This window comes from Gouania willdenowi, chromosome 24, assembly GCF_900634775.1.
Source record: "Gouania willdenowi chromosome 24, fGouWil2.1, whole genome shotgun sequence".
In the NCBI taxonomy this organism is placed as follows: domain Eukaryota; kingdom Metazoa; phylum Chordata; class Actinopteri; order Blenniiformes; family Gobiesocidae; genus Gouania; species Gouania willdenowi.
This window is the reverse complement of record NC_041066.1, coordinates 15,639,528-15,700,475: the sequence shown is the minus strand read 5'-3', so window position 1 is coordinate 15,700,475 and position 60,948 is coordinate 15,639,528. Positions and strand designations below refer to the sequence as shown.

The 60,948-nt window shown below is 36.5% G+C and overlaps 3 protein-coding genes across 4 annotated transcripts; 2 read left to right on the top strand and 1 right to left on the bottom strand.

Moving 5' to 3' along the window:
• Nucleotides 1–311: 311 nt before the first annotated feature.
• On the top strand, nt 312–11,488 carry wdr20b (WD repeat domain 20b). Its single transcript, XM_028439812.1, has 4 exons — nt 312–608; nt 5,497–5,679; nt 6,874–8,355; nt 9,335–11,488. Exons 1-4 carry the CDS (start codon nt 360–362, stop codon nt 9,389–9,391), a joined length of 1,971 nt encoding a protein of 656 aa, XP_028295613.1. The 5' UTR covers nt 312–359; the 3' UTR covers nt 9,392–11,488.
• A 7,334-nt stretch (nt 11,489–18,822) lies between these two features.
• mgat2 (alpha-1,6-mannosyl-glycoprotein 2-beta-N-acetylglucosaminyltransferase) lies at nt 18,823–24,361 on the bottom strand. Of its 2 annotated transcripts, none has more exons than XM_028440387.1 (2): nt 24,192–24,361; nt 18,823–20,626 (listed from the first exon to the last, which is right to left on the bottom strand). In XM_028440387.1, exon 2 carries the CDS (start codon nt 20,369–20,371, stop codon nt 18,959–18,961), a length of 1,413 nt encoding a protein of 470 aa, XP_028296188.1. In that variant the 5' UTR covers nt 20,372–20,626; nt 24,192–24,361; the 3' UTR covers nt 18,823–18,958. The 2 variants fall into 2 exon arrangements, with proteins under 2 accessions (XP_028296188.1, XP_028296189.1); XM_028440388.1 differs by having other exon boundaries at nt 24,197–24,361.
• Nucleotides 24,362–27,395: 3,034 nt separating this feature from the next.
• rps29 (ribosomal protein S29) lies at nt 27,396–28,692 on the top strand. Its single transcript, XM_028439925.1, has 3 exons — nt 27,396–27,513; nt 27,928–28,027; nt 28,594–28,692. The coding sequence occupies exons 1-3, from the start codon at nt 27,452–27,454 to the stop codon at nt 28,600–28,602; spliced, it is 171 nt and encodes a 56-aa protein (XP_028295726.1). The 5' UTR covers nt 27,396–27,451; the 3' UTR covers nt 28,603–28,692.
• The last annotated feature ends 32,256 nt before the right edge of the window (nt 28,693–60,948 follow it).

Genomic DNA, 60,948 nt, shown 5'->3' with positions numbered 1-60,948 from the left:
AAAAAATAAAAAATAAAGTCATTATTATGAGATACTAAGTCATAAATATGATATTGTTTCTCAAAATTATGACTAAGTATCTCATAATTATGAGAGAGAAAATCTAGGATACTATCTCACAATTATGACTTTTATTTATTTATTTATGTTTACTAGCAGGAATGGGCTTCCATATTCTCCTTATCCTGTCCATTGTCATATGAAACTTGTGAAAGTTGTATTTTTCCTGTGTTGTGGGTTTCTGTGCTCGTTGCGGCTTTTTAAAGGTACGCCTGGTTGGTTTCTGAAAGCGGACCGTAGTGCGACTGCGCGTTGGGAAACATCCGGGGCTGGGACAAGGATGAACGCCAATTTCCAAGATGGCGGCGGAGGGAGGAGGGAAGGAGATGAACGAAATTAAAACTCAGTTCACCACACGAGAAGGCGTCTACAAACTCCTCACCCACTCCGAATACAGCCGTCCGAACAGGGTGCCTTTCAACTCGCAGGGCTCCAATCCCGTCAAGGTCTCCTTCGTCAACGTAAACGACCAATCCGGCAACGGCGAGCGGATCTGTTTCAATGTGGGTCGGGAGCTCTACTTTTATATCTACAAAGGCGTCAGGAAGGTAAACAACACTGACCGTGGAGGACAAAGTTCTCCGTGAGCAGACCTGTTAATTTGCCGTGGTGGAGCGCGTTGCGTTGTGGTTGTCAACACTCGCAGCTTCTGTCATTGAAGTGCGCAGGTTATCAAGACAAGGCCATGATGTAGCAAACCTTAGCCAAGTTAAGAGACTTGTTAGCATTCTCTGCTAACATCGCCACACTTGTTTTCGCCTCGTAAAGTCGCACACGCTCTTCTTATTTCGGTGCCATGCAGTGACTTAGTATCTCCGGATGAGGCGAGGCTTGTCATGTCCTATTGTGTTTGTTTACCCTTTGGCTTTACTCTCACATCCTGACTGAGTGACAGGTTGTTACTGCACCTTGTCAGCAGAAGCTACTTTTCTGTCCTATTCCCACTTTGCGTCCCCACACTGAGCTCATTCTCTAGAATGGAGTTTTGTTGTCTTCTTCTGCTTGTGATGTAATGATGTGCAGTCACTGTCACGGCAGGGATCCATTGTGTGATTACATACTGTCTCTACTGATGCATTCACAGCATCACATCAAGGAAGTCAAACCCAGGTCTCTGGGTTTAAGCTAAAAAGTTAGCTTAAAAATGTATTATTATTTAATTTTCCTATTTTACAAGATATTTATTTTATTTTGGACTTCTCTTTTATCAAACTTTACTCTGCGTATCATTAAAAGTAGGGATGGCCCTTTTTCATTTCCGATGGCAACTTTTTCATTTCCGATATGATACCGATATTGCAAGCTTGCGTATCGGCCGATACCGATATTGATCCGATACAATATCAGCATGAATCATACATACTTTTATTACTTATTTTGTAGTGTGAAATGTTAGAAAAGTCTTGATCAAGTGATGTTACTCAAACAGAGAACAATAATCAGCAACAGTAGGTATGAGAAAAACTGACCCATTTATTATTAACCAATTGGTTACATACATTTTAACCTTCAACATGTGTGTGTATATATATATATATATCAGAAATTTGAATCCTATATTCATTTTCAGGCTATTATCGGACCGACATCGATATCGGATCAGTACACCCCTAATTAAAAGCCTCATGTTGAATTCCTATAGATTAGCTCTCTTTGACCTTTGACTTTTTGACAACATTTCAAGTTAAAGTTTTGATTTGAATGTTGGCCTGTCTTCGATGTGCTTTTATATCTGCTTTGAGTAAAATGAGATGGTGACAAGCTCCACACAGTAACTTGAAATAGAAAAAAACTGGGTGGAGAAACAAACATAAGCTGAAAACATTTGAATCAATCAACAACAACAAAAAAAAATCACAACATTTTAAATTCTAAGACAGTTCTTCAGTTAGATTTTTTGTTGTTGTGGTGATCATAGCTCAGTGGATTATTTAAACATAACACGGCCATGGTTCTCAACCTATTTTGAGTTGTAGCCACAGTAATATGCTAACAGGAGCACATTCTATGCTCATTAATGTCTGTGTTACAGGATTTCTTTTACCAAAAATTGGTCACTATGATATAAGCTACAAGTTTGAGTTTTTTGGTCTTTTGCAGTGCTGTAGAATAATTAATTACAATCCATAAAATTGAATTTTTTTTGTGTAGTGAAGATGGGGAAACTTTTATCACAGTGGGTCCTCAGATCAGACATTGAATATTGTGTGTTTTTGTTGTCCTGTATTTTGTTGTTTGGTTTGTTTTGTCATTTTCAGTATTTAACTGTGTTTTTGTTGTCTTTTTGTGTAATTTTGGAGTCAGTTTGTTTGTTTTTGGAGTACTTTTTATCTATTTTGATGTAGTTTTTGTATGTTGGAGTCTTTTTTTTGTATTTTAGTCATTTTGTGTATTTTGGTGTCAGTTTGTGTGTTTATTTTGTGGACAAATTGAGGCCAGTTGCCCATGTTTGGTGGTTTAGTGTCTACTACTTGTCTCTTTATAACAGGGCACCACAAATCCTGACCTAACAATTGCATTTGCTCTACTTTTTTGAACATACATCCTTTGTGTGTGTGTTTATATTTTTTCCTAATCAGTCTAGCTTGTTTGAGATTCTGTGCCTTTGTTTCCATGTTCTTGTCTGGCTTTTTGGCTGCAACATCTAAGTGCTATTTCAGGTAGATTAATTTATCTGGGTTATGAACTAATGGTAGGAAAGTTTTCTAATTTATGTGAGAAAGAAGCTTTAATTTTTAAAATTATATTTTTTACATCCAATCATGTTTGATGTTCAAGGCTGTAGTTCTTTTTGTAATTATTTCACAGAAGTTTGAACATCACATCTTGTGACCATGCCCCCGAGTCTGCTAATACTTTCTTTCTGGCCGCCTTCTACTCTTAAATATGTTAATAAATGATTCATTACCCCTTTAGCACCGAAAGAATATCTGTAATATTACTTGAATATCTGTAAAAGTCACGCTTTTCTATTAGCTCTGTCTGCTAGCATAGCTTCTCTTCTTCACTGCAAGAACCGACCACTGTGTTACCAGCGCCCTCTGCTGGTCCAAACAAATATGACGTAAATCAGTGCAATCGGTTTTTTTTTTTTAAAGTCGAATTGTTAAGGCACACAATACATTTTCAGTTGCACTTTTAAAAGAAAAAGAACTATTATACAGTTTTGCATTGTTTATTATAGAACCAGAATTTAAATTAATAGGCTTCATTTTCATTTGTATTATTCCTTTATTTATTTCATTCAAGATTTATTTTTAGTTAAATTGCATTGTTTTGAATAGTTTATCAAGGAATTCTTTTGACAATGAAAAATAAAAGGAAAATAGTACAGCATTTTCTAGTTTTTTTCCCAAAAAAAAAAAATTTGTCTACAGTCCCATTTTGTAAAATAAATCGTGAGAGAATCGTATCGTGAACCCAGTATCGTGAATCGAATCGTATCGGGAGTTGAGTGAATCGTTACATCCCTACTTGCCAGTATTTTAGGGGGGAAAAATCTTTGTTGCTTTCCGAAATCAGTTTGACTATCAGAATTTTATGGCTGATCCTAATTCAAAAGTTTTTTCTAGCATGACTTCCTCATAGTTCTGTATTATATTCAGTCAGCACAATCTTATCTAAACAGTAATTACCTGAATATATAAAAATAGACTGTTTAATGTAATACACAGTGGTGTGAAAAAGTTTGCCCCCTTCCTGATTTCTTGATTTTTTGCATATTTTCCACACTTCAATGTTTCAGATCAAGAAACAAATGTAAACATTAGTCAAAGACATCACAAGTAAACACAAAATGCAGTTCTTAAATGAAGGGTTTTATTAATGAAGAAGAAAAAAATCCACAGCTACATGGTGTGTGAAAAAGTGTTTGCCCCCTAAATCTAATAACTGGTTGGGCTACCCTTAGCAGCAACTATTGCAGTCAAGCGTTTGAGATAACTTGCAATAAGTCTTTTACAGCGCTGTGGAGGAATTTTGGCCCACTCATCTTTGTAGAATTGTTGTGATTCAGCCACAATGGAGGGTTTTTGAGCATGAACCCCCTTTTTTAATATCAATAGGATTGAGGTCAGGACTTTGACGAAACCACTCCAAAATCTTCATTTTGTTTTTCTTCAGCCATTCAGAGATGGACTTGCTGGTGTGTTTTGGATCACTGTCCTGCTGTAGAACTCAAGTTCACTTCAGCTTGAGGTCACGAACAGTTGACCGGACATTCTCCTTCAGGATTTTTTTGGTAGACAGCAGAATTCATGCTTCCATTTATCACAGCAAGTCTCCCAGGACCTGAAGCAGCAAAACAGCCCCAGACCATCACACTGCCACCACCATATTTTACTGTTGGTAATATTCTTTTTATGCGGCGTTTTGTAATGGGGCACAGACCTTCCCAAAAGTTCATCTTTTGTCTCGTCAGTCCACAGAATATTTTCTCAGAAAGTCTTGGGGATCATCAAGATGTTTTCTGGCAAAAATGAGACGAGCCTTAATGTTCTTTTTGCTTTGCAGTGGTTTTGGTCTTGGAACTCTGCCATGGAGGCCATTTTTGCCTAGTCTCTTTCTTATGGTGGAGTCATGAACACTGACCTTAACTGACGCAAGTGATGCCTGCCGTTCTTCAGATGTTGTTGTGGGATCTTTTGCGCCTCTTGGATGAGTTGTCGCTGCACTCTTGGGGTAATTTTGGTCGGCCAGCCACTCCTGGGAAAGTTCACCACTGTTCCGTGTTTTTGCCATTAGTGGATAATGGCTCTCACTGTGGTTTGCTGGAGTCCCAAAGCTTTAGAAATGGCTTTACATCCTTTTCCAGACTGATAGAGTTCAATTACTTTTTTTACTTGTTTGTCCTTGAATGTCTTTGGATCTCGGCACGATGTCTATAGCTTTTGAGGGTCTTTTGGTTAACTTCACTTTGTCGGGAAGGTCCCATTTAAGTGATTTCTAGATTGAGAACAGGTGTGCAGTCATCAGGCCTGGGTGTCATCAACCGCAGTTATGTTTTAACAGGAGCTGCGGGGCAAACACTTTCTCACACAGGGCCATGTAGCTTTGGATTTTTTTTCTACATTATCTTTGACTAATGTTTACATTTGTTTGATGATCTGAAACATTTAAGTGTGGAAAACAGGAAGGGGGCAAACACTTTTTAACACCAGTGTAAGTTGCTGAGCAGGAAATAACAATTTTATCCTGCAAAGAAAGACTTGCGCTAATGTTTCAACAGTATTTTCTTACTCTTTCAGTTACATATGTTCCATGGTGAGATATTTCATACCACACATACTGTTTTGCTTGCATACCATAATTTGCAGAACAAGATGACACTTTTCCCAACAGTCAGATTTCTACTGATGTGGCTTTGTTTTCCTCTGAATGTTTACACCAGTATTTTCTGGCTATTTAAACAGTAATCACTCTTTGTTTTCTCTCTAGGCTGCTGATCTTAGTAAGCCCATCGACAAGCGGATATACAAAGGAACGCAGCCAACATGTCACGACTTCAACCCCCTCACGGCTACAGCAGAGAGCGTCTCCCTTCTCGTGGGCTTCTCGGCAGGTCAGGTGCAGCTCATCGATCCGATAAAGAAGGAAACCAGCAAACTCTTCAATGAGGAGGTGAGTTTCCATCAGCCTTGAATCAGACACATTCAATTCAAAAAGTCCATTGTTGAGTTCACTGCTCATTAGAGCTGCTTAAATCCTGTCATTGTTGTACTGTGACAGCATGTTATACACAGAGTAATTAAAACAATGACATAAAACATGTAACTACTCTTATATTTATGTTTATACTTCTTTTTTTATTTGTTTTTCTTTATTCTAGTTGATTGTTGTTATTTAATGTTACACTATCTGAGAGAGCACAGGTCACCAAGACAAAGTCCTCGTGTGTATGCATACACTCTTGGTCAATAAAGTTGATTCTGATATATAACACATAAAATTTGATTGAAATCCTAATATAATCATGAATAAATCAAGTACAACAAACCTTAAGTGTATGTTATCTTGAACAAAGTAGTAGTAGTAAACAAAGAGTGTAAATAAGTAACTTTTAAAAGTTTGAGCTAACCAGCCTGTAGGTTGTGGAGGTAATGGGGTTTAAACCAATCACAGATTTCCTTTTAATTAAATCAAGTCCATACAAGAATATATAACATTTTGTTTGAAATAATCCATATAAGTTAAGAAATGTTTAATTAATGTTATCTAAAGCAATGTTTCTGAAATTGGGGTATGTGTAGCTTTAGAAGTACGCAATGGCACTATAGGGGTACTTGAGAGAGACAGACAGGCGTGATATAACCCGAAATTATAAAAACTATAGAAATAAAACAAGGGGCGGTGTGTAGCTCAGTGGGTTGAGCGCCCGCCCCATGTACGGAGGCTGTAGTTCCTCACCTGCAGCGGGTCCAGGTTCGATTCCCGGCCTGGGACCCTTTCCTGCGTGTCATTCCCTGCTCTCTCTCACCCCCTTCCTGTCTAGCAACTGTCATATAAAGGCCACTAGAGCCAAAAAAATCCTTTAATAAAAAAAAAAAAAAAAAAAAAAAGAAATAAAACAAAATCAGTGCTATTCAACCTTGGGGTCAGGAGGGTAAAGCGGGTACATCACTAACTCACTCACGGGCTGGATTTTATTATGAATTTACAAGATTAAACAACGCATCAATGATACCAAATCCGCATCGACAAACTTTTGTAATCGACATTAACGATTATGTTGACTAATCATTGTATCCTTAATGCTCACATTAGAAAGAAGCAACATAACCACCTCACTTTGTTTTTCTGTGTTTATTCCTCCAGAGACTCATTGACAAGTCCAGAGTGACATGTGTACGATGGGTTCCCGGTTCAGAGAGCCTGTTCGTCGTCGCTCATTCCAGTGGCAATATGTATTTGTACAACGTGGAGAACACTTGTGGCACTACGGCGCCACACTATCAACTGCTCAAACAGGGTGAGAACTACGCCGTGCACACCTGCAAGAGCAAGTCAGCCCGGAACCCGTTACTGCGCTGGACAGTGGGCGAGGGAGCTCTCAATGAGTTTGCTTTCTCACCGGACGGGAAGTTCCTGGCGTGTGCGAGCCAGGACGGCTTCCTGCGAGTGTTTGGTTTCGATGCAGCCGAGCTCCATGGGACGATGAAGAGCTACTTTGGTGGTTTGTTGTGCGTGTGTTGGAGCCCAGACGGTCGATACATTGTCGCCGGTGGGGAGGACGACCTGGTGACTGTGTGGTCGTTTTTGGACTGTAAAGTCATCGCTCGGGGGCATGGTCACAAATCGTGGGTGAGCGTGGTGGCGTTTGACCACTGCACCACCAGTGTTGAGGACGGAGAAGCCCCCGCTGAGTTCAGTGGCAGTGATGAGGACTTCCATGAGCAGATTCACTGCAGCACTGGAAGGGAGCGAGCAAACAGCTCCCACTCTCGCCTCTCGAAGAGGAACTCCACTGACAGTCGGCCCGTCAGTGTGACCTACAGGTTTGGCTCAGTAGGACAGGACACTCAGCTTTGTCTCTGGGATCTAACAGAAGACATTCTCTTCCCACACCTCCCTTTGTCACGCACTAGGACTCACACTAATGTGATGAACGCCACAAGTCCTCCAGCCTCCGGACAAACTAATACTACTACTACTGCTGTATCCACAGGCACCACCAACTCTAGTGGCAGCAACGACAAAGACAATGTGAGCAACAGTAGTACCAGTGGTACCATAGCGAACTCTCTTCCCAGCACACTGCCTCGCTCCAACAGTTTGCCTCAAGCTTCCAACCCAGCAGGGGGCAGCACCCCCAATAGTCACACCGGCAGCACAAGCAGCAGCAGCAACAACAGCAGCACTGCCACCACCTCCACCACGACAACTGCTGCTACCACCACCACAACCACCACGAGCTCCTCCACCACCAAGGGAAACAGCATCATGGAGAGTACGTTCATCGCCACCAGCGTGGGCAAGTTTGCAACGCTGTCGCTGCACGACTCCCGCAAGGAGCGTCACGAGAAGGACCACAAGCGGAACCACAGCATGGGCCACATCAGCAGCAAGAGCAGCGACAAGCTCAACCAGCTCAGCTCATCGCGGACGGCAAAAGCCGACGCCGCAAAGACTCTCGGGACGGCTCTGTGCCCCCGCATGGAGGAGGTCCCGCTCCTCGAACCACTAGTGTGCAAGAAGATCGCTCACGAAAGACTCACTGTGTTGATCTTCCTTGAAGACTGTCTGGTAACAGCCTGTCAGGAGGGCTTTGTTTGCACATGGGCTCGGCCTGGGAAAGTGGTGAGTGACATTGGACAAGCTTTTAATCTTTTTAATAAGGCTGCGCGATTAATCGATTATAATAATAACTAGAATATTTGCATTTCCTGAAGAAAATGCAAGTGGGGATGCTGTGAGGTGAGGTGCTGGCCCGCATCGCACTGCATTAGCATTAGCATTAGTTAGCAGTAACCTAGCATTACCGCTAACCTAGCATTTGCTAAGCATTAACTTAGCAATAGCTGAACATTAACAATAAAGTTGAAAAAGGTTCAAAAACTTGAAAAAAGTAAAAATTTCCAATAGAAATGAATGGGAATGCATTATTAATTATTATTATTAATGCATGGGATTTCTATAGTGCCTTATTTTGGACACTCAAAGCACTTTACATGGCATTATTCTTTCACTCCACACATAGTGGTGGTAAGCTACTATTGTAGCCACAGCTGCCCAGGGGCAGACTGCTAGAACCGCGGCAACCATAGTGCACCATCGGTCCCTCCGACTACTACCAACACTCACTCACACGCTACATTCATACTAGCAAATGTGGGTAAAGTGCCTTGCCCAAGGACACAATTAATTGGCTAGAGTGGGATACGAACCCCCAACCCTTCGGTTATTAGACAACGTTATAAATCTTTAGATCATTTTAATTTAGTGAAAGCAGCAACTCCTGAAACAGGTATTTTGATAAATAAGCTATAAAATATATATATTGATGTCGGCAACATTGTAATTTGTTATATCGCCAAAATAGAAATCTTGATATATGTTGAATCTCGATATATCGCCCAGCTCTACCTGTGTGGCATTATGCATTGGCAAATTTAACCCAGCATTGTCTTTAAAATCATCTAGATTCATATTTAATATCACCATTACAATATCAAGATATGATTTAAGGTTCATATCATCCAGCCCTATTTTCTTGTCATATTTTATTTATTGCAGTTAACACAGTTGTTTGGTACTAATGTGTAATTTGTCTCTACAGGGACTGCAATCATCTCAAAACAACCCAGCCAACTCCCCAAGTGGAACAGTAGTATAGTCCCAGTACTAGTGCTGCTATAAGGATAACTCCATTCAACAGACAGAGACGACCATGGTCAAGATTCTGCAGCGCTTCCTCTCACAATGCCACACCCCCCTCAGCAGCTCCAGTCCATCCCACCTCATCTTCATCCCTGCTACTGTCCACATGATTTTTGGTTCCGTTAAATTATCTGTTGTTAGAAAATGTTCGATTTGTAACTTCCCTCATTTGTGATCTAAAGGTTAAATGGAGATCTTTGTGTGTAAAGTCTTCCATGGAGGTTAATGAAGTGCTTTGACTGGTCTGCTTGTTGTGGTCATCTAAAAATAATAATGATAATAACATACTCTAAAACCCATCTGTGTGCCTATAGATCTTTAAGGACAAGAAACTATTTCAACATAATAACCTTTATATGAAATAGGGTTTAATTTGACACCTTTTGAAGATTACTAATAAAGGGATTTTGAGATGAGGGATGTTTTGAAGCAGCAACAAATTCTTCTTGGCCTTTGTTTTTTTTCCTCCTATTTTTCAAGACATGGTTTATAAAATTCTGGTTCAGAATCTTTAACATTTTGCTTTGTTTCCGAATATTGTAACTGTAACTCAAGGGGCATGTACTATGAAGCTGGATATATATATCTGGGTTATCACTCCGTTCACATTCTCCGTCACAGAGCAGCTGTACTACGTAGCTGGATATCAACACATTAACCCATGTGCGCGATCACGTAAAACGTGCTAAGATTTCGAAGTCTGACCAATCACAAACGTGGAGGAACCATGCAGAGCAACTTGCGTAAACTCCAGAATTAAGACCAAAAAGTGCTTACAACAAAAACAACTCAAAGTTCTTACAAAATCTTTCAGTTTTCCTCAAATTGTGACATATTTCCCTTAATAAATGGAAAATTGTCACAAAAGGGACCTGATTGGTCAGGAGGCGGTGCTTTAATGCTCGCTCTGATCTTATCCCAACACTTAACCTACTTCTGACCAGGTAAGCCATTCAGCGTAAGTTACCATGGTTATATTACCCGGTTAAGAAGTTAACCAGCACACACTGAATAAATCTTGTAAATTAGCGCAAGAAAGGAAATCCAGCTTCGTAGTACAGGCCCAAGATGTCATACTTTAGGAGTGTGTTTGGAAATATATACTGTGTGTTTTCAGTTTATTTTTAAAGTTCTTGACTGTATGACTTAAAAAAAAAAAAAAAAAAAGGCTTTGGGAGCATTTGGGGGAACATGTTATGAATCTGTTTTGAAGCTGGATGCTGCAATCATAATTTTTTATATATGGAAAACCAATTGTTTGCACTTAATAGTTTGCTAGAGGAGTATGGCTTTACATTTTTGGAGTGTGCAAGAACTTGACACGGTGGAGATCTATAGAGTTTAAGACAAACCTTTGTATGTATTATTGACATTTATTTTATTATCGTTTCAAATTGAATGGGCTCTGTAATATATGTAAATATTGTCAAATTTATGGGTGAGATGATCATTATTACTACCTTAGTTGGAAGATTCTCATTTCTGAAAATAGTAATATTTCTTATACAGAAAAATCTAAACCTAATATTAAAAATGATATGCAGGTCAAATGTTTCCTTTCCATTGTACATAAAGAGAATTCAGGTGTATTTTTTGAATAGATGTTTGCTATAGGAAACATGGAGTTCTCTTGTCTAGCGAGTAGTGCTGAATCTGGCTCGAGCCTGATGTCACAGATGCAGACATGGCGGTCAGATTCAGCTGTTATTCCAAGCTCAGGTAAACCACAGGAAGACTTTCTCTTGCATAGACCCCGCCCCCTCACTCCCTTTCACCTATTGACACACCTGTGTAATCTCTTTATTAAAGACTGACGACCACGTTCTGGCTAAAGGTCTGCGACTATAGCTCTTACTGAACTGATTCTGAATTTGTGAACTAACTGTTGACACTGTGTTGAACATCAACTGAAGAACTGTCAGCGCTACACGGTTAAGGTGCTTGAAATGAGAGAGACTTTTTGTTTTCCAAGCATCCAAGTTAGGACTGATGTTTTTAAACAATGGGAGCCTTTTCCTCCATGTGACTCCTATTAAAAACAGCCTTGACAGACGGATGGTTTCATTTGTGTTATTGTGTTGGTGTTTTCTTATCTCGCACAATAGTTTTGATATAGCGAGTCTAGTGCTGGGCGATATGGACCAAAACTCATATCTCGATATATTTTTTTTTCCCGAAATGATTATTAGGGATACCGATATTGATTTTTAGGGCCAATGTCGATACCAATTTTATTTCCATCAGATTTAGCCGATGGATTTTTTTTGGTGAGGTAGAACAACAAGAAGTAAAAAAAATATTTAACAAATATTAAAAACAGGTGATGTAGAACAAGAACAAGTAAAACATATTTCTGCTCTCTGTAAATAATGCAGATCGGGGAACGCATCGGCCGATGCTGATACACGTAAAAAAACGCAAAAATTGGTCCATCACTAATGAAGATGCACGACATAAATATCGATATTTCTTCTTTTTTTTTTTTTGAATGAAAAGGGGAAAAAAAAACTATTTTTAACTTGATAGATAACCAGAAAGACTATTCTTGGTTAAATTTGCTGATGCAAAATGCCACACAGGCACTTTAAGTCCAATAATTGTACCTTTCATGCTTGAAAAGCCCTCATTTTTATAGGAATAAGTAATTATGTAGACAGGAATTCACTTCCAATAAAGCAGCAGTGTTGAGCTGGGAAAAGCCTCATGTACAAAAACAAAAAAGTGTTATTCTTTGCGCAAAAGGTTGCTTATTTGGATGAAAAGTGGCAAAAAATTGGGTGAAAGTGTAAAAAAAAAAAAGAACTAGCAAAAATGAGGAACAAGGAATTTTTTTTGGGGGAAAAATTAAGCTAAAATCTGAAAAAAACAAAGTGTCAATTCTTTTGGAAAAGGGGCAAAAATGGGACAAAGGAAGTTGCAAAAAGGCTGGGGAAAAAAAGGTTAAAAAGGGGTTAAAATAGTTTCCCCATTTTAAGGTTTTCTGGGGGAATAATAATCAAAATTAAGAGATACAAACCACATGTTGAGAATCACTGTCTTAATAACAGCTTTATCAAGATTTTAGGAAATACATTCACTAAAAATCTCTGTCCACCCCTGGTTCAAAATGAATCTGTATTTTCATTATTGGTTTGTTAAAAACCCACATTAAACTAATGTTAAGTCCCTTTTTTACTCTTTTTAACAAAACCATTACTGCTTCAAAGATTTACTGCCAGCCTGACAAGTCCAATGTTGCTGTCTTTGGGTTCGACATTTGTCAGATTCAAGGAGACAATTGATGTTCTGCCACCATTGGACCATTAGACTTAATTGTGTGTTGGAAATAAATTCCCAGTTGCATTCTGCTGGTGTTTAATCAGACCAGCAGGCAGCAGTGTTGCAGAGACAGGCTTGGTTGGGATTCATTAAATGTAGGAGAATCACCATCACTTGATCAAAGCTAGAGAATCACACTGTCAACCTGTCTCATTGCTTTACAAATGCATTCATTCCACTTCACCTTATCACTTCATATATATTTAATATTCCAAGAGTGGGATAAAACTGATCTTCCATTATTTATGAGTGACTATTAGAAGAAACACAAGCACTCTAAGACATGGAATCCACAGCTTATGGGTGAAGTGGGGGAAGGCCAATCCATTCTGGATTGGTTCGATCATTCTTTCAAGGTGTCGACTTTATGATTGACAGCCTGATCTTCATCCTGAGCTGCTAACATTAATGTATAAGTTATTAGCAGGGCCAGCTTTAGGTCATTCCGTGCCCTAGGCAAGAGTGGACTTTGACCCCGCCCCCCCATGAATGAATATCAACAGATAAAGTTGCTGTTTTTTTCCAAGTCTATATGCAGTGCATGCGCATTATTATTTAATTTTAAATATCAAGACAAAATAATGCAATTCAGCGACACAACAAAACCATTGAAATAAAAAAAAATACAACCTATCTTAAAATGTAGAATAATGCGCTATAATACAATATAATCCAAAAGCAATCCCAAACAGTGCAATCAAAAGTTAAAATAAGTTATAAAAGTTTCAGTACAAGGACATTTCTACTTTCCTGTTTGGTTTTACTAGTCAGTAACACAAATCTTACAACCAAAGAACACAATGCGCAAACATCACAATAGAATTATATAGAATAGAACAATAATTAAAATAAAACAAATGTAAATATGGGCAGAAGATAAGCAGGTATAGTTACAGATTTTTATTATTAATATTGAATGAAGAGAAAACATGCACAGTGATTGTTTATTATACCTTTTTAAATCATTATTTAAAAAATGTGTGCAATTTGGCGACCACCTGTGTTGCCTGTTGGAAGGCCGGCCCTGGTTATCAGTCAGGATCGTTGCTAAGTGAGACATTTGAAAGAGGTCCTCACTGTTTCCACTGCTGATTCTACCACCCATGAACCTTCTCATTATGTCACCTTTTGGTCTGAGAAGCAACCTATCACATTACTTTACTTTAGATAATTAGTCTAAAGATCAGTAATAAAACTGCTATGTCATGTAAGAAAAGTCTTTGGAGTCATTTAAATCAAGTTTTCACCATGACACAGGGATGTGGTATGAGGTAGATTTGTGTCTTTATTATTCAATAAAAAAATAAAAATAAAAAAAATGATTAAAATTTTTTTTTAAAAAAACGTGACTTCAATCAAAAAAAAAAAAAAACAAAAAAAAACATTTTTAATTAAAGAATAAAAGGGTTCAAATGCAAGTATTTGGGTCTCAATTTTTTATTTTACATTTGAACACTTTTTTCTTTGATTGAAAAAAATGTTTTCTAATTGAAGTGAGTTTTTTTTTTTATTTACTTTTTTTACTGAATAATAAAGACACAAATCTACCTCCATAATGTGGGGGCCACAAAAATGTGATTGCATCTGATCCAAGGGCCACATATCTGATATTTTTTGTCATTTTTGTTGTCATGTTGTATATCTTTCTCTTATGTTGTGTGTTTTTGGAGTCATTCTATGCTTTAAATTTGGGGGCCGCACAGAAATAAACTGAGGGCCACATTTGGCCCCCAGGCTGCCAGTTGCTAATGCCTGACATACAATATCCCTCATTTTTTATTAAATTTTAGCCAATCTGCATTAACACATTATGTTCTTGTCACATTAGGGAATACTTTCTGTATTTCTGCTCCTACAGAGAGTCTATAGATAGATACAGTAGCAGCTGAACACCTTATAATAGGTAAGTCCATGTGATCAGAAGCATCGGATGGCTTTAACTTATTCAAACCAGTTGGAGATACATGAATGGAACACTTCCTTGAGTAATCAATACATCACAATTTGTGCATATTGATCTCGACAAGCGTGCGTTAAAAATGCTTTTTATTGCATCGCTCACTTTAACTGTCTGTAGTTTGGGTTGAGTATGCCTTTAAGTGATAGAATTCCTTTAACCACATGTACAGAATGTTTATACCACCTGAGTCACCTATAGCTGCATCTATAAATGATTAATATAGACTTACAGAAGGTCTGGAGAATGCAGAGAATGTTCAATGTCAGAGAGAAAATGGATATAGAACATGGATTGACAATGATTTTTATGGATTGTTTAAAGTTATCTCCACTGTTATCACAGCGGGGCCACAAAAATGTGATTGTCTGATCCGAGGGCCACATTATTAACGTTCATGCCATATTATATAAAGAATAACGACCAATCTGAGCATTTATTTTCGTCATTGTTTGTTGTCTTTTGTGTATTTTTTACGAGTTTTTAGTCATCTTGTGTATTCATCTGTCATTTTGGGAATTCATTTTAATTTATTTTTGTTATTTCTTGAGCGTCATATTTGCATTTTGTTTATTGTCAATCTGTGCCTTTTGGGGATTTTTTTTTCAGTATTTTTGTCATTTTTACTGTCATTTTGTGTAATTGTTATTGTTGTGTGTGTTTTTCTTTGGCGTCATTTTGTATGTGTGTTGTTGTTTGTGATTTTAGGTGGTTGTTGTGTGTATTAGGAGTCTTTTTGTGTATTTTTGGGATATTTTTTTGTTGTTCTTGCTTCGTGTATTTTTTTTGCTGTTGTTTTCTAAGTTATTTTGTGTATTGAGTTGGGCTTCAAATTAATTCCAATTTTTTGAATCACAATTTTTGGTGGATTTGTCTTGGGGGGGCCGCACAGAATTCAGAATTAGACCGAGGGCCGCCGATTGCCTGTCTGCCCTATAAACACACACATTTTACTTTACTTTTCTTTCCTAATAGTCCAATACGTTGTTTTAACCTGCATTTGAAAGTAGTAAAAGGAATGTGTGTGCTCCTGGGATCATTTATATCTGCAGTGTTTTGTCGGTTTCTATTGACTCCAACACGTGGTGACTTGTAAAAAGCACAAGTGCTGCACTGAAGGCTATAATTCTTCTTTTTAAAGGTTCACCTTAAACTTATGTAACACAGTCTCTAACCCATTAAATTCACTGAGAAACTCTTTTTTTTTTTTTTTTAATCATTACAGTGTACAAAGAACAGCGAAGGACATAGGAAGGCATCCATGTATAGAATAGAATAAAGGTGAGTAATGTGCAGGCTGTGCAATGCCAACTATTCACCTTGAAAAATGAAATGATAATAAATCCACTCACTTAGTCAATGTGGCTGCCAAGATGAACATTTAGAGTTTGCGTCCATGTTGCCAAACCTAAAAACTCATCTATTCATTGGAATAATGGAGTGTTTGTTCTCTGAGGCTTTTAGGGGAAGTTAAAAACAGTTTGGCCCAGGGTTGGGGCGGTCAATTACAATTTCATTACGATTAAAGTTACCAGCATTTTTTCCCAATTACAATTATTTTTTTATCCTTAGAAAGTCAATTACATTCTCAATTATTGAAGTTCAATTACATTTAATCACAATTACTGAGCCTGAAATAAACAACCTAATAAAAGTTAACCTTCCTCTTGTGTTAGCTTTCTGTTAGCATCTCTTATGATAACTGGTCCGAAATCAGCTGTAAAATACACTAAAAACAAATACTGTATCATCTAATTTATGTCCTATCTATTGGTTACATTGTTAGGCTTCCTAATCAATGAAAATATAAGTTTTAATATTTAATATTTAAATAATATATCAAAAAAAGCATCAAAACCATGAAAAGATACAACAGTATTTTTGAAGTGAAATGATGACTGATTTACCCCTATTACTATTATTATTATTTTTCTTTCAATTCTGTATGTATAATTATTGTGTGCTTATCCCCTTTCTGTATCTTTAGTGTACACTTCTCACTTGTTGTAAATTTGTATTATTTAAATAAAAAATAAAAATGAAAAAGTGTAAAAAATATGTACAATGGACGGTTGAACGCTTTTTATTTTTCAAAAATAAATAAATAAATAAATGAATAAATAATTTACTCAGTAATGGTTGGGTGTAGAAATGTAATGAATGACTTTACTCCTTTTAAAATGTCCTTAAGTACAAGTAAAATTACTGATTTTGAAATACACTCCAAAAAAGTACAAGTACTCATAAAAGCAACTCAGTTGCAGTAACGTGAGTACTAGTAATCAGTTACTTCCACCATGTTATTCTGAGCTGTTTCCCTCGAGAGAAGAAAGCTCTATTATTGAGCTCATATCAAGGGAGCTGCTGCACAATTTGTAAGTCACATGACCTCAACAAAGCAGTCCAATAATTGTGTCTTCACACCATATTGGGATTCTCGGTTCACACTTTCATGATTAGTTCTGGCTGCCTACCAGCAGAGAATACATAACAACAGCCATTGTTAGGTCTTTTTCTGTCTTCTACATATCTATCCAGGCAGTCAATATGTGACTTTGAAAAAAAAAACTATTTATTTCATGAAGTCTCTTTTTAAAGAGAAATGCCAAGAGGAGAATGGAAAGCAAGATGCAGCATGATGTACCTGGAGAGTTCAGTCAGCAATAACTTATTCCAGATTTTGAGCAGTGTGCAGAACTGATTGTTAAAGCATTGCCAGAGGAGCCCAAGGGGTGGGGGGGTGGGTGAGTGGGTGGGGGATCAATGCAGCTTTACAGAGGCCTCTATTGCTGCTACAGCATGCACGCCGCAGAGAAACACTGTCGATAGTCAGATGGGGAATCAACTCGTGTAATGAGTTTGTAACACAAAGAAAGCAGCATCGATGTTGAATCTCTACAGGTAAATAATGATTATGTGCAGATGCAGCAGATACAACAATGTGCTGAATGCTTTTTTTTTTTTTTTTTCATGCAGCTAGCGTGCATTGCAATGCTTATATTTTATAAATGTCAGCTATTTTTCATGTGGTTCACAGAAACAAAAATCCTGCAGTTTCAGTAAAAGAAAGGCTTCTGGTGTGTGTGTGGTAGAAACCTGTTGGAAGTGAAGTGGGAATTTACTTAAATGGAGCAAGGTGTCTCGATGGATCTTTGATCTCAGCAAATTTAGAGGATATAAATATCTTCAGATTAATGATGTGTGCACAGTAGGACTGCAACATCCAGATTCAACTCCTGTTATTAGGACTACCCTGGAAAACGCTTGCCCACACTTTTCCTAACTAAGAACCTTCTACGTGTTAGGAAGCATTGAGATGTTTTAGCTCTAATGGTGTAAGAAAAAATGGATTCGGCGATATATTGTGATATTGTGCCGTGCGATTATTGTATTGTTTCAAAAAAAATGTCCAAATCCTTTCTTTTCATTTCATTGCGCTAACATATGCATAGCACATAAACACCTGGTCACTAGTTGGCAGTGAACTACATAAAACCTTGTTAAACTACCTCATTCCTCAATGCATTTTAGTTAGAAAGTTGATTGCACTTTATTTTCTAAAACATGCTTCTGTTTAAAAAAAAGAATTTGAGAACTTAACAGAATCAGAATCTGTTGTAGAAGCAAAAGTTAAACTTTTTTGAGAAAAGTAACTTGAAAGTTCGTTAAAAATACCACTAGTTTTTGATATTGGTACCTGAAATACAGTTAGTTACCATTTCCTTGTTCTTGCAAGTTTAAAAACAATGAAATAAATTGTATTTCATACCATTTTGGACTTGTAAAGGTACAAAACGTTACGTAATATTGTAATTATTGATATTGCGATGTATATCGTATTGTTTAGTATCGGAATATATCATATCGTGACATGCATATCGTGAATTGTATTGTATTGTCAGATTCATGGCAATGCAAGCCCCTGTTTAGCACCATAGCCTTTCTGTACTAATCACGTTTATAGTGGGTTTCTATTTTTCTCCATTTTGCAGATGTAACTGTAGTAAAAGTTGAAAACGCAACATTAATCAGAAGAACATTTTTCATCCCTTTTCTTGAACTCCAAATAATAACGAATTCATAATAAAAGGTTTGTCAAAAACACCAAAAAATTCAACAATCACCTTTATTTGGAACAATCCGATAAAACAAGCAATATGAAGAATAGTCCATAAAGTATTACTTTTTTTTTTAACATAGGATGCAAAAGGACAGATTTATATATATATATATTTGTAGCAATTAAGGTCACTGCAATCGAACATAACTCTTGCAAAGTTCATGGTCCCTGATATCTCCCCAGCCTCCGTTTTTCACGTGCGGAGCCACTCCTCCGGCTCCGTTTGCTGGCAGTCTCTTTGTTATCAGAAGGTTTTTCGGGTACAGCTGGTTCCCGCTGCTCTGTAGGATGTTCTCTATCTTGGTTTTTTGGCTCATGGGCATGCAGGAAGCCTTCTTATGGTGCATGCCACAGTCTCCGGCGTGAAAAATCCGCGGCGCTTCGCTCACCATGACCTTCCAATAAGAGGGCAGGCAGGTGACGGTTAGGTGTTGCAGAGACCAGTCCCAGTTGTAGTCGTCGTATGTGCAGAACGTGTCCGTGCACTGGATCAGCTTCTGGTAGGTCTCTCTGCTCAGTGCCATGCCCATGTTGTGCTCGGTGGACTTCCAGGCCTTCACCTCCACCTTATTTGCTTTACTGGAGTAACCAATGTGGCTGTAGCTCCCCAACGAAAGGATGTCGCAGTCGTTGCACTGCTCTCGTTTCAGCGCCGTCATCAGCTTTAGGAGGTGAATGAAGTCCGGGGACATGTAGTGGTCCTCCTCGATAAGTAGAACCAGTCCTTTGTGGTCCTTGAGAACTTTCACTCGCTCCCATACAAAGTGGAGCTTCCACCACCAGTGGTGCTTGGTCTGAGAGAACTTGGCCTCACGGTAGTGGCCAAAAGAATCAGGGTACTCTGCATTAATACAACCCAGCTTTAAGGCCTCTTTTTTGGGAATGTCTCGGGGGCAGTCCTTTGGGTCGTTTCCAGGGAACTCCTGGGGGTACAGTTGGATGCTGAAGGGGAAAAATATCTGAAGGACTTGACAGAAGTCAATGGATGCCACCACTTTATTGATCTCAGGGGACCAGTAATCGTGACTGAATATCAAGAGTATGCCGTCCACACCTCTGGCCTTTCGTAAACTATCGACCAATAGCTTTAGATAATCTGGACGGTTGTGAACCTGAACCACAACGACCAGATCATCCTTCTGTCGTGCTGTTTTAAACCTTTCTTCATGTCTTATTGTCTGGTCAAAGTTCAGCTGGAAGACAATGCCCCGGTAGACCAAAGTGGTGTTATCTACCTCTGGCTTGAGTATTTTGGGTTTCTCCTGAGCCCTTTCCTGCTGTGTGTCGTTTGTGTGTATAAAAGGTGGTGGAACAGGCACCCGACTGGCTGCTGGGGTGGCCTGTGGTACATGCATATGATTGTTGACAATACTGCTGGCGCTGCCGCTAATGCTGCTGCTCCTTTTCGCTGCCTCCACTTCCTTGGGGAACGACCCCGTGTTGTTTTTCTTCTGCCTTCCGCTGCTCCAAAAAGCGAGGCCACAAACAACGACCACCACAGTCAGTATCACCACCTTCCTCTTGTAAATCCGGAATCTCATGATAGAGGGTCGGACTTTTTTTTTTTTTTTTTTTTTTTACAAAGCACGAGAAATTAATTGCAAAAAGCTTTCAAAACACAGCGGGTGCAAAAGCTGAAAAACGCTTGATCAAATATAAACTATTGTCAGGCTACTTGTTGGCAAAACGAACTGCTGTTGTAAACAAAGAACTTGTTGGAACATCATTGGCAGACAAATATTCCATAAGGCATAATGGTTGCAGGGAAGATGCAGCGAAGAGAGTGCATGAATCTCCTGAAAAAGGAAGAAAATGAATTAGCTTTTTATTGCAGCACGCTAATGAACATACATTTTAAAATCAGTTGCATGGTGAGTTTGCACTAAGAGCCTTTTTTTGTACTGATGGGCTAAATCCCCACAGTCGCCAAGTTAAACACTTTTTTATTATTGACTTTTCAAAGATAATTTAAAAATTCATCAAGTTCATCTTTATCTTTAGATATGTAGCTTTTCAAAAATTTAACAGAAATACAAAAAAATTGAAAAAGCTGTTAAATGTTACATATGTAATGTATGTATATATATATGAATAGATGGATGAATTATAGGTGGCATGTATAGAAATCTATAGGAATTAAATATACTGTATATACTGTAGATATATTACAATGAATTATAGGTGAAATGTCAATTTCCTCAGTATGAAGACGTGTATATTATTATGTGAATAAAAATGTAAAGAAAAGTTGTAGGTGAATTAAATATTCACCCATTTTATATTAAATATTAGGTTCACATATGTATTCAATATAATGTAGTCATTTATTAAAGGAGCCATTAGATGAGTAGATTGCATATAGTGCTGCTCCTCATGGATGGGTTAAAATGCAGAGGACAAATTTCATATATGAAACAACATATGACCAATAAAGGCGAAACCCGTGATTATTATTATTATTATATTAAAAAGAGTAGGATTATATATGTTTATAAATTATACTTCCTCCTCCTTTTCGAACATTTATCGAGCTACATTTGCAGGATTTGGTCATCTGTTTATTTCCCTTTTGATTTTTTAAAAATTGTTTTTAAATTTTTCGTTATGGTATATATATTGTGTTGATGTTTGATATAAAAATCAATCAGTCAAAAAACAGGCTCATTGTTTCAATAGCTATTAGCTCCAGTCCCGAAAATAATACTGCGGAGTAAGGTCACAGGAAATTGTTCTATCAAAATATTGAAATAATCAGATATTGTGGAAGCTAATCCCATAGGTAATAGTATTATATAACACTAAAACCCTGATTGTTTTCTTTTAAACCTTACTTCAAATATCTATCTTGAAATATAAACTCTATTACTTCTTATCTAAGGTGACACAACGCTTAGCAACCTCTGATTTGGCCTTGAGTTAGAAAGTTGTGTCAAAAAAAAAAAAAAAAAACCCTGTTCACAATTTGTGCTCAGAGCTAACACTAAGGCCAGCCAATGGTAGAAATACCAACTTCAATTATTCTATTTTAAATGTGTTATTCACAGTACAAAATTCTTTTGAGGGTTTGCTTTAGCCTTGGGGATGTATTTTATTTACGTACGGCATCTGACAAAGTTAAAGCTGCAATTGGGCAAAGAGGATAAAATGTATGCAAGAAACCACATACTGTAGATAGAAACAGAAATACCATGACATTTAAAAAACTAACAAGTGTAGTGATTATCATTTCATATCTTCTATCATGATGGCACTTGTTGGTTGGTGTGACATTTTGTTTTCAAAATCTATACCTTATGCACTACTAATCTGCGAGCAAAAGGAAATGCCCATTAATTGAGATATAGTGAAGTGACTACATATCATAGTTGGGAGTTGGGACCCTAGGGCCCTATAAAATCCACGTTAACGGAATCGCGAACGGAATAACGGAATTAACCAATAAAAACGGTTAAATGCGGAAATGGACAAAGTCGCTTATTCGGTGCACCGCCCAACCCCCTCTCGTTCTGGCTGCATTAGACACTGCCTAAACCACCCAAAACACCATCTAAACTGCCAATAAACTACACAAATCATCTCTGACTCCTACATACAGAGCCGACCAGTGCCCGCTTAACCTTGCTGTGCCTGTGAAACTCTGTCCATTTCTCGTCAAGTGCAGCATCGCTCCGTGAAAACATGATCAGTTTTAATTAGCTTCACCTGCTCAGAGTGTTTGATCAACATCTCATCAGAGATAGAGAAGATCTGTGGGAAAAAGTTGCGTGTTGTTGTGGACGAGACCATCGATGCCAGGGTAAAGCTGGATGGATGTGTCCATGTTTACAGAGAAGTTAATACTAGCACTGACATGAATATTTTCTGCATTTATTTTGTTTAGTTAAAATAAGTTTGCACAAACAACATTAACAATATTTTGGTGAAGCATTATTTTGTATCAGTTTACCTTAAAGACTTAAAAAATAACACAAGGACATGTGACTAGTTGTGGTCAGTGTGTGTTAAGAAGAGCCACTGTGCTGTATACTGTATACACTTGAATGACAATGTTTTGTAATTCCTGTTCAGTACAGTCAATAAATTTAGAATTTTCCCACGATATACTGATTATCGCAGAATTGCTGTATCGTGATAATATTGTTACCGTGGGCAAAATGAAAAAAAAAAAAAAAAAAACCTTACATCAATTACGGCCCCCAAAGTAAATACACAAAAATACACAAAATGACAGTAAAATACACAAATAAAACAGATTAAAATAATAACAATCACTCTTTGAAAAAAAAAAAAAACAAACAAAAAAAACCAAACACAAAATGATTACAAATATAGCCAGAAATCTATAAAACAACAAAAATACCACAATCAACTTTACCAAGTTCACCAAGTCAAATTCCTTGTGTGTATAACATACATTACATGGCCAATAAAGCTGAAATACAAAAATATTCATTGCAAAGGCAATTTTTGTTAAATTTACATTTCTCCATGTTGTTGAATGTTCCGCTGTAACTGTTTTGTAGTTAGTTCCACTGACGTGATTAAGCAATGTTACAGTAAATTATACATTAAAAAACAACAACAAATGTTACCATTTATTTTGAAATGTGAAACTAATTACAATCCTAAAATCATACTTATGTGTTCAAATGTAATTATTATTTAAAGATTTCAATGACAATTAAGGCCTTATTTTTAGATTCATGAATTGAATGCTTTTTAAGGATCTGCGGGAACCCTGCTTTTTCAAACTAAAGTGTTCAAATGCATTTATTTGGGTCTCAATTTTTTTTTTTGTTGCATTTGAACACTTTTTTTCACTTTGATTTAAAATATTTATTTTTGATTGAAATAAACTTTTTTTTTTAAAGATTGAATAATAAAGACACAAATCTACCCCCATATGTCAGATAAATGGGGAGTTGTAACAGACTGCAACACTATGTATTATATGAAGTGTGTTTTTCAGTGACACACAAAAGAGAAAAGAGCATATTATATATTACATATTGGCAGTGAAAGCTCTGGTTAAAATGATTTAGCTCCTATCAATGGATTCCTCTATTGCTTTTTTATCATGTTCCTGTATTAATAGTGCGGTTTCCTCTAAAGAGCCATAGCTCTCCAGTCTTGTTTAAAGCAGCTTTTTTAATATACATTAGCAGCAGACATTGTTGATCTAATTCTTACCAAAACTGGGGCCAAACACAACACTAACGGTCTCTGTATCATATCGCTCCATCATGACAGCAAACACCCAGACCATGCTAACTAAACTAGCCTCCGCTAGCTCCTTCCCGTCCGGACCCAAACCTTTAAAAAACGACATTTGGCTTAAAGAAGCGCATTGGAGGCGGTTACCTCACACCGGAGCAGCCGTTCGGTCCGTTCGGAGACAAGCATGTGTCCGGGGGGGTTCCATTCTCATTTTCCACCGCACGCACACACAGCTATGTGCCTTTAGCTAAAAAAAAAACGGTTCACAAAATACGGAACAACCGCTGTCTGCTGCTGTCCCACAATGCACTGGTCCATAGGGCGGCACCAGAGACACCATATGAACACAGGCTCAGTTCTATTCTACTGGAATTAGATCATCATATTCATTACCAGAGCCCTGCCCACAGCTAAGGGCTCTATCTGAGCTCATAACCTACTTCATTGTAATGGACACCACTCAGCCATTTACTGTGTCCTAAATAATAGGAGGATGTTTCTGTCTATCTCATAAATGTCGTTGCTTTAAATCCAAGTCTAATTTTACCCACTGGAGGAAGGAGCACAAACTATTTAGCAACTCTCTATATATCTATCTCTTCTTCATGGCAGAAATGTATGGAAATAGATGTATGTCTTTATTATTCAATAATAATAATAAATAAACAACAACTTTACAATAAAAAGATAAATAAATAAATAAATACATATTGTTCAATCAAAGAACCAAGTGTACAAATGCATAATATGTCCCAAATACTAAAAATATTATTTTAAGCAAAAAAATATTTACAATAATAATAATAATAATAATAATAATAATAATAATAATAATAATAACAATTATTACTATTATTATTAATAAAAAAAACAAACAAAACAAAACAAAAAACGCAATTGTTTGGGTTTTTTTTGCATTTGAACACTTTTTTTGTCTGCACATGCTATCAAAGGTTAACGCTGCAAGAAGTGCAATCTTTTATAGACAGCAATGCAAGTTTTTTTAATCGTATTTAAATAAAATAATTTATTTTATTGCATAATTGTAACGATCACCAGCCCTCCCTAAGGAAGGGTAAGAAACACTTTACTATAGGGAGGATATTTATTTATTTATTTATTTATTTATATATTTATTCAGCTTATTTCCAACATAGTTACATTCACTTTTTTTTTTTTTGTACATGCCAAAAAAGGAGACGAGAGAAGCAGTTTGTTTATCTGAGTCCCGTCCCCTGTTTTGAACACAGAAAATTTACATCAAAGCTTGTCTCTCTGGTCAAACATTCTTAGGTTGTTCTGAACACAATTTTTTTTTGTCCTATTTTGTGTAGGATTTATACTCATCTGTAGTCAGTGTTGTCTTTTTTTTATTCCTTCTCCTCTCTATCGTTGTTGTTTCGATATAAAAAGAGAGGGCAGCGTTACACCGAGGTGAGGGGGAAAGGAACAGGGAAAAGGGAGTCAGGATAGGAAATGGTAAGGAAGGGTAGATTTATTTGTATAGCGCATTTCATACACAAGGCAACTCAATGTGCTTTACATGATCAAAACGTGCAACAGACAACAGCTTAAAATCAATAAGAACATTAAAATCGGCAACAAAACATTTAAAATCATCATTAAAAACATTTAAAATCATCAACAAATATCAACAACAACATGACCAAAAATCTCCCTCTCAAATTATATGCAGTAGGAAAAAAAAGTGCCTTTTACTATGATTTAAAATTGTTCACATTGGATGCTGACTTCAGCTCTGCTGGCAGTTTGTTCCACTTTTTTTTTTTGCAGCATAACAACTAAAAGCAGCATCACCATTTTTACTGTGAACTCTGGGCTCCACTATCTGACCTGTATCCATAGATCTGTCAGATCTGCTGGGTTCATACCTGACTAACATGTCAGTGATGTATTCTGGACCAAACCCATTCACAGATTTATACACCAGCAGCAGAACTTTAAAGTCTACTCTAAGGCTGACTGGGAGCCAGTGTAAAGACTTTAATCAAATGGAAAATGATGGGGAAGAAGAGACTGCTTTAAAGTGAGTGAGATGTGATGTTATAGTTGTGTATATTGTGCTTATTGTGTTGTGTAATCCATTCAGCCAGTCTTTTTTTTCTTTGATTGAAAAGGGTTTTTTTTATTGAAGTGATTTTTTTTGTATTGAAATTGTTTTTTTTTTATTTTTTATTGATTGAATAATAAAGACACAAATCTACCTCCATAGAAATGCCTCTAGACTTGTTTCATTTATGAAAAACTTTATATATTTTTTTTATTAGATCAGTTTGTTGTTTTATTGTAAGTGCATGTTTTTCCCTTTTTGTGTTGTCTTCTATGGAGGACCAAACCTGCCCAAAGTATAAATAAATAAATAAATAAATAAATGTTGAAATAAATGAAAGAAGAAATAAATACATGTATGAATAAATAAATGTGGAAATACATAAATGTAGAAATAATGTTAAGACATTTGATTATTTTTGTTCCATTTATTCACCAGTTTTTATTCATTTATTCACGCATTTATTTATGTATTAATTATTTTATTTATTAATTCCAATATTTATTTGTACATTTATTTATTTATATATTTATACTTTGGGCAGGTTTGGTCCTCCATAGTCGTTCAGCTTTGTCTATAATCTGTAGAAATGTAAAAAGTGCCTTTTTGTTTGTATTTGTACTTGTTCAATAGCATTATTTTCTATCTATCTATCTATCTATCTATCTATCTATCTATCTATCTATCTATCTATCTATCTATCTATCTATCTATTATAATAAAAATAATAATCATTATCTGTTAACAGATGTAGAGATAAAAAGCAGTCATTGAAAGAAAGAAATCGATAGACAATTAATTCTAGACAATATCAGTTAAATTATTAATTTGCAGAGAAATATATTCTCAGCACTCCTTTCACAAACATTTAACGAAATTTTTATTAGTTATCTTTAATATAAAACATATAATTCATGAGTAAATGTGTGTTGTTAAACCATTACTCAATAAAGTCTATATATATATCTATTTTCTTTTTTTTCACCATGCTTTTTTTATTGTGCATTTTCTATGTGTGCTAATAAAACATTAAACATAATTCAACAAAATATAGGCACACATCTGGCAAATTGCGAGCAGTATAACGACTGATTATTTCATTTGTCTTGTTTTCGTCTTGGTTAATGGGTTTCATTTTTTTACATTTTTTTAGCTGATATTATAAATACAAAGTAGGCTACGACCGCTTTAAACACAACCAAAGCCGCAATACCCCACGCTTCCTCTACGTGGCGCTCAATAACTGATTGAACCCGGAAGCACAACGGAAAACCTCATTTGCGCATGCGCGGCCTCCCTCTTTCTTTCCGACGCTCGACCGAAAAGAGACAAGATGGGCCACCAGCAGCTCTACTGGAGTCACCCCAGAAAGTTCGGCCAGGGATCCCGCTCCTGGTCAGTACCGCTTAATCTGGTCAAATATAACAAAGATGTCACTTTGTGGCCGTTCTTTTGGTAGATGTAGTCGGTGGTTTCGCGGTGGTTTTTCTAACGCTTGCACCGCATGGGCGCCGACTCGAGCCAATATGGCGGCGGCGGAGGATGTGGCTGTTGATTCCCTGAGTTACACGACTTTAATTCAGTATGTCCAAGAAAGCTATGGCGTCTTACGTTGCAATGCAGATGACTACTGAACTGTGTTTTTAGGAGTGTTCTGGGATATGTTCAATGTGAAACAGTGAGAGTTTGAAAGTGTGACGATGATGAGACATGTCCGAGCGGTTGCCAGCTAGTGAATTCTTGTTTGTCTCGTTTTCAAAGCTCTCGTAAAACTTGTGTAATCTGTTTTATTTATTTATTTTGTTATAGCCGAGTCTGTTCAAACCGACATGGATTGATCCGTAAATACGGGCTGAACATGTGCCGCCAGTGCTTCAGGCAATACGCTAAGGACATCGGCTTTGTCAAGGTAAACTACAGCACAACTCATCATTTTATCACTAACATTATATATATATATATATATATATATATATATATATATATATATATATATATATATATATATAAATATTCACACACGCACACAAAGACTAACCAAAATGCAACACACAACATTGACATTCCAGAACTAAATAAAAAATACAAAAACTCTATATGAAAAAGTAAATTAGAGGTTAAACAAAGCAAATTGGATGACATTTTTAAAAATATACTTTTAACTTATTATAAATAAATGTGTAAACCATGGCTCCATATTTAAATGTATACATTTATTAATGGAAAATTGCCAAAATTAAAACGAGTTGTATAAAAACCTATTTATTTTTATAACTGGATAACTTGTAACCAAAACAAGTCTTGTTTTTTTTTTTGGGTCTTGTGTGTGTGTGGGGTTGTCAGAGCAAAGGATGAAGGTTAATGTTGCTTTTTAATGTCTAAAATCATTGACTTTTCTTTATTTCACAGTTCATGTTTTTAAAAGAAATTGTACTGTACATTTATTCTAATAAAACTACTTTTTTTTTTTTATAGCTTGACTAGATGTCTCCCATGTCCATGGCTCAAGCGATCACATGAAGGCAGTAAAGATGGGATTATTCAGTTCTGCTAATAAATGATGTTTTGTCCAGATATGGTGGTCTGTGTGCTTTTTCATGTATATCTGCTGTGGATGCTCATTTTGATTTATTTTTCAACCTCATATTCTTTGCTTAAAAATGTCTATTCCATTTCATTGTACATGTATTTTTGTGTTTTTCCTCATTGGATCACCAAAATTTCATTTTTTACAGTCTTTTACTTTTATTTCACTTGCTATTAAGTTTTGCTATATTGTGTCAGACATGTTAAATACTTAATTACGTCAACTGCTGTTATTAATTTTGTTTTATATGCTTTAAATGACACTACAGAAGCAGGGATTTCCCATCAATGCATCCAATGTAGATTTCAGCCTGATTAAAAGTAATTGAAAAAACACCATAAGATGTTATGAAGAATCATATGCAAGGTTTTAGTATGTGTAAGGCAAACAACGCTGGCTTGAAGCCATATTTAATGGAAGAAAAACATGGAAATTGGATTGATTTTGTTTTGCCTTTTGGTGATTGTGAAACCTTTAATTACCATCACCCTCAAGTTTTGCACAAAATCCCTCGCAGCCATGTGACTATAGTGATGGATTATGAGCGAGATTTGACAAATTGTTCTGTTTGGTACATTTACCAAACGCGTCACCTGTTTTCAGACTGAAAATTGCATTTAAATCCCACGATTTTGTTTCAAAACGTGCATGTGAGTAATTTGTGTCATGTTGGGGAATGAGTACACTGACATAAAAAGCTAAATTAAAAATAAATAAAAAATAATCGTCCATTAGTATTAATTGGCCAAAGTTGGTGTTAACTATTTGGGCTAGAGATTCTTTTTTTTTTTTTTAACTGAGTTTAACACATTTGGTCTAAGCTGTAGGTGATGCACCAAGTAAAGGAGTTTATTAAAAGTTTTTTTTTCTCAGGTTAACATTTTTCTTTACTTTCTTTGTAAGAGTACAATATATCTTCTAAGTCACTAGATGGCAGCACATTCACTTTTTTGGATCAAGTTTCTCGATTACTCTGAAATAGTCACTGAGTCTTTTATACCAAGCGGACATTATTTTTCATTATTATAAAACAAAGTTTGATATTTGTATCTTTCAGTCACGATTTTTGTTACAGCTGCTTCAAAAATATGAAGGTGAACGCTGAAATATGAATGATAAATTCCTATTGGTTGTAAATGTCTTTTGTACATGGCTACATTAAAAAAAAAAAAAATTAACAATACTATTTTTGATTAAAGTACATAAGAGTGCTGGTACGTTAATTTGATGGTCATCCAACTAATTTATGCATAATTCATACCCATTCGTATGAATGTTATTATCCAGGGTTGTTGAAATGAAGTGCATGAACAATCCAACATGCAACCTGTTTAAATCAACAGGACATACATTTTAATAAATTATATTCAAGGGCTTTTTACAGGTTTTCATAGACGAAACTTACGATGCATGAATAGAATAAACAGAATAGGCATAAATAAAAAATGTAATTAGGTTAGTTTTGTTTCACCATATGACCTATTAAAGCAACTGCTATACTAATATTCTTAAAAGGTGTTATTTGATGGAAGGTCTTCAAAAACACATTTACACTGAGGTTAGATTAGAATCCAGGGAACATACTATTCTCCCATGTTGGATTAAATTAGTTTTGGCAGTCTTTAATCTGGCTTTTTTCTTTCTTTCCTTGTACTATTTAGTGCTTTAGATCAGTGGTTCCTTTTCTCTTACTTCTGAATCCAAGTACCACTTTACTCAGAATAGTGTGAAAAAACATAATAGAGCGTAATGATGGAATGAGTAATATAGGGACTCCCGATACAGCTTTTTCATTTCCGATATGATACCGTTATTGCCACCTTGCATATCGGCCGATATTGATCCGATTTCAGCATGAATCATGCATACTTTTATTACTTATTTTGTAGTGTGGAATGTTAGAAAAGGCTTGATCAAGTGATGTTACTCAGAGAACAATAGTCAGCAACAGTAGGTATGAGAAAAACTGACCCATTTATTATTAACCAATTGGTTACATGCATTTTAATCATCAACATAATATCTACAGTATTCTACAATTATATAAATAGAATAGCCGTTTATTGTCATTGCCCTGTAAAGGTAAAATGAAATTCAGGAGGGCTCCCACTGAGCAGTGCACATAAAGACAATGAAACACAGGAATAAAAGCGTTTATATATATATATATATTTGCATTTAAAATCTTTAAAGTGACAATTTTTTGTGCAGGTAGGGGAGGTGGGCAATTGTTTATTTTACAGGGTGGGGGGAAAACAAAATCAGAGAATCCAGGAATTTGAATTCGATATTTGTTTTCAGGTTAATATCGGACCGATATCGGATCGGTACATCCCTAGTGATAACACACATTTTATAGAATCTAATTTTGAAAACAAGTGGAATGAAACAGTATTTAGTGCCTCCTGAATAGATTTATTTCTATAGTTTTTTTTTTTTTAATCATTTACTGTCATCTCCCTCCTGACGTGGAACCAACACTCACACTTGTATTTTCAGCTCACGTTCTAATTTAGAACATTTCAACCAACATCTAGTGTGTTTTTGGTGTAATTTTGTGTATTTTGTTGTCTGTTTTTTTTTTTTTTTTTTAATATTCAGTATATTTTTCTTTTATTTTGTGTTTTTATTGTCGTTTTGTGAGTTGCTGGTAATATTTAGTGTGATTATCATTTTTAACTAAAAATAATAATGCATTGGATTTTATCATAGACACGCTTAACAGGATTAAGGCATTATTCCTTCACTCCACACTTAGTGGTGGTAAGCTACTATTTTAGCCACAGCTTCAATGGGCAAGACTGACAGAAGCATACACATAACCTGCCCCCCCCCCCCCCTTTTTTTAATGCTTTCATTTGTTAATTTTCCTCTATCAAGTACCCCCCGTAGTGATTTTGAGAAGCACTGCTGTAGACCAACAGAAGGAGATGCTCTCATCTTTATCACACTAAAATCTATATATGTCCTTGTGTTCCTGCTTCTATACATCAGCAGGAATTAGAAAACTCAAGTGTTTTTTTATGTGATAGAAAATATGGCCCTGGAACATTTTCTCCTCCAGCATCTCTGTAAAGGTGAAAGTGCAGCGTCTGAGCACGAAGCTCCATTTAACCAAGGCTGACAGGGATCTGGCAGTTTGGATGGAATGAGATGAGCACTGAAAGGCTGCCTGTTGCATCACTGCTCGACATGAAAGCGATTGAAGCTGTTGTCTTTGATGTTCAGCTCAGTTGCATTTTTGTTTTTGTGTGTGTGTGTGTGTGTCAGCACCACTTTAATTGGAGTCTTGTTCTTCAGAACACTAATGTCAAGAGGACTGTCTGATAGGACATGTTTCATCTAACCTGATCCCATTCAGAAGCCCTCATTCAATGCCAATATTCCTCCGAGACCTTATGTTGGTATGGAATGTTCCAGAAACAGGTCTGTGACTAGCACTGGAATCTATTTGCTATTATGAACACATCACAATCGTAGCTACACTGTAAATAATACATGTTTTAACACATAGGTGTTATACATACAAGTATAGCTTTATATACAGTATATATAGATTGGTGTATGTACATTGATTAAAATTTTGTTTATTTTATATACAGTATATGTATACAGTATAAAATATATATAGATTTAATATCGGGGTTCTAGATAAAGCCTATAACTATAAAATATTCACTAACTCTTTACAATAAAACTCCCTTAATTAACATTAAGGCATTATTAAACATCAATTAACAGTTTAATAATGGTATAATAATCATATGTATTAACTAACATACCAGTTATTAATTTATTATGTATTAGCTAACATTAACATACCAGTTAATGCATTATTAAACAGTTAATGCTTAGTAATTCAAACATTACTAAGCATTGATAAATGTTATATAATGTAATTGGCAATCTTATATAATGTTAATTAACAGTCTAATAATGTTATGGTAAGTTAATGCATTAATATTATGATAATACATATAATTTATTAACATACCATAATGCATTAATAAGCAGTTAATTAATGCTTAGTAATTCAAACATTACTAAATAATTTTTTTCCATTTGTATGTGTTTTTTTCTATTTTTTCTATTTCTATAATAATAATATTCCAAATGTCAGCAACATATTTGTGACATAGTGATTTATGTTATAAGATCCTAACATCTATTATCTTGGAACACTTTTCAACAATACCGAACACCACACACACAGCATACAATTGTTTATAATTGCGAAGTATTCAACATATTCAAATAACTGGTCTCACTGCGCTTATAACATATAATAGCATATTAATAGCATAATTGCTGTATCGTTTTTGATCCATTGTACAGCTCCTCTCCACCAATTGACAGTCAAGTAGTGCCTTTGTGAAGCAACAATGACCACAGTTTAGCCTCTGTGTATAATATTAATATATAGCCACACTGTGGTTTAAGTGGAGCAATTATTTATTAGGGGACATATTTTCAGTCATTTATTAATCTGATTCTATGACATTAATCTTAGGTACGTTGATCAGTTTTAACGAAACTAATGTGGTTCTAAATTGTGAAAAACGTTTGGCTGTTTCTCAGTCAGTGTTAATTTTGTCGACTAAAACATATGAGTCATAGTTTTCTTTGACTAAATCTTTTTATATGACAATAACTGACTGACCAAAAAAAAACATGAGAAAAAACCCCATATCATAATATATTTGTATTTTCATCGACTATTAAAAAACGAAAATACAATTTCGTCACATGGGACAAAAATCCAATCGCGTTGTGTGTATTTGCAAACATTAATATTATCAGATCGATAAATGATAATTGAATATTTAAAAGCTACATAAACAAAACATAAACTAAAATCTTAATTTATAATAATGTATATAATAATAATATATGATAATTCAGCATTTTAGTCCAACCTGACCCAGGGTTGTGTTTTGTTATACTATTTACTTGATTACATGCTCTTATACTTATTTATTTTGTTTATTTCACTACTGTGAAGCACTTTGTGACTATATATTGTCTGTGAGACGCGCTATACAAATACATTTTACTTACTTAATTCCTTCCTTACTTAATGTCATTTAGTTGCTTAAAACAAGATTATAACTGAAATAGTCCTGATGAGTAAATGTTGACTAAATCAAAATTAACACTGTTTTCAGTGCGTTAATAGCTGTCTGATTGGGATGGGACATTACATTTATGTGTTTATTAATAGTTATTATAACTGACTATAACGGTACAGGACATTATTTGATTTCTTGACTTGTTCATTTAAGATGTAGGAGTCTACTGATATTTGTTCCTCTTTATTAAAAGAAAAATAATGAGGCTACGGTGACAAGATGCTAGTTTAGAGGCAGAAGTAGCAATAAAAACACTTGTTTTCCCTATTTTACTATTACAATACAACAAGCATTGTGCTATGCTAATGAATAAACAGGGAAAAATGAATTGTTTGTAGTTGGTAAAGACTCTGCGAGCAACCATGCATGCACGATAAGCTCCACTTGCATTAAAGCACGTGTAATGCACTTCTAAACTGGAACCAAACACAAATATTTCCAATGTTGGGTGGATAACACCGCTGACTGACAGGTTCATTGGCAGAAAGTCTCTCATCCATCTCTGACATTATGGGGGGGGGGGAAATAAGTGCGTTGAAAATGTTACAGTGAGCAGTTGGCATGGCAACAGCCCTCAGGGTCCTACCTGGCTTTAGAATTGTTAGAGCAAAAAGCTGAGTTTTTTTTTTTTTTTTTTAAATAAATAAATGACACACAGCTCATTCATTCTTTCTGTCAAGGAAGATTGGATCAATGTTGACTAAAGAAAAAGCCAGAGAAATACAGAGCACTCAGTTAGAATGAATGGAAAGGAATGGATGTATATACAGGAATCACAAGAGACAAGACTTCCTCTTATTCTTTAATGTTTTGTTTATAATTACCCTTATTTTTTGGGGTGGTACTATTTCCCGTGGCATCCCTCAGTAATCCATTTAGTCTCCTTTGAAGCAGACAGTGACTACAATGTTTACAGATGCACACATCACCTGGCTGCAGTGCTGTGCAGGATATTAGCTGAAACTGTGCAAATTCCCCCGAGGAGTGAGCTGTGCATTTCACTGGGCTTTTATTACAGTCCAGTATGAAGCGCCTGGGCCTGGCTGACTCAATAGTTCCACTCAAACCAGGGGGAAACATTTCTGCCCTCTGTGGAAACCCAAATATCCCACTGCAAAGCCCTCAATTTAAGCTCAACCATTTGGTAAACAACCGGTTTTCTACACATTTCTCAAGAGATGAAAGAAAGCAAAGAAAGTAACTTGGTGTGCAGTGGGTTAGCCTAGTTTCTGTAGCACAAAGATGTACAGTAGTTAAAGCTTTGTCTTAGGTTTCTCCTTACTATCAACATTTTTTTAAATGCCATAAACCAGTGGTTCTCAAGCTTTTTTGGCCCAAGTACCCCCTTTCTCCTATTTCTAAATCCAAGTTCCCCCCATTTTGCTCAGATATGAGTGATAACAGACATTTTAAAGAATCTTACTTTGTAAAGAAGTTAAATGAAACAGTTTGTCCTCCCGAATAGATTTATTTCTATAGTCTTTATCATTTCCAGTCATCTCCCACCTGATGTGGGACCAAGACTGACCGATATGTTTTCAGTTCATGTTCTAATCAAGACTAAGTCTATAAATATTATTATAATAATCATTTTAACTGAAAGTAAAAATGATAAAATCACATATTTTAATGCTTTTGTTTGTTAATTTTCTACTTTCTCTCTCTCTCAAGTACCCCCCTGTAATGCCGTCATATACCCCTAGGGGTACATGTACCCCCATTTGAGAAACACTGCTATGATCTATGGTGGTTACCTCCGGATCAATCCTGTGCACTGAAATGCACAGTACAATATACATTAGTGTATTTACATATACATTAGTGTATTTACATATACATTAGTGTATTTACATATACATTAGTGTATTTACATATACATTAGTGTATTTATGCATAAATAAAGTAACTCTAACTTTGTATTTGCACCTTATTTTTAACAGATGGCTCATAGTGACGCTACAGTTGCAGTTTTGGAATGGTTAGCACTGGTTAGCTAGCTAAAGCACTGGCTTGGACTCTAAAGCTGTGTTTGAAATGACATACTCTATATTATGCACTACATACTCAATGAGTATACACTGTCTACTATATACTATAAGTATGGCTAGGAGGATTAGGATGATGACCGTTCCGACTGAAGTACACTTCCAAGTTTCTCAAGATGCATTTCGAACCTACAACGACCAAAAAAACGGAAACAGGCTAAATATCTCCGTTGAAAGTTCAAAAAGCATTCCAAGTGAGAAAGTGACCAAAACTTGCGGAAAACACATTTTATGCCGACATTTCTGAGATTTTCGGAGACCCGCCCATTGTGCTACTGACTAAACATCCGGTTTACTTCAAAACAAGAGCCCTATTTACGAAACGGTTGAAAAGAACTAATGGAAGACAAGAAGAGATGCTTTTGATTTGAAAAGGGGATGTTTGACTTTTAGCGTGAAGCCGGTCCCAGGACGATTTTACGTTCCATTCGCAATGCATCATGGGGCGGTTGAGTATGACTAGTGTGCCCACTGTGCATACTTCAAAATTGTCCCAATATAGTATATATTTCTTGCGTACTCATTCTTTCCATACTATGTAATGTGAACACATGCACATTGTCAAGAGTTTGCAGGTTCTCCTCTTGCTGCACGGGTTGCATACAGGTACTCACCTTTCCTTACTGAGTTTATGCTTGTTGCCGTTGCCTGATGAGACATTTTCCTCTTCATTTAATGCATTAAAATCAGCTTTGAAAGATATACAGTAACATGAGACACTAATAAAGCCCTGGTTGATGGGAACTTGTCTGAGATTTTAGAAAAATGCGGAGGTGGGCAGATGTTTGGACCATTTTTCTTTGTTTTAAGATGATCAACGGCAGCCCCACAATAGTGGATTCTCACATAATATGGTTCAAATAATCAGCTCGGATGAATAAAACATGACATACAATTACAGGACAGAAAGGCAAGAAAATATATTCTGATAGTATTTTTTTATGCAATTGATTTTGCTGCATCCACTCTCCATAATGCATCCACATCCTACATACTACAGAGATAGTATTTTGTTTGAATGATTAAAGTCATAAAATAAATTAAGATTACTTGAAAAGTAGCAGTTTATTGAAATGGTTCCAGATTTGTTGGAACCCTAAAACATTTATCTATTTAATGTACCACGATCATGCTCATTTTTGATTATTTTCCTCAAGCACATTATGACACCATTTCCACAGAAGCAGAGGAGGGAAACTATTTGACTGGCAGTTAATTTCGGTTGATGTATTCAAATCCCTTGTATTGTTCTAGTGTTGCACATTTTTCAAAGGGAAGTCAAATGTGAAATGCCATTCATGGAAAAAAAAACCCAACAACATTCACCCTAATCACACAGGCACACTACAAGGTAGAAAAAGATTAAACTAGTGTGGTCGTGCATCTCATTCATCTCCCATGTGCCCCAGTTTGTAGTTAACAAAACAGAGATTGGTGCATTGACCCCAATGCTCAAAACGGGAGTAGTGTATAAACATGACGTTGGCATGCGGAATACTAAAAAGGAGGGTGGTCTGATAATCTGTACTTTCTTTCTGTCTCTTTTGAATAAGTTCAATTTGACAACTAAACTAAGTATGCAAACTAAAAAGTCTGTTTCGTGGCATCTGTTACAATGACATTAATGTCTTAAACAGTAACTAAATCCTAAAGTTTTGGCTGATGTGTTTTTATAGCTGGAAATGAATAAAAAGGCCTTGATTATGGGCGGGGCTCCTTGGGCAGTTAAGACACGCCCAGTCTATACTATAAAATCTATGCTACGCTAACTAACTACTCAACATTCAATATTGCAGAGCCAACTGGTGCTACAGTAGTTTATGTAGAAGGAACAAGGCCAACATTGGTGGTTTGTGATGTAAAAAGCCACCAAAATGACAAAAAACACCATTTTTAGCCAATAGGAAAATTCAATTGTAATAGCAGGGTTTCAACTAGTATAGTTCTATAATTTAACAATACTTTTTAAGTGCCAACCAAGGTCAGTGTATGTTTTGGTCATTACATTTTTTGTTCAGAAAAGGAAATCGAAAAACAAAAAAATTTAAAATTTAAAAACTAAATTTGAAAGTCAAGGCATATTTCTTCATCAGGGTCAAAAGGGGAATAAGAAACATTTAAAAATTGGTTGATTTTTAATTTTTGTTTCTTAAACCAAAAAACAGAAATACCATAGGACAAAAACAAAAAAAAGGTTTGTTTTTGATTAAGAGAGACAGGACATTGTTTTTTTTCAAGATAAAAGCATATATATGAGGACACTGCTGTTTTTCTGGTGCCAAAATTTATGAATTATGGCAAAACGAGGCTTGTCATCTGCAGAAATTGCTGCAAAAATATAGCATCAAAGTGGGAGTGGGAGTTTTTCAGCAAGACATGAGGAGATGTTGCACAGAAAATGGTTTCATCTGACTCACTGATATATGTATAATGTGCAATATATTTGTAGCGATTTCTGCAGAGGACAAACCTTGTTTTGCCATTTCAAAAATGTTTTGGGAGTACGGCAAAAATATAGAGATTATTTATATATTTTGGCACCAGAAAAACAGCAGCGTCCTCATATATGTGCTCTTATTTTGAAAAGAACAACTTCTGGTCTCACCGTAATGAAAAACAAACCTTTTTTTTCTTTTCTTCTGTCCTCTGGTGTTTCAGTTTTTTGGTTTTAGAAACCAAAATAAATCTAAAAATAAAATGTTTTTTTTTTTTTTTTTATCCCCTCTTCACCCTGATCAATAAATATGCCTTGAATTTCAATTTTGGTTTTTAAATTTGAAAACAAAAATTTTCGATTTCCTTTTCTGAACAAAATTGAATGACCAAAACATACACTGACCCAACTAAGCTACTGCATCTCATGCTGTGCATTAAAAAAAAACAAAACAAAAAAAAAACAATACCCTGCACTGATGATATTTAGCACTGTACGTAACACATAAGCCAGTTTATGCAGGCAATCATTCACCACCTTTTATTAGGCCCACTATGAGAATACTGTAAAACTACATTGAACCTCAGGGGGCAGTGTTGTTCCATAGCTGAAATGAGTGGTGGGACTGAAACTGATGTGTATACAGTGTCAGTGTGTGTGTGTGTGTGTGTGGGGGGGGGGGGGGGGGGGGGGGGGTAAAAAAAAAGACAAATAGATGCAGAAGGTTTGGATGCAATCTTTATCAGGCTGCCAGCTCAAGGTATATCTAATTGAATATGCTGTTCTATTCGAGGAGGAGCGTACATCTCCACCTCAGAGGAACTGGATTAAGAAAGACACAGTACGACAGCAGTCAGATAAATAAACACAATCATAGAGTGGATTCGTCAGGTCGCCTTGATCTCTTTGTCTTACACTCACTATTGTGCAAAGATGGAGCCAAGGCTGCAAATGTGGTATGAGCAAATAAAGAGCATTAAGATGTTGGAATGAATTCTCGGCTTGAATTCCCTCCATTTGAATATTTTTTTTTAAGGTGCCAAAATAGCTCCAAACTATTAGATAGTTGAAAAACCTTCACAAAACAGACAAGATGAGCCAAGCTTTTACCGTTTGACTTGCCTGCGGCGTTGCTTAGTATGGTGCTATAGGGCAATATAGGAAACTATTACTCATAAATGGAAAAGATCAAATAGTGGCATTTATCAGTGTGCAGAGGAATGATGTCATGGAGGACCTGGTCTTTGAGCTCTCCTCAGGCGAAGAAGACGTGATGTTCTGTCGGTATTGTAATTTCTTTTTTCACACAGGTCATAACTGGACGATCACATCATACTTCATTTTACTGGATGGGCTCCCACTATAATCCTTTATTACAGTCATGGACATTTAAATTCTGCTTGATGAACACTGTGGGATGAACGTAGGTACACTCAAACATTATGTCTTTTTAAAACCATACGACATAACTCTTTCTGCTTTATGGAAACATAACCACCTCTGTCCTGTCAACCTCCTTTGTACGACGGCATTGTTGTTTAAGTCCATATGTCACCATTTTGGACATCTTTTATAAACCCAATTTTCTAAAAAAAAACAACAACAAAAAACCCCCTCAACATCCAAATATTCAAATAAAATCATCAATTCAATCTATATTTTATAAAAAGTGCTTTTCATACAAATAATGCAAACGATACACGGTTTGTCTATAATTGTTAATTAGTGAAGATATATAGCATTTTCTGTGTACTTTATTGTTATAGAATAATAATTTTACCCTGAAATGGTCAGAAAATGAAGGGATGAAACTCGTACCCCCAAAGTTTGTCAGATTTTACTGACCAAGGGTACCACAGTGTACCGAATACTGAGGACATTCCTGCTATCTTCTTGAATTTTTGTAAATTTACCAGTGATTGATTATTTGGAAGAATTCAAATAAAAATGTCATTATTACTGGTAATACAATATACTGTAAAAAATACTACTGACTTTGAGGGGCTCATTTTACGCATCCTCACTTGCAATTTCTTTGGGAAATGCAGTTTGTCTATTTAAACATAGTAGTCTCCAGTTTTTAGTGTTGATGATGTCGTAAATGAACCTTTAGTATCTTTTTACATAAAAACAACATTAATGTACTGGTCAGAAGTTTTAGAACACCCTAAAGTTTCCGGTTATTTATTGCATTTCAAGTCATGCAAGCCCAATGAATAGCTTGAAATGGTACAAAAGTAAGTACGGAACAGCCAGAAGTAAAAAAAAAAAAGTTTGGTTACCCAAAACTGAAAAGTAATGTACATTTCAGAAATATACAAACAGGCCTTTTTCAGGAAACACAAAGTGGTAGGGATGTAACGATTAATCGTAAGGCAGTTAAAAATCGATTCATAGGTATCACGGTTCATGTCGATACTCTGAAAATTGAATCGCAGTACTTTTTTTTAAACAGCAGAGGGCACTATCTATTTTTCCTTCTCTTGTCCAGAAGCGTAGGCGGCGGGTGGAATCTCCTACTTCTCGCTTTCTGGCCACCTTCTACTCTTAAACATGTTCATAAATGATTCCTTACCACTTTAGCACCGAAATAACATCTGTAATATTATGTGAATATCTGTAAAAGTCACATTTTTCTATTAGCTCTGTCTGTTAGCGTAGTATCTGTTCTTCACTGCAAGAACATCTGCATGCCAACTGACCACTGGGTTACCAGCGCCCTCTGCTGGTCAAAACAAATATTTGATGCAAATGCAATGCAAATGAAGCCTGTGGCAGCAAATACGAAGAAACCATTAAGATACAAAATTTGATGTTAAGATGACATCATTAAATATACCTTTGTGGTACCACTATTTAGGGAGTGTAGATTCATTTAGCATCAACATGAAAAATGGAGACAAAGGGACTTTAACCTTTACATTTTCAGTGCCTGACCTGCAAACGATCCACATAATCATTTTTCATAACCTACATTTATGAAGCTCTCAGACAGCCTGTGTGAGATTGAATAATTCACATGATTCACTTAAACATTACATTGAAGTGCATATTGATGAGGCAGGATATATTCAGTGTATACTCCTGATGATGTGGCGCACAAAAAGGTCCAAAAAAGAAGTTGAAGAAAAAGTGAAATGATCTGTTTTTTACATTGTTTTTTAATCAAATGTTTTTGTTCCATTCTTTTACTTTTGCAATTAAGAGCATATGAACTTCTGTCATGTGACGTAGTGTGTGCCTTTTAACCTTAAATAATAATAAAACATCTTATTTCGGAATCCAAGTACCCCCCTTTGTCCGACTACAACATTTTGCGTAGAAAATTATTATTATTATTATTATTATTATTATTATTATTATTATTATTTTAAAACAATTATGAAGCATAATGTTGGAATAAACGAGTCACAACACACATTTTAAAGAATCAAATTTAGTAAATAAGAAACACTATTTATTGCAGTGGTTCCCAAATTTGATATCAAGAAAATACTTTTTTTCCCCCTAGAATTAGTTTTTGATCATGTTTGAGATCATATATATATATATATATATATATATGATTTTTATATATAATTTTTACTACATTATAGTTTAACTAGATTCACAAAGTGGTATAGAATAAAGTATAGAAATACAGTTTTTTAAGATTATATGTTGTTTTAATTAAAAAAAGAATAATAATGAAAAAAATTCTGAAATCTATTCAAATTTTTCAGAAATTTCAGGTGACCCCATTTAAACTCTAGGTGACCCCACATGGGTTCCCAACCCCAAGTTTGAAAAACATTATTTCGGGTCATATCACGCCTGGGGTTGAACCAAGACTGACACTTTATTTGTTAATTACCCCCTGTAGTGCGTACACGTACCCCAATTTGAGAAACACTGGCATCGGCTAAACCTTTTTACTAGCTTTCATCATACCTTAGCGAAATATGGGTTTGACATCTACTGTAGTTTGTTATTGAACTGGAACCATTTCCATAACAGGATCCAAGTAGCTTTAATGCTAAATGGTTTATTAAAGCAGTAGGTATAGGCTAAATGAAATGTAAAATAGTTCAACCACCTTCTATTTTTCTTGAACTACATACAGTAATCACTAAAGACATCATCTCTAAAAAAAAATAAAGCACCACTGTTATTGATTAGTCACTTGCTAATGGATACTTATGCTACCATGCTTGTGGCTGTTCTGTAATCATATAGTTATGATATTGCCCTATAGTTGCAAAAGATGAAGAGATTTGAACAGCGGCCTATAGTGGCCAACCCAGTGCTAATCCTTTTAGCAACTGCTAATTCTTCTAATTTTGCTCATTGTAAGACTCTGCTCATACTTCCCTGCTGTTTGGTCTCATCTTCTCTCAGTTTACATAAAAACGAACCAATGTCGCTCAGTCCCTAAACGCAGAACACACAATGTGTGCGTGAGGCCACATTTTGAGTGAGGGGACGGATTTGCGGCCATCTGAGCTGCCGTAAACACAGAAGAAAAGAGAGTAAAAAAGACGTGTAATCTGACTACACGTTCATCTTTGCAATGATTGACAGCAATCTGTGTGTGACCAATCAGAAGAGTGCGTTTGTAGAATGGCAGAACGTGAAGTAGTCAACATGTCGTCCAAATGACATCTTGAGGCAGAAGCGAGTAGTAAGAAAAAAAAAAACAAACAAAAAAAAAAAACTAATTATTGAATGTCTGTTACCTTAATATGCTTTTATAATGGATTTCTTGAATGTGTTTAGTTCTATTTGTGATTCAGATTTGTTTATTCTCTTTTTTAAAAATTGAAATATCATAATTATCATTAAATATATCAATTTATTTTATTGCGCAATTTATTGCGTGACCATCATCAGCCCTCCCTAAGGAAGGGTAAGAAAAAAGAGGGCGGAGTTAGACCTTGGTGAGGGGAAGGGAACAGGGAAGAGGGAGTCAGGGTAGGACAATGTTTATTCTTTTTCCAATTTCCGTTTGAAGTTATTTTTTTATTTAGTATTTATCTATTTATTTAATACCTGTTTATTCTTTTAAAATCATAAAGCCAAATTATTGTATCTATATCTACAGTATATACTGTATGTATCTATACTTACAGTACATTTGTTAATCCTAATAAAGGTTGTAAATGTAAATGCATGTTGTAATACGGTCATTTTGCACCGATGATACATTAGGGATGGTGTGAGTTGGTCACTGCAGCGCATCTAACCCAGAAAATGAAATAAAGTGTCACACGTGTTGGATTGTTTAAAGTTTCTGCAAGTTTGGTGACAACTCTACCGGCGGGATTCAGATGAATGATCAAAGTATGTCACGTCAACCTTTTCCTGCTTTTCTCTCAGGCTTTTGCACTTAAAAGGTAATTAAGGAAAAGGCCAATTCACAAGGCGACAAAGTGACAGATGAGCCTTCATTTTTGAAGACAAATCTGAGGATGTTAGTAAAAGCCGACTATAGCTCAGAGGAGGCGTGATAAAAACAGACCATGTTGTTCCAGTTTCAACCTCTCCACATTGTTTTTCTGAAAAAAAAAAAAAAAAAAGAAAAATTATCTACTCTTTTCCAACCAAAGCCTCCATTGTTTGCTCACCAGTTTTGTGTTGGCTGACGAACATAGTCAAGAAATGACTGACATTAACTTTGACACGGACCAATCATTGCAGAGTGGACCATTTCCCTCTTGACTGAGATAGAAGAGGGACAAACAGGCCTAATGCAGCATTTGAGTCAGAACTTTCGCTTTCAGAAAAAAAATTGCTGCTTTTTAAATAGTGACACACAGGAAGATGAAGGCTTTTATAAATTCGGATCCACCTTCGACGGTACATTTTTTTCTTTTTCTAAATCTAAATGGCACAGCTTGGGCTCCACTAAATGTTAGATTTGAAATGATGTTGAGTGACGTGCAGTGTCAGCATGAGCTGGTTTTTTGACTTTTCAATGCCTACTGCTGACAACATGGCAGGTTTTTATTGTGACCATCTTTACAGTGAATAAAACTTGCACTCACCCTGAAATAATCATTTTTTAAAGATAATTTTCACTATTTAAGAGCGTAATATAATTTTATCAGTGTTTTTAGTGATTAGAGTAAGTTCTATATCAGATATGGGCAACTTCTATCAGAGCGGGGCCCAGACAACATTTGATCCAAGGGCCACATTATCAAGATTCATGTTAGTATTAATAATGACCAATCTGAGCATTAATACAGGAAAAAAAAACAAGGTTTTGTCTTTGTAGCCCTTTTGTGTGGGTTTTCTTGGTGTTTTTAGGAATTTCGTGTGTTTTTGAATTCATTTTGTCTATTTTCTTGCCAAAATGGCAAATTTTTGTTACCTTTTTGTGAATTTTTTTCTATTGTTGTTGTCATTTTGTGCAATTTCGTTGGCATTTTGTGCATCTTTGAAGTTCTTTTATATATGACATGTTTAAGTGGTTGTTTAGAGCATCTTTGTTATCATTTTGTGTATTTTAGTTTTCCTTTTCTGTGTTTCTGGAGTTTTGTGTGTTTTGATGGTCTTCATATAAAGTAATTTCCAACCTCATGAATTGCAATTTTGTTTTGCGAGGCCGCACAAAAATAGACCAAGGGCTGCATGTAAAAATTTTAAAATATTTCATTTTTTATTATTACTGGACATTTCAGGCGACCCTATTTCATACAGGCGGTCCTAAGGTTGAAAAACCCTTAGCTAGATACTCTTACCTAGACATGCATGAAGTAAGTCCACATCTTCGGACTAAAGAATACTTTGTTGCAGCAATTACAAGCTGAAGAATAGTAAAAGACATTTTCATGGTATATCATTAGTTCTCCAATAAGCCTTTTCATGTAGATACACGGTTTGCCTGCAGCACAATGACCCCCACCCCCCCACCTCGCTGTATGCTGCTGATGCACTGGAATCCTCTGGTTTTATTGATTCCAGTTAGTCCAACCAGCAGAGAATCCAATAGTAGTTAAAATGATGCAGAACCTACATATTCAAAGGCCAGAGGCAATTAACAATCCAAACTATGGTTTGAGGAATTTAGTGTGACGGGAACTCAGTTACGATCGATTAGACGTGTGTGGGTATAAACAAAAAGGGATCAATAGAAGTGGCTCAATAGATATTATAAGCATTTAAATGAAAACCAGTAAACACCCTAAAGGAGATATGAGCAAGGCCAAGAGCTTTAAAAAAAAAAAAAAAAAAAAAAAATCAAAATGGCTCCCCCTTCTATCGCTTTACCTCATCTGTCAACTGGAATAACCTCCAGTAGGGGAAACATAAGCAGAAAAATCACAAGCACAGCAGTTCTTTGTGCCATGATCTGAGCGAGTGAGCTGTGAGGTGAAAGTGAACGTTTTGCATGTTTTTTAAATAAACCAAAAGCGTTTATTTAAACCACAAATTGTCTTGATCCGGCTGTGCCGTGTTCAGTGCTGTGCGTTAAGTTTCAGACTGACTAATATATATCTAAACAACAGTGTAGCTTAATTACTTTTGAATTGGTTTGATAATAATAATAATAATAATAATAATAATAATAATAATAATAATAATAATAATAATAATAATAATAATAATAATACGAGCATCGTATTAGTTCAGGCAGGCATGGAAGTCAAGCTTGCCCAGCCCCTTCATCTGTCAGTAGCTCTTAACAACTGACAGCATTCATCCCTTAATTCAGGTAATCATCCAACTGATCATGTTCCAAGCTTCCCATTGGCTTGAGTTAGTCACGGCACTGTATTCAAACCACTGCAACACGCCTACTTCTAAACTGCATGCTAACAAACTATTTGACTAAAGTGATCCTGACTGAAATGAATGTTTCTAATGTCTGAGTTTTGCATATAATTGAAGTTATCTGCCAATCCTTCTGGACAAAAAAAGATCAGTTTCAGCCAAAAGCTGCCCTTGACCAATCATTCTGAGCATCTTCTTGGCTAACATAATTTCATAGTTTCAATGTAGAGCCAACGATATCCGTTCGGAAGTGGAGAAAAGAACATGGGGCTGGATTGGTTATATTTTTAGTATGGAGCTATTTGCTATTCCCAGTGTTGCTATACACTAAACCACCCTCTGGAAAAATCAACAAGGGAAGATCAGGAGAGAGCAAGAGAGACATGGTGACGGACAGTTGGGGAGGGAAGAGGAAGAAGGTGAAGGACAGGCAACAGTCGTGGTCTCTGGCCAAGGCTTTATGTGCTCAAGGGTACGAGAAGGATTACTTAAGAGCGATTAACCATGGCGCATAAACCTAGCTTGCAGTAAATACTTGAGCAGTAGAACAAAAGCATCTTTGCGTTCTGAAGTGCCCCCTTTATGAAGACAGAGGACTGCTGGCCTTATGATCGATTAGCAACACACACTCATATTACTTTATATACATCATTCAGGGCATTTCAAGTGTTTCAAAAAGTTATAAATGTGTGGATTATTTTAACCTCCACAACATCACGTTTTATTCGCTGATTTACATGGAGAGGGTTCATTCTTGGCATCTCATCTTTCATTGTCGTCTTTGTGCTGGTCTGCTCTACATCATCACACCTGGATATGGAGCAGTATTCAATCAAGTCTTAAGGTATTATGAAATATTCTGACTACCAAGGTGAGAAGTGAATGAGTAAAGTTGAATTCCTGAGTCGTGTCTGGATGCTGCTTGTTCCTTATGGTCATGCAGTGATGGCATTGTTGGCAATAATCTGGCACGATGGACGTAGAGCAACACGAGATAAGGTGTTTGCAACCACTGTGGAAAGCAGCGGGGGATTGTTGCAGAGTAGCCCATCAGCATCCGCTACAGGAAGTCGAAGCCTATTGGCTGGGCGATCGCAGCGCAATTTTCTATTTGTATGGGGTCTATAGAATGAAGGCTGGACTTACAGTATATATATTAATGTATATGAATGACCACTGGCAGTAGACCATAGTCACAGACTAGTTAGATATTTTTCACATTTCAAAAGAATGATACATAAACATAGATTTCTCAGAAACTCCGAATACCAGCTTTAAGTGTATACATAATATAAATTTACAAGTTTATAAAGTTTATTTAGTTAAAGTACATTTTCAGTATTCAGTATCAGATTTTGCTGTTGGCCGAGAAGTGGTTTGTGACATTTTGGAGGCTTCTTCCATCCCAAACCACCACTTTTGGCCCCGCCCCCTCCTATAAAGTTTAGCACCTGTTGACTCTGCAATCTGTGACAAGTAGGTTGAATTGAGAGAATTGTGACTAGAGAGCTATAGTGAGTATTGAGTAGCTAGTTAGCGTAGCATAGATCAGGGGTCACCAACCTTTTTGAAACTGTGAGCTTCTTAAATACTAAACTTTCATGGATTCACTTTAGAGGGTAAGAAGCAGTAGCAGTAACTTAAAAATACTTTATATACTTCATATTATATATAACATACTGTACCACTGACCATACACCAGATCTGCAAAACAAAGCATTTTAAGATGGTTAATTTAATACTAAAATTAATACTTATTAGCAGTATTTAACTAGGTACTAACTACTTCTCTCATATGTTTTTATTTTTGTGAGGTTGAATTCTGGAAAGTAAATTAGAATTTAGATGGAGCTCAATAGTGACTAGAGCTCCTGAGGGCACCTCACACACTCTATGTGGGCTAAATCGGGCCCGCGGGCACCGTGTTGGTGACCCCAGGCATAAATTGTGGTACAGACTTGGCATATGATTATTTTTATATTCATGTATCTTATATTCTACTGTCCTTAGAGCCATTAAAACCAATTTTCTGAATGAAAAGTTCTCAAATTCAATCATGCCGTGTGTACGTGCGTGCGTGTGTGCGTGCGTGTGCGTGCATGTGTGCGCGCGTGTGTATGCAGATTGTCAAAATGTCATTGGGGGAAATGGCAGCGGGAAGGTGGAGAGGAGTCAAACTGAGCCTGAGCAGCAGGTTCAAACCATAATTAGTGTCTGTGAGTCAGTGTGAATGGCCTCTCAAGATGTCACCCACCCCCCCATCCCGCTGAGCACGGGCCTGGGGACGAGCACATCCTAACCCGTGGCTTCTCCGTGGAACACCATGAGCTCTTCTCTGTTTCATTACTGCACAGAATTCCATCCTCAGGCACTTTGGCTGTGCTGTCCATGAGACGCTCATCTTTATTTGTGTGTGTGGTCAATCTCCTTTGACTTTTCAGCTTTAATTGTATATTAATGAACATCAAAGTACTGTTACTTGATTGAAATTGTACTCAAATCCATGTAAGTAAGTCATACATAAAATACTCAAGTAGAAGTAAGTTAAATTAAATAGCACTCAACGTAAAAGTTACTGGATACTGTCACTCCCCATGTTTATTTTTGGTAATAAATATTTTCATGGTTTCTTTGCATACAGTAAACATATCATGTATAAACTTAAAAAGGTTTAAGAAAAAATGGTTAAAAAGGTAGATACTGTTTTCTGCTTTCCTTTGTTAAAATACAAATATGCCAGAAAGATGGTGCCAGGGATTTGCACCATCATCAGTCTATGTCTCTTGTGGTTTTTTCTCTGGACTGTCTCCTATTCCGTCCATGGTTCACTGCGGTCCACATTAGCAGCAGCATGCTAGTTCTTTTTATGAGAAAATAACCTACATTCAATGCTGTTTTGGCACAGTGCATTATACGCTTAATCTGATTGGTCGGCTATGATGCGATGCATTTGATTGTTGTCTGGTCATTTTATTTTTCGTAGTTTCACAATGTCTGTTGATCATTTTTAAACAAAAAATATATAATTTACTCAGTCACGGTTTGATGTAGAAATTTAACAAATTACTTTACTTCTTTTAAAACGTACTTAAAGAGTAACTAAACTCCTGCTTTCTCCTGACCTGCCACTAGGAGGGAAAATCAAAAAATGCCTTAATTATGGGCGGGGCTCCTGGAGCTCAGTCTATCCAATAAAATCTCCAATGAACGGTCTATGCTATGTTAACTAGCTACTCAATATACCTCTCTATTCACTCTTCTCTCCATCCAACCTACTCACCACTGATTGTGGAGTCCACAGGTGCTAGTTTTGATAAAAGGGGCGGGGCTAACAGTGCTTGTTTGTGATGCAAGATGGTCCTAAAACATCACATGATCTTGTTCTCAGCCAATAGCGCGAATCAATTGTAATAGCCGGGTTTCAACCCACAGAGAGCAGTGACTCTGACATTTTACAACAAAGTATGAAAAATTGAAATACTTTGACTAAAATGTTGAGAGTTGGACCAGGATCAATCAACAATACTGTTTCATACCCAAATACTTTTGTATTCAGCAGAAAAACAGTGGTTTTGGGGTTTAGTTACTCTTTAAGTCCAAGTAAAATTACTGATTTACAAATGTACTCAAAAAAGTACAAGTACCCATAAAAGCAACCCAATCACAGTAACGTGAGTACTTGTAATCCAGTACTTTCACCTTTGGATATAACCAACTTTCCTTGAGTGCTTGCTTACCTATCCAAAGCAGGACATAATTCCTGACTGACAGCAGACTCAAACCAATGTAGCAAACCCCGTCTGCCAGACCATTGTAGTGGCAAATCAACGATACACTGAAGCGAATCAAAACAACATATGAGAAGTAGCTTCGTGCCTTCGCTTTCCAAGAGACCGTGGCACGTGTCATGCTGTTCTCTCCTCACTGCGTTCATGGGAGACAGGCAGCCTGCTGAAGGAGTGCATGGGCCTGGGAACGACAGATCTCCTAAACATGCATAGCAAATGATTCCCCCGAGCCTGCACATGGCTACGAGTGATAGGACGGCCGAGGAATACACAGAATGTGGCACTGATGTCCTAAATCAGTGGTTCCCAAACTTTTCACGTCCCGTACCCCTTCAGACATTTTACCTGAAGCCATGTACCCCCAACCGCTGCGCCGCACACTTAAAAAACTTAAAAATGTAATGTCTGAATAACTGGATTTCATATTTGCACTTTTCAGTTACATTATTTTTTCTTAATCCTCAGAAAGTCAATTAAAATTATGTTCACCATTACTAAAGTTCAATAACAATTAATCACAATTACTGAGCCTCAAATAAATAACATAATAAAAGTTAACGTTCCTCTTGTGTTAGCTGTCTGTTAGCATCTCTTATAATAACGGGTCCTAAATCAGCTATAAAATACACTAAAAACAAATATCTATCATCTAATTTCTTTCCTATCTATATCTTATCTTGTTCCTAATCAAAGAAAATAAAGGTTTTAATATTTTTGTTGTGGGCCTTTTTTGTGTCAGTATACCCCCTGTTTTAATATTTTTTTAATGGTAAAATGGGGGAAAGCTTGATATGGATGGAAAATATTTTAATAATTGTTAATTACATGCGGGTAGAACTGTACATAAAACTGTAATATGGTTTCTCAGTTTTGCGTTAAATTATAATTGAATTTTCATGGCAATCACAATTACAAAGTCCATTACCTGAACTCAATTACAATGTAAATACGATTACGCTATAAATGTAATTAATTACGAAGTACACGATTAGAATTATAATTGATCAAATCTCTGGATGTCATGCTGTTTTTAATTTTGATTCACGTGTCCCCCATGACTCGTACCCCTCTTTGAGAACCAAGGTCCTAAATGATCATGTTATTTTGAAAACCCCACATTATTTCAACACAGTACCAAATAAAAATGACACTATGAAGACACGCTTTAGATGCAGTTCAGCACATTATCCATGAGGTATTTGTGAGTCATAGGGTATTTAAGGACACGTGACACGTTTTCTTTTCTAACAGGGTCTGGTCAGGCTGCAGCTTGTACTCAGGTAGCCTTTGCTTCCCTCTTGGGTTCCGTCTTTTTTTTTTTCTCAAGGCATTTCTCAGCAGTGTGTACGACTCACTTCTTATTAACTTCATGAAATCCATGTATCTAATTGTGATCTGCATGCATCCTCCCTTCCAAGACTGCTTCTGCCAGCCAGAGACCAATGCTTGATACGTGGTCATGTTTCTCATCAGCTGTTCCTAAGCGATGCGTCAAAGAAAAGAATGTGCTTGCCTTGAGATACCTGAGCTCGTTATCTGCAGACCTGTTAAATCCATTGTTCGTCACACTTGAACACGGCAATATATCGCAGTTTTTAATCCTGCTGTGACCATATATTAAGACTCATGCTATGGATTTGTCTTTGCAATCGATTTTTTTCTTTGTTTGCACCTTGAGTCCCAACTTTAGCCTTTTCTTGACATTAGGCAAGGCAGGACAATAGAACGCAGTGTTGACTAATTGGTAAATAACAAAAAAATCTGACAAACTAAATAAGGTGACGCTAAAGTAAACCTTATATTTCAGCACAAAGCCACAACTACTTAGCATGCTCTCATTTTTCATTTTAAACCGAATTTATCCAAATTAGTTCTTTACCAAAAGTGTTTGTCGTGTCTCCCCAGGTGATGATGTGGATGGTAAAAAAGAGTTGTAGTGTGGAAAAAAGGTCTTCATTGAAGCTGACTTGCCAAATAATACAAAGTTTATTAAAACAAGCACAATCAAAAACAAGGGCAGAGACAGAAACCCTGGGAGAACAAGGGAGGTCAAATCATGTTCTGAGGCAAACACGGGAGAACTGGAAACAGCAGTCCATTGAGAGCAACCGGGGTCAGATCATGCTCTAAAGAATCACATATATGGACTGACGAGAAATTTGAAACCCAACAGGTGGACCCCAAAAAGCTTAGCTTTGAAGGCAAAGAAGGAAAGCAACAAATGTTCATTACTGTGGTAAAACCCCCTGCATCAGCAGAGTAGCACGAAAATAGGCAACTTCCACGATTGACAGGCAATAAACATCCCAACAGCAGAGCTACAGAAATAACTGGCTTGGATTGTGTTAAGACCACCTGTTGAAGGCCTATAGTCAGCTTTGAAGTGAAAAGGTGTATAGCATAAATGAATATCATATTAAGCAGTCAATACACCTCATGTTAAAGGGATGTTTGTTTTGTGTCAGGTGGAGGAAATGTACCTTTAATTTGCATTTTTTTTGCATCTTCCTACTGTAGCAATAGTGGCACGTGTAGCTAGCTAATGAAGAGGCTCAATACATTCTACATTTGAGTATGCATACTAAAATCTATTCATATTTGCTGTCAAAAACATGTTAGAAATTGATTGTTCCTTTGGAAAACTTATGATGCAGTAATGATTCACAATGGTCATTTCAGGGTCATGTTTTTCATCTGATTGTAAGGGGATCTACATACTTCTGCTTTGGAGTGATGTTTGCCATCTTTGGGGTTTTATCATTTAGCTGCACAGGGCACAACATTGGACCTAGCATGTCACAAAAAGTGCAAGACATATTTGGGACAACACTTACATTTTCATCCAAATGCATTTCTTCCAGTTAAAAATGCTTCAAGTGCATAAAAAGATACCAAATATGTAGTAACTCTTCTATATATGCACTCACTTTGAATTCTTGAGAAAACATTACTCATCTGTTACTTCTTCTGTAATTTCAAGCTTCAAAATATAAGGTGGTGCAAATGTTCGCCCATGATTGCAGCTGCTGTTTTCAAAAACATCTTTAAAATGACTTTAAATCGATAATCTATCCTATTTGGGATGATTTGATAAGTGTTGTAGTCCTTTTATAAAATTTCAAAGTATTTTCTATTTTTATTTATTTCATAATAATGCATACTTTGCCCGATGATGTCCATTTTATGAAATATCATGCGGTGAAAATCCATCATTGACCGATTTCTAATTCACTGTTTGCAGAGAAATCAACAATAACTCTTGGTAACATGCACCAGTGTTACCAGACACTGTAGAGACTACCCTTATTTTTTAAGCAATGCACTCTTATAGGTTTGCAAAGCTCACCCATTCCAGTGACTTGATTCGAAATAGGGCATATTTGAGAATTGTGGAGCCTAAATAGAGCCAGACTTTGGGAAAAAAGCCAAAGCACCAGGGGAACATTTACATAAGAGAACATGCAAATTCTGCACAGGAAACTACCACAATTTTTTTTTCTGCTGTGAGGTATTTTATTTGATTTATTTATTACTTTATGTAACAGGGACAGGAGCGTGTACAATAATATAATAGAGAATGTACCAGATTTCTCCAGTAGACTGTTTTTCATCTGTAGTCCCTGGACAGAATGTTCAATTGTCACCCTAAAATAATACAAATTACAGGAAATATACAATAAAATATACAGTGAAAAAAGCAACTACAGAATGACATAGCACACTTCCATTTACATTGTATTTGTTATTTATTTATTCCATTCATTCAAAAAGAAAAAAAAAATGAATTTAATAATTCTGAATGTCTGAATGAAAGGGAGCGGAAAGAAGAACAATCTTATCTGCCGATTTGTACTAGTAATCAGTTTACAACAGCATGAGAAAACAACAACAAACAATTACAATGTCTACGATGATTAAAAAATAAGCATGGCCACGCGTTCATGTCAAATTTTTTTCTCATAAGAAACCAAAAGCAAACAAACCAGAAAACAACGCTATAGAACAAAAACACACAAGCAAAAAGGGTAAACAGCAACAACACAACTTATATTTTAATAATATACTTGTTTTAATTAGATGTTTAAATCTTATATTTGCTTTACAGTCTTTTAAGTTCTTGCTCAGATTAAAAACAACAGTTTAGAACAGGTAGACGGTGCGACTCAGGTACTGTGTAGAGCTTGTTTTTGTGTCACTTATGTGCATTCGTTAGACAGTTTAGGGTAGAAATCATTTTAAAACAATGGTTGTATAATCTTGCATTGCATGTTCAAAATAAAATAAAATAAATATACCTCTGGTTTAAGGTCAACGAATCATCAGACGTCTCGTTCAGCGATGAAAATCAAAAAAGCTGTGCTGAGATTCTTTAATCGTCTCTGTACTGATCAGTGAGGCAGACCACGATGTATGAATGATTAATGTTCTCTGAGCTCATCTGTCACTTAAAAAGAGACACTGTCTAATTCAGCACACACTTAGAATTCATCTGTATCCACGCTGTGCCTTGTAGACGTCCAGCCCAACAAAAACAAATGGACAAAGCTTACTTTGTCCTTATCGAATGCGGGTAGCAGCGGGGGCACAGCGCTCGCGGCAAAATTACAGCAAAACCAAGCATCTGCGTGTGCCTCTGCTGATAGAAAAGTGTAGCGCTGCATCCATTTATTCATACACACACACACACACACACACACAAAAAAAGGAATATAGGCCATTTAAAAAAGCTGAACTCATTGTCATGTTTTTCATTATGTATTTGATACATGCCATTTAGTAAAGCTTCATTTAAAGTGTATGTGAGTAATGTTTCAGCCATGCTTGAGTTTTATAAGCTTATTTCACCTGAGTGTATTTTAAGTTAGAGTAAGAGGAAATGGCAAAGGATGCTAAAATGTTGTGGTCAAAAACACCCACACAGGCTGAAAATGTGCTGCCGTTTCATTCATTCACTCAAAAGTTTGAAATAATTAATACAAAAAGGCATCGGCAGGATGGTGCGAAAAAACTGCTTATGTTAAAAAAAAAAAATACCACTAATGAGAAGCTTCCCATGCGGGGCGCGCGCGCTTTGTTCCAGATCACTTTGATGAGCCCTCACTCCTCCCTCGTACTTCAACTATTTTGTATCAACCACTCGTTTTGTGGTGAGTTCATCAAAAGCTACACATAGGGCTCCAACCTTTTCTGACGCAGCGGTTTGACTTCTGACCCAGATCCAAAGCAGAGAGAGTGTTGTTTTCCTGCTTGAAATAATAAGTATTATTTCCCACTGTTGGAGTGAGATATAGCAGGTGTGAGGAGTTTTGTGGACATATGAAGAGAAACCTGATCTATAAGAAGATTTACAAAAGGATGAACAAAAAAACAAATAAGCTACCCTTTGCCCAATAAATACTACTTTTTTCCTCTTTTGCCTCTTTTTGTTCCACATTTTTGCCCTTTTTTGCTATTGTTTGCCACATTTTGCCCATTTAAGCTACCTTTTGCCATTACATATGTACCCCATTTTTGGCCACTCTTGACTGCTTTTGGCCTATTTTAGTCACTTTTTACTCTTTTCTTGACCATTGTTGGCCACCTGTTACCATGTCAGCTTTCACTCGCTTGTCAAAAAAAAACCAAAAAATGTAGCGGACCGGCCCACTTTGGGTCGACAGCCCACCGGGACGGTGCCCGGTAGCCAGATGGCTCGTCCACCTCTGCAATAACCTTTGCCGTTACAACAACTTTTGTAGCCAAACCCTAGACTTCTAGCGGAAAGCCAGAGTTTGTCATTTTTACTGTATTTACTGTAATTTTATTTGAGTTTTTTCTGTACATTTAAAATGCATCATGTTGTTCTCCTTTGACTCAAGCTCTGTTTTATCTACATACATTACATTCAAATAAAACATTTTACTAGTGTCTGCTAATAACAGCTTGAACAAGTCCCAGTGGCAAATCATTCCTAGAGGAATAAGTAAGCGCTCCAATGATGCATGTTCATGCACTGCAACACATAAGACCTTTAAATACATCAATTAACTAAAACTACTGTATTATCATTCAGGAGCCATGGATCTTAAAGCGTTATCGAGATTAAGGCAATAATATGGAGTTTATGATTTATGTGTGTTGGCCTACGGAGCAGGCTGTCCTCGCGGCTCTTCTCACCTCACTTGTAACGACTGAACTACCATCGTGACACTTGCTAAATGCGAGCAGAGGCCCATTGGCCAGGCTCATCTTTGGGGAGGTCGCTACTTCATTACGCTGTCTGAGATCAGTGCGAGAAATCGCTCAAACAAGCTAAGACCAATTATTTAGATTAATTCAATGCACCCTTCCCACCCACATTCTGCTCAAAGCATCTGCTGAGGCTCAAGGAAACGATGATGTACAAGGCTTAATTTAGCCTTGGAAAAAGGAGTAATAGGGAGAGAAATTGTGGCCAAATGGATTTCAGATGAACTGCGCTTATTAAGAAGTGGCATGGCAAAAGAAATGTAAAGGTAAGAGGTTCAGTGTTGATTAACAGTGCAAGCGTCTCTTGTCCAAGGGGCTTTTATCATTATTTGTGGCAGCAAATGGGAGTCATACATTTGGAACATTGGTGAGAAGATGAGGAGCATGGTGTAGAACATGCTGTGGAACATGAATGTCAAGCTCATTTTAGCTCAGGGACAAAATACAGTTTGATCTTAAAGCTGATATTTGGAGTTTCTGAGAAATCTATGTTTATGTCTGATTCTTTTGAAATGCAAAAAAATAATACCTAACTAGTCTTTTACTATGGTCTACTGCTGGTGGTCATTCATATACATTAATGTATATAAGTCCCGCCTTCGTCCTATAGACCCCTATACAAATGGAAACAATCGCCGAGTGCGCCCAGCCAATAGGCTTCGACTTCCTGTTTTAGAGACTGTCAATCAAAGTGAATGTAGAACTGTGCACAGAAACAAGGCCGCGCGTCACAACAGCAAACAGGTAAATATGATTATGGGTCTTACCTGACCCATAGACCTATATCAATGCGACGCGATGCGACCTTGTTATGTTACGCGATGCGCGTGCAGAAATGTAGAGGCGTGGCTTCTGGTAGATTGCAGAGGCAGTGGGAGGAAGTGAGGCTGTTTAGGGCGGGACATTGAAACGTCCTCTCAGAAACTCAAAAAATCAGTGTTTTTCAACCTTGGGGTCAGGATCCCATGTGGGGTCACCTCAAGTTTAAATGGGGTTGCCTGCAATTTCTAAAAAATTAAAATAGATTTTAGATAAAGTTAAAACAACACACAATCTCAAACAACTGTATTTCTATACTTTCACTTTGTGAATCTAGTTCAGCTAAAATGCAGTAAAAAAAAATACGTATCTGAGCTCAAGCATGATCAAAAACTAATTTTAGAAGAAGAAGAAAAAAATGTCTTTGGGGTCGCCAGAAATTCTTCAAAATGGGGTCACGATCCAAAAAAGGTTGTGAACCACTGCACTAAATACTGTTTCTTTCCACTTATTAACAAAATGAGATTCTTTAAAATGTTTCATCACTTGTTCATTCCATCATTATGCTCTATTGTTGTTTTTAATTAGTTTTCTAATCAAAATGTTGTAGTCAGACAAAGGGGGTACAGAAATAAAAGAAAGGGGGAACTTGAACCAAAAAAAGTTAAAAAACCACTACTTTAAAGGGCCAGATTTGGGCCCCTGGCCGTGAGTTTGAACTGTTCTGTAGAAGGATTATTACACAGTAACAACAGTGTTTCATCTCTATGGTAGTCAGTGCCCAGTACAACACAGCTGATATTAGATACAGATACAAACATACTGGTTAGAATGTTTTTATTCCCCATAAACTACACTAAAGCTTGTTTTATCTGCACCCGAACCATAAATGAGGTTATGGGGACATCATCAGCACAGTGTATCACAAGCCTTTATAAAGTAATGGATTTAAATGGGAGTTCAATGCTAGCCTAAATGAAGCATGAAAAGCAATCCCAGTTTACAGAGATGACAGCAGAGAAGGAACAAGGTGTGATAAAGGAATAGCGCGCCTTTGCACAGCTTTTCGTAAGGAAGGGCCTTCGATGAGAATGTTCTATGTTTTCTTTAGCTTACAGACATTTGTATCAAAGTGGTCATTCAGGTTGGACTAGTGGCATAGTGTTTTTTTGTTTTAATGTGAATAATAGCAAAGGTACATTTTGTGTTATTTTCCACACAGCTGCTCACTTGAAGTAAACAGTGAATTGAGTGCATTGCCATGGAAACTTGCCATTTCTTTTCACGCTTGTGTCCTATGCTCTTTGTTGTCGTATGTATTCAAGCACATAAGACGGGATTTTGTACGAACTCATGGTCGTTATTTTGCTGCGAGTGGAGAGAAAATCAGCTGACCTTGCATTAGAAAGAAGAAAAATCTCCTTTACACTTGTTTTTATTCCTGAATTATGTTTGCAAATGACTTTATATTTACCAAATGGGTTAGATCTGTATGTAGCAAATAGGTAAATGCATGACTGAAAATGCTGCTAATTTGGGGGAATCACTGCGTTTATCTAACCTACATTCACACAAGCCCAGGTTTGAGGCTGTGTGAATGTTCTGGAGTCCACTTTGAACACAGATTCATGTCTTTGTAGGCGTCGGGAGGCAGCCATGGGTACAGCTTGCTAATGAAGTCGAGGGATAAAAAAGAATGAAACCCTGTTTACTCAATGGAGATAACAACAGCTCAATCAACTACCTGACCCGAATCCCTAATTGTGATCATTATTAAACTGGGGACAACTAAAAGAAGATAAATTTCCCATTTGCATTTCAGAGCGGAGATGATAACTGACGCTGTATGTCAGCGGTAGACAAAGAACCTCAATCACAGTGCTAGCTAGATTTATTGTTTGTGTCCTCCAAGGCAGAAAACAAAAGAGATTCAATCTGATTAGTTTGTGCGTGAGTAGAACTGAAACCCTTTTTTTTTTTTTTTTAACAAATAGAGCATGCTTTCAATTAAATAAAGCATTTACCATGTGCTAATAAAAGCTGTAACTGCAGCTGCTCGCGTAGCAAAGGTAGAGAAGGCTTTGCTTTGGATCTTAAAACGATAAAAACACATCAACCTGGGGTGAATGTCTAATCTGGCTCTGTTTCATACTTCAGTGTACACCTGATATGTATGCATGCATTATGCAGCCGCAAGACTGCAAGTTTGAGTAAAATGTCACTTTTTACACCGTGCTTGATTACATATGCCTTTACCAATGACACCAGCTCTGCTAGAACTCACTGGAGGCTTCACCGGGTATAGATATTAATTTTTCTCAGATGTGCTGCATGGTGGGCCTGAGTGCATGAGCGGATGAGTGCACAGTCGCATATGCGGCAAAAAAAAAAAAAAAAAAAAAAATAGAAAAGCTCAGCTTCAGCTCTTGCTCTGGGTTTTTATCATTGACGCCATGACTCTGCTGCCATTGCAGCTCTGGAGATCAAAATGTCACTTTCGCTTCATTATTATCATGCGCGTACACGTGCATGGCTTTTGTGATGGAACATTATGCCTATAAATTAGAATATGCACACTCATATTTCAATCAGATCACTCTTGTTGGATTTTGTAGGAGTTTATAGTTACCTCCACCAAGGAGCTTATGTTTGTGTTTTTGCCGGCGCTCATTTATTTATTTATTTTTTCATGTTTGTCTGTGAAGTGAACAGTCTAACTCAAAAACCGAGGGATGATTTTCGATGACATATTTAGGAAATATCAGAAATTTGTTAAGGAACAAGTGGTTAGAGCTTGCGGATGATCCGGATCAATATCCCGAATCTGGATGAGTTTTAATAATCAAGAAATCCCTATCGCTCATTGACGAAATTTCAACTATGTACTGTATATCTTAGTCTGTAATTGACTGATCTTAGTGATCTTTGACTCAAACTGGGTTTGCATTACAGATTTTTGCAAAATAAAAGCGATAATTCTAAATGTCGACAAAGTATAATTGCGCTTTGAACGTTTCCATTGAAGGTTGTTTTGGGCAGGAGCCTCGTAACTCCCGTGAAATCTCATTCCGCGAGACTTCGCCACAGGAGGACGCTCCAAACCTCCTTATAACATTCCGTATTCCTTTATTGTTTCACGTCTAATGTGGCAGTAATCATTTTTATGTTATGTTACAATTTATAGCCCCGCCCCTTGTGTTATGCTACAGTTATTAGCTCCATCCCTTGTGTTACGTTACAATTTATAGCTCCGGCCCTTGTGTTACATTACAGTTATTAGCTCCGCCCCTTATGTTATGTTACCATTATTAGCTCCACCCCTTGTGTTTTGTTACAATTTATATCTCCGCCCCTTGTGTTACGCTACAATATATAGCTCTGCCCCTTGTGTTACATTACAATTTATAGCTCCGCCCCTTGTGTTATGCTGCAATTTATAGCTCCGCCCCTTGTGTCGCATTGTAATTGATAGCGCCACCTCTTGTGTTACGCTACAATTTGTAGCTCCGCCCCTCAGGAAAGCAAATGCTATCAAAACATCATTACTGTTTTTTTTGAAAATACCACAAACTCAACTTTTTGTGTTTGCAATCAGAGGTTATCAACTTTTTCTTCTGATCACAAATTGCACATATGGTATTACAATCACCCTCTATTGTCAAACCATCAAATGAAGAGCAGCAGTTCTTTTAATTTATTTATTTTATTTTTTTTACATCATTTGCCGGCATAAGACGTAGCCTTGCTTGTATAAAACATCCTGAAATTGATTAAAATGAGAGAAAACCTGCATTCATCAACTAGAGGGCTAAGGAGGTGAATTTTAGATTTCTTATTATTGACAAGCTCATTACTAAGTTCTATCGAGATGGTTCCAGCTGAAAAATCTCACTCCAGAAACCCTAAATTGGCATGCATGGAAAAAAGAACACATATTTGATCCACTACCTTGCATCTATATTTTATATCTTTTATGTCATTACCCAACTCGTATGTATCGAGCCATCATTATAGCAGACATAGGTGGATAACTCCAGTGTACTCATAAAGTCTATCTTTTCGTAAAGTAATTTGTGACAAAGGTGTCACTCAGGGCTCTGACAGA

Excerpts from the sequence above, each read along its gene's own strand:
- wdr20b (XM_028439812.1), top strand. The coding sequence starts at position 360 with ATGGCGGCGGAGGGAGGAGGGAAGGAGATGAACGAAATTAAAACTCAG. Across the intron at positions 609-5,496 it reads TCTACAAAGGCGTCAGGAAG|GCTGCTGATCTTAGTAAGCC; the intron begins GTAAACAACACT and ends TTTTCTCTCTAG. Across the intron at positions 8,356-9,334 it reads GGGCTCGGCCTGGGAAAGTG|GGACTGCAATCATCTCAAAA; the intron begins GTGAGTGACATT and ends TTGTCTCTACAG.
- mgat2 (XM_028440387.1), bottom strand. The coding sequence starts at position 20,371 with ATGAGATTCCGGATTTACAAGAGGAAGGTGGTGATACTGACTGTGGTG.
- rps29 (XM_028439925.1), top strand. The coding sequence starts at position 27,452 with ATGGGCCACCAGCAGCTCTACTGGAGTCACCCCAGAAAGTTCGGCCAG. Across the intron at positions 27,514-27,927 it reads GGCCAGGGATCCCGCTCCTG|CCGAGTCTGTTCAAACCGAC; the intron begins GTCAGTACCGCT and ends ATTTTGTTATAG.